The 70346-nt window shown below is 55.2% G+C and overlaps 4 protein-coding genes across 6 annotated transcripts in view; all 4 read left to right on the top strand.

The window, feature by feature from the left end:
* Positions 1-1949, top strand: part of LOC144947286 (serine/threonine-protein kinase pim-1-like) — a 9807-nt gene extending 7858 nt beyond the window's left edge. The window contains exon 7 of the mRNA XM_078876514.1: positions 1-1949. This exon is cut by the window's left edge and continues 1019 nt beyond it. The gene's annotated coding sequence lies outside the window, so the exon portion shown is untranslated.
* A 30673-nt stretch (positions 1950-32622) lies between these two features.
* RPP14 (ribonuclease P/MRP subunit p14) lies at positions 32623-39282 on the top strand. 3 transcript variants are annotated; one of them, XM_078876511.1, is made up of 6 exons: positions 32623-32704; positions 34543-34693; positions 35568-35652; positions 37111-37187; positions 38344-38422; positions 39144-39282. In XM_078876511.1, exons 2-6 carry the CDS (start codon positions 34602-34604, stop codon positions 39198-39200), a joined length of 390 nt encoding a protein of 129 aa, XP_078732637.1. In that variant the 5' UTR covers positions 32623-32704; positions 34543-34601; the 3' UTR covers positions 39201-39282. The 3 variants fall into 3 exon arrangements, with proteins under 3 accessions (XP_078732637.1, XP_078732638.1, XP_078732639.1); XM_078876512.1 differs by having other exon boundaries at positions 32694-32716; XM_078876513.1 differs by lacking the exon at positions 32623-32704 and adding an exon at positions 33258-33269.
* HTD2 (hydroxyacyl-thioester dehydratase type 2) lies at positions 39270-40664 on the top strand. Its single transcript, XM_078876510.1, has one exon. The coding sequence runs from the start codon at positions 39270-39272 to the stop codon at positions 40161-40163; it is 894 nt and encodes a 297-aa protein (XP_078732636.1). The 3' UTR covers positions 40164-40664.
* Positions 40665-48147: 7483 nt separating this feature from the next.
* Positions 48148-67895, top strand: LOC144947280 (calcium/calmodulin-dependent protein kinase type 1-like). The gene is made up of 11 exons (XM_078876508.1): positions 48148-48893; positions 57499-57630; positions 58531-58605; positions 59550-59688; positions 60066-60192; positions 60714-60789; positions 61407-61519; positions 62307-62385; positions 63859-63946; positions 65323-65491; positions 67777-67895. The coding sequence occupies exons 1-11, from the start codon at positions 48805-48807 to the stop codon at positions 67779-67781; spliced, it is 1092 nt and encodes a 363-aa protein (XP_078732634.1). The 5' UTR covers positions 48148-48804; the 3' UTR covers positions 67782-67895.
* Positions 67896-70346: the final 2451 nt, after the last annotated feature.

The raw sequence follows: 70346 nt of genomic DNA, 5'->3' as shown, positions 1-70346 counted from the left end.
GTGCTCGCCGTATAAAACCACCGTGCCTATCGGCTGCTCTGGTGGCACCGTTTTCGGAGTGTGGGGGGGGGGGGGCGGGGGATGCTGAGAGAAGATGGGGGGGGGGGGGTCCTCCTCCCCCCTTACATCACCGCTTCGACAGAATTTTTCAACGGACCGAATAGTGCCCCCTCTCGCCGCTCCCTCGATGGGTTAATTTAATGAACTTTTTAGTAGTGTGAGTAATGAGCGTCGGTTGCCACACTCACGGTTACCGGATGTGTAAGTTATTGCGTTAGTTTCCCCGTCGTTGCTGAGGTTTGTTTTTATCTCGTTGCGTGCGTGAGTGACGTCACCTCGGAATGCCAAAAACCCTGCCTGCGTGGACTTTACGCATCTCGTCTCTCGTTCACCTCCTGACCCTCGCCACACCCCACCGCCCCCCCCCCCTCAAGTCGAGAGGAATCTGCCGGTGGCGGATTGTGGGGTTCGCTCACTGCCTTATACCCCCCTGAACCCCAACAGAATCACCCCCACCCCTTTCTCTTTTACCCCCTCTGCTTCGTCCTTACCCCCAGTTTCTCGTCTCATTCAACCCCTGCCCTCTCCCCCCCTCGGGGTATCTCTCTCTCCTTCCTTCCCTCTCTCTCTACCCATCTCTCTTCCCCATATCTCTCTTGCACCCCCCGCCCCAATCTCGTTATTTCCCTCCCTGTGTCCCATGTTGATGATGCACAACCAATGCAATGGAGGCTGCCGTTCTTGCCTCGTTCTGTTTGCGTAGAATTTGAATTCTCTCGCTGTTGATCTCCGCGAAATGCAACTGTTGCTACCGTAGCTATTGCCGCGTTGCTGGTGTTGATCATTTAACTGCCCCCCCCCCTCTACCGTGGAGGGGGGTGGAGTAATGGAGGGGGTCGCCACCGCCAAATGTTTCGAGTTATTTATTGTTGATGTGACGGTGATGGCCGCGCTATTTATTTTGCGTCGTGGTCGTCTGTCTTGAGTGAAAGGGAGCCCATCCTGAGTTCCCTGCCCCCCACCGCACTGCGGCCCCCCGTGGTGTTTTAAGTTTACAGCTTCCCCCCCCCCCTGTCTACCCCTTCCCAGCACCAGCTGCTTGCCCCCTTGTTCACCTGCTAATCATCCATGTACCCCCATCATCCATGAACCCCCATCATCCATCTACCCCCCCAACCCCTTTGCTTGATGAACCCCCTGCACTCCCACAATCTCAACCCTTAACCCTCCCCCTGTACCCCCACCCCAATTCTGATCCAATCCTAGCTCCCCCCTCCTCTACCACAACCTCTTGGCCCTGACCTCACGACCTCGAATATCATCGGCTAATTGGCTCGAGTCATGTCATAGGTCGAGTGGCCTGTCTCATAGCGTCAACGGACTCCCGGGAACCTGGAGCTTCCCCCTCTGGTGGTTTGGCTTGGGGTGAGGGGGGGTCCCAACCCAAGGGGGGGGCCCATTTTGTTCCTACCCTCAGGGACAACGAATTACGCAACCCTCCCAACTCTCCCTCCCCCTTAGTCCGAGTGTGATTAGAGCGTTGGGTAGGCCACGTAACAATAATAATAATAACGGTGAAGGGGATGATGATACTGGTAAATTGCCTTTCCTTGTGTGTGTGTACATAGTGAGTTGGCAAGAGGGTGGTGGGGGGGGGGTTACTTGTTATGGGGAAAGGAGAATGGATCTGATGCAATTTTAACTTCTATTTATTTCAATCTTCGTCCTCCGCAGTAGCGCGTTTTTTGTAAATAAATTGCGAGGGAGGAGTGGGGGACCCCCATCAATCTCACCGCCACCACCACTGCGATATTTAACCCCCCCCCCACCCCTCCTTTGAGGTCTTAATAATTTGAAGTATTTTGTGTTCTGTGCACACGGCCAGTGCTGCTGCTGTGTACGCGGTTATTTTTTATACGGATTTCAAATAAAGTTGAGCATTTTTTGTATCTGCTTGGTGGTCGACATTGGATTTTTTTTTACTCTTTGATGGAACATCTGGTTTGCACGTGGCGATGCCGTGTATGCACATACTCGCATGTACAGCAGCCGCTACTCTCCACCAAGTGGGCAGTGACTTCACAGCACTTGTGCCAGGCTACGTGCACCTTGGGAGCGTCACGCGAAGTGTGGAATGCTCGCGCTGCTTGCGAGGAGCGTCACGGGACACACCCCAGGTGTTGCGTGTTAACTTCTTTATGGCTGACAGATGCACCACCCGTGCACCACACATGGCATACAACCAACGCAAAGGTCCCCCGTATAGCCTTTCAAAAGGCTTTTGGTGCAAGTGCTGATAGCGAGCAGCCCGTTGAGGCCGTCACGGCACATAAAGGAGTTTGTGTGGCCAGAACCACGTCTGGCCGCTTGATGCTGACGTTTATAAACCAAACTAGTGAAGGCGGAGGTGTCCATGGGGAGGTGTGGGACAGTTTCAAAATGCTGTATTCGTGACTTGGGTCGCCCAGTTCGCAGGCCACGCGCGTGTGTTTATGCACAAATAGATGAACAAAGACTATCACAGCCACACCGACCTCTCCTCATCACCCGGGGTAAATGGGGGGTCGCCAGAGGTCATCGGGGGGTCTCCAGAGGTCATCGGAGGTGGGGGGGGGGAAGAGAGGGTAGCTGGGACGTGATAGTGTCTGGAGAGAGGGGGGGAGGGCATACCCCCTCGATCAGGACCCCTGAATGGTGTCGAGTGTTATAAAGGGTGTGTGTGGGGGTTGCAAAGACCCTGGCCATTCCGCAGTATTGAGAGGGCTGTGATCGTGTAGAGACGGTCTCGTAGCTGTGTGGCAGCCTGGTCATATCCCATCCCCATTGCACAGGGACAATAACGTCTACGGTGGGACTGAGACGTCTCCTTTTAGTTTTTTGTCTGTCGCCTTGTTTTTTTTTCTGTCTGCTTGACAAGACGGTGGACTTTTAATCCTGTCGATGCAAATATTTCACCTGGAGATGGAGCATCTCGTGGGCACGTTCGCACGCAGATACAACACCCGCCCCGCGCCCACCAAGTGGCAGTGACTTCACCACAGCGCTTGTGCCAGGCTAGGTGCACCTTGAGACCGCTATGTAAAATGTGGAAGATTAATTTTTGTCTTTCTCTGTCGATGTATTTTCCCTGTCTCCCTCTCACACACAGCCCCCCCTGCCTGCCTCTCTCTCTCCCTCCTGCGTCTCCCTCTCTCCGCGCCCATAGTGACTCTTTCGCCCTCTAAATCTGTCTCTCTCTGCATCTCACTCTCTCTGCTATCACTCGCGTCACGTGACCCCCGGGGGGCTTTTGTGATTCTCTGTCCGCGTTTGATTCTATTTATAGATCTGGGGGGGGGGGCTGTAACCCCCCCCCCCCTGCGACTCTGTCCGTGACGTCACGGCACGTTTCTACGCACTGCGCTATCAATTCGGCAGACCGAGTTCGATTCCCGTTCCACGGGCCAACATCAACCCCTCCCGGGCCCTCCCCTAGGTCGACTCGGCCTCAACTGAGTAGCTGGTGCGGTGTTGTGCTCCGTCAGCACGGGGAGGCAACGGCTGGTGGACGTCTCTTGCTGCACCATCCCTTCGCGTGCCGGTTTTGGTCTTAATAGGTGCTCGCAAACAACACTTGCCCCACCAGTTTATTAAGGCTATACGGGGGATTTTTTGTCTTTGTGCGTGTGATGGTTATGGATGCGATCTGTGTGTACGTGATGTGTGTGTGCTGTGTGTGCGATGTGTGTGTACGTGATGTGTGTGTGCTGTGTGTGCGATGTGTGTGTACGTGATGTGTGTGTGCTGTGTGTGCGATGTGTGTGTACGTGATGTGTGTGTGCTGTGTGTGCGATGTGTGTGTACGTGATGTGTGTGCGATGTGTGTGTACGTGATGTGTGTGTGATATCTGTATGTATATGTGATCTGTGTGCGTGCGTGATGTGTGTGCGTGATGTGTGTGTGCGTGATGTGTGTGCGTGATGTGTGTGTGCGTGATGTGTGTGTGTGATGTGTGTGTGATGTCTGTATGTATATGTGATCTGTGTGCGTGATGTGTGTGCATGATGTGTGCGTGTGATGTGTTATAGTGTGTGCGTGATGTGTGTGTGCGATGTCTGTATGTGATGCGTGTATGTACGTGTGTGTGATGTGTGTATGTACGTGTGTGATGTGTGTGTGATGTGTGTGTGTGTGTACGTGTGTGATGTGTGTACGTGTGTGTGATGTGTGTGCGTGATGTGTGTATGTACGTGTGTGTGATGTGTGTATATACGTGTGTGTGTGTGTACGTGTGTGTATGTGTGTGATGTGTGTGTGTGATGTGTGCGTATGAGAGACGCGTGTGTGCGCGGCAGATGTCACGCGGAATGCGGGCTGGGTGGATGGGTGTGGTGGGGTTTGCGGTGAGGTGCTTGATGTGGTGTACCGTGCCAGGGTGGGGTGTCTGGTGGGGGGGGGGTATGATGTGTATCGGGCAGTGTGGACCCAGCGCTTGATGTGGTGCACTATTGGGCTGTGTCTGGGAAGGAGGAGGTGTGGTGACGAGGGTTGTGGTTACGTCTGTTAAAGATTACTGCGTCTTTGATGGTATTATTAGCGAAGATGATGACGATTCTAAGTCCATTTAAAGTTTTGGCTCCTTTCATTAACCCGCTTATGGCGACGATGCTGCTGCTGCCGCCGATGTTTATGTTATGATTGGCGATGTTATTACATATTCTTGGTTCTTTCGGTAAAGTCACGTAAATAGAACATATATGAATAGATATGTAAACATTCAATCAAAATAATAATAATACAATTATAAAATAAAAATAATACAAATTTAATAAAAATAATACATTTAAAATAATAAAAGCAAAACACCCACGACGTTTCGATCGCAACGCAATTGTTCGTCATCAGGCTGAGAAAAAAGAGAGGAAAACTGCCGAGGCAGGCGGATTTGAAGGTTTGAAATGGGTGTAGCCCAAGGGTCATAAATGAAGTGGGCGGGGCTAGTGATGTTAATGTGAGAAATTTGCATGTTAATGGCAGATATTATTACACTATGTATGACACTATGTAACACAATGTTTGTTCCTGGGTCGTAAGTGATCTTTTGTAATTGCTTACGCCTAAAAAGTATAGAAATGGCTATTAATCCCCACAAACGTTGCTTTTGTGACCAGGACAGTGGCATTTTGAAATGTATCTTTTTTCCAGAACATTCCAGATACATTTGTTACACGGTGTTATTATTATTAATGTCCCGTCTGTCAATGTTCAGACCGCTGTCTCCCCGACAGACCTGGTCTTCACCTGAGGACGGCTGCTTGCGTTGTGGCCGAAACGTCGTGAGAATTATTTTATTATGTTTTATTTTTATTATTGTATTATTTCCCTTCTACGTGACTTTACCGAAAGAACCAAGAAGATGAATCCCTGCAGTCACGAAAGCTTTAAATCGAAAAAAAATGTAGACGATGTTGATTATAGTTGAAGCCAATCTGCTGTTGACGAATGCTTTGAGGGCTTCTGTCGATTGTGTTTGGTGATGCGCTAGGGGAGGGGCTCCCCCCCTCCCCCCCTCCCCCACACCCCCCCCCTCGTGACGTCACTCGCGCGGGATTCTCGGGATGAAAACATCCTAGTCACGTGGGCGGGCAGCTGGGTGAAGGGGATGCGGTGGTGGTGGGGGGAGGGGAGTTTATTGGGATGCGATGTTGATGTGGCGATGTGGGTTCATGGATCGATGGTGGCTGTGCACGAGGGTGATCTCGGACTGATGGTGATGGCATGGTTAATGTCGGGTGATGATTTGTGGTGATTATGCTGATGTGATGGCAATGTGCGGTGATGTTGATGGTTGATGGTGTTTGGTGTCGTGATGTTGAGTAATTATGTGATCTGATATTGTATTGATTGGTGGTGTGACGGTGATGGGATGTTATGATGATGATGATTATGATGATGATGATGTTGGGTGACGGTAGTGATGTTGGGTGATGGTGGTAAGGTTGGGTTAGGGGGTGATGTGATGTTGGGTGATGGTAGTGATGTTGGGTGATGGTGGTGATGTTGGGTTAGGGGGTGATGTTGGGTTTGGGGGTGATGTTGGGTTTGGGGGTGATGTTGGGTTTGGGGGTGATGTGATGTTGGGTGATGGTGGTGATGTTTGGTTTGGGGGTGATGTTGGGTGATGGTGGTGATGTTGGGTTTGGGGTGATGTTGGGTTTGGGGGTGATGTGATGTTGGGTGATGGTGGTGATGTTGGGTTTGGGGGTGATGTTGGGTGATGGTGGTGATGTTGGGTTTGGGGGTGATGTGGTGTTGGGTGATGGTGGTGATGTTGGATGATGGTGGTGATGGTGGATGATGGTGGTGATGTTGGGTTTGGGGGTGATGTTGGGTGATGGCGTCATATTTGCTGATGTGATGTTCTGCATCGATGGCCTCCTTGTCACGATGGTAACGCAACTGTCCACACCTGACGCTAACCGCGTCTCCATCGCGACGCAATGTGGAGTCACGTGATCACACACAGAGGCAAAGACCCCGCCCTTATTATAGCCCACACAGCCTGTTAGGGCAAGTGCTGTTAGCGAGCACCTCTTCATGCCAGCATGGCACACGAGGGGGGGGGGGGTGAGGGTGGCCAGCACCACCCCCGGCCGCCTTTGTCTCCCCAGTGCTGATGTTTTATACACCGCACTAGGTACTAATTTAAGGCTGAGTCTACCCAGGGGAGGCCCACAAACCGGTTCGGATATCGTTCGCCAGTTATCTTGTGCGTGAGCGGGACTCGAACGCGTCTCACCGGCTTCGTATCGCAAGATGATTCTCACTCGAGGGCCACCGCTCCATACAAAGGCGCTCGCTAACAGCACTTGCCCCAATAGTCTGTTGAAGGCGATTCGGGGGATCTTTGTATATGCATGTGTGTCTAATTACGGCGAGCGGTGGCGCAGTGGTTAGCGCACTGCGCTACGAACACAGCAACCGGCGCTCTATTCCCGGCTAACATTAGTGGCGAAAACCTGAACCGGTCCTGATCCTGACCTTGGTCGAACTCGACTTTCGAATTAGCTCTGTGAAAACAAAGACGGCCGGGCGTGGTCCTGGCCAACACCATCCCTAACATGCGCACCGTCACGTCCGTACTAATAGGTGCTCGCTAACAGCACTTGCCGCAGCAGCCTATGTGGTACACGCTGCATTATGAATGTACTCTTGGGTCGATCAGCTGTTTCTACTCCGGATGTAAAGGCTGCCCCCCCTCCTCCTCCCTCCCCTCATCCCCTTCCTCCCCCTGTCCGTTTAACCCGAGGTGACCTTGGTTCGATCCAACTCTTACCCCCCATCCAACACCCCCTACACACCACACACTCCTCTCCACATTCAGCCGTGCAGCCAGCCGCGTGCACTCCCCTCTGTTTCCTTGAGTCTCATTTCTCCCGGGACCCGGGGCTTCCTATTGACTCGTTTATAGAGGAAGGAGGGAGGGGAAGAGGAGAGAGCGTGCGTGTGTGTGTGTACGGGTGTGTGCGTGTGTGTGTGCGTGTGTGTGGGGAGCGGTAGTGTAGCGGTTAGCGCGCTGCGCTATGAACCTGGCGACCCGGGTTCGATTCCCGCTCACGGCTAACACCAGTGACGATTATCTGAACCGGTCCTGGGCCTCCCCTAGGTCGACTCAGCCTTAAATGAGTACCTGGTGCGGTGTGTAAACATCGCCATTGGGGAGATAAAGGCGGTCGGGCGTGGTGCTGGCCACCCACCCCCTCGTGTACCGTTCCGGCCTTCATAGGTGCTCGCTAACAGCACTTGCCCCTACAGTCTGTTAAGGCTATACGGGGGATCTTTATCTTTGCGCGCGCTCGCGCGCGTGCGTGTGCGCGTGCGCGCGTGCGTGCGTGCTGCTGTGCGCGCTGCTGTGCGCGTCTCTGTGAGTGTTGCTGTTCCGGCCTTCAAAGGTGCTGCTCAATCTTGATTTGAAGCGTTGGTGCTACTCGCTCACGGCATTTGCCCCAACAGTCTGTTAAGGCGACACGGGAGGGTCTTTGTTATTGTCTTTGTTATTGTCTTTGTTATTGTCTTTGTGTGTGCTGGTAAAGGCGCGCTGCGCTACGAGCCGAGCCACCCGGGTTCGATTCCTTCTCACGTCCAACACCAGTGATCATTATTTGAACCGGTCCTGGACACGAGGTCGACTCAGTCTCAATTGAGTGCTTGGTGCGGTGTGTAAACATCGCCAAGAGGGAGACAAAGGCGACCGGGCGTGGTGTTGGCCACCCACCACCCCGTGCCGGCCTTCATAGGTGCTGCTCGCTAACAGCACTTGCCCCGACAGGCTGCGGTAGCACAACGGTTAGCGTACTGCGCAGAGGAGCGTGGAGTATGTACGTATGTTGAACTTCTTTCGCACCATACGTAGCCAACCGTGCTAATCGCATGCTCGGGGGAAGGACAAACTAAGCACAAAAAGTAGTTCCAAAGAAATGAGTTTTCAAAATAGATTTTATAAAATGCATATCTCCAGTGAGTTTCCTAATATCGGAAGGAAGAGCGTTCCAGACGGCCACAGAAGCGCATCTGCAAGCGCCACGCGATGCAGTCGCGCGTCTTTGTTCGATGGCCAGCAGCCAAAATCCGCTGCTGCGAGGATGACCGCAGTTTGCGTGATGGTTTATGCTCTTTGATGAGAGAGAGATGCACGCGGGGAACTTACATTGACACACAGAGATACACGTGTATCAGAGCACATACACTGGTCGAGGGACATTATCATCATTATTGGTATTCATCCAGCAGTGGATAGATTGGGATGATGGTTGTAACGAAAGATAGGAAGAGGATTCCGCACGTGGAGAACACACGCAGGCGAGAGGCATCGTCATCACATCACAAGAGCAGTGAGACTTGGGCAGGACGAATGATGATGCTGGTGATCGCCGATGGTGGTGATAGCCGGTGGTCGAGACTAATGACGGAATGTCAGACAAGGAACGGAATGCGTCCGAGAGAGAGAGAGGAGGACGATCATCCACCGGCGAGGAGACGGAGCGATGATTGGGACCATCCCCTTGTAGAGTAGCTGCCGGAGGAGATTTCTTTTGCATGGCAGGGTTGCCTCATTCATCCAGCAGTGTATTAACCGTGGCCGATGGTGGTGGTGGTGCTGATTGGTGGTTGGCGTGCGTGCGCGTCTCATTGTGTACACACGCGCAGAACAGGACGCGCTGTTCCGTGCTTAATGGGCAGCGCGCCAATTACCCGATTTAATTACTCCCCCCCCCACGTCACTACCCCACCACCCCTCCCCCCCCGCACTCACCAACCCCGCACCCCGTCAGCGTTCCAGACCTGGAACCTCACTTCTCCACGAGTTCTTGATCCTTCGCCGTTAGTCATCATCGTCAGCCATGGTCCATCCACTGCTGGATGACGAGCGCCTCCGTCACCACCTCCCACGACCCTGCGACGCAACAACGATCTACCAAAGCCAGCACCTGCTCTGCACCACGAGCCGATGCCACCATCGCTCCATCTCCTGCTCTTATCTAATGGTATATTTATAGTAGAGCCCCTTAGCTCAAGGCGCTCTGTAACAACGTTTTTTTTTCAAGCTGGAACAGCAATGGAGTGATTTCGATGGCAGGGGGGCGGTGCAAGGGCCGAGGAATGAGTGACCGTGACAGAGAGCACGTGGGGGTCACACGAAAGGGCTTATAGGGGAGGGGCGACAAGGAGTGAAGGGGCCAGGGGAGGGAAGAGAAAGGGAATTCAAATGTTTTTATTTTACCAGGTGAGGCTCCCTGAGCTCTATGGCTCTTTTTCAGAAGCGACCTGGCCACAAGTGATAGCCTCGACGAAGTGGCTTATAGTCAGGTGGAAATGCATATCAGCCAAATACTCTGAATGCGTGATGTTGATTCGAAATGTGGTGGGGGAAAAAACGGGAGGACCCGGAGAAAAATCCACGCGACCACGGGGAGAGAGACACCAAACTCCACATATACAGCAGGCATCGTCAGGGTCGGGGTCGAACCCACGACCTCCTGTACACCAGGCGAGGCAATTAACATCTCCTAGCCACCGTGATAATAATGAGTGAGATACAGCAAACTTCACATATACAGCAGGTATTGTCAGGGTCGGGGTCGAACCCACGACCTCCTGTATACCAGGCGAGGGAGTTGCCTGCACAGCCGTCCTCTCGGGCGCGTTCCATTCCTTGGCTGCCACTCTGTCATTCGTCTCGACCATTGTCCTTTCTCGTCCCTTCTCGCCCTTGGCGGGTCATTCCCCACTCACCCACGTGTTCGCTGGGAGGTTACTTAAGGGGGTGATTATTCTGGTGTAAAACGATAACCGGTAACCGTTCTCGGTTCAGAAGATCAGGCACCAGTGACCGCTTCCAGCGGAATGTCAACACTGAACGCGCTAATTGGTTACGCGCGAACGTACAAACGGCACGGCGGCAGTGCTAAGTCACCGCGTGGCGCATTTGCCCTCATTTCTCAGATTGAAAATGAAAGACAACTGTTGTAAAACCGGTAACCATTCTATCTAAACCAGGTATGTGATACGGTTGTTTTTTTTTAACGCGTGTTTAACAACGTTTTGTGAGGATTAAAGCCGGGGTGGGGGAGTCGTGGTTAGGAACTTCCGCGGATTTCTACAGCACAGCGACGTTGGCAGCGCGGATTTCTGCGTGGGGACGCGCGAGTCGCCTCGTGATGAATCAGACGACGCTCAGCTCAAGTACAGTTACACAGAGACAAAGGTCCCCCGTGTGGAACACGCGAGCTGTTGGGGCAAGTGCCGTTAGCGAGCAGCGCCTAATGAAGACCGGCACGGCACACGAGGTTGGGTGCGAGTGGCCAGCGTCATGCCCTGCCGCCTTTGTCTTCCCAGTGGTGATGTTTGCACACCGCATCAGGTATTCCTTTAAGGTTGAGTCCACCTAGAGGAGGCTCAGCACCGGTTCAGATATTCGCCACCGATGTTGGCTGCGGTGTGTGTGCGCGCGGTGAGTGTGCGCGCGGTGTGTGTGGTGAGTGTGCGTGTGGTGAGTGTACGCGCGGTGTGTGTGGTGTGTGTGTGTGGTGAGTGTACGCGCGGTGTGTGCACGTGCGCTAGACACCTCAGGATGCTAACACATCGGCCAGGTCAGGTCATTTAAGGTCATATCAGGTCATGGGTTGCCGTTAACATCACGTGCCCCCCCCATCTCCCCCCCCCCCCATATCCCACCTCCCCTCTCCCCCCCCACCTCCCCTCTGCCCCCAACGCCACTTAATTGTCGTCCCCCAAGCATCACAGAGCGCGCCCCCCTCCCCCACCGCCCCCACCGCCCCCTCCTTCACGTGACAAGCCTCGCGCCAGTGACGTCACGTGAAGGACAAGTGAACGACGTGGGGAGAGCGCGAGACGGGGGTTGGGTATTCCGAGTGTGCTGCACCGTGTGTGTGTGTGCTGCAGTGTGTGTGTGTGCGCTGCAGTGTGTGTGTGTGCTGCACCATGTGTGTGTGTGCTGCAGTGTGTGTGTGTGCGCTGCAGTGTGTGTGCTGCACCATGTGTGTGTGTGCTGCAGTGTGTGTGTGTGCTGCAGTGTGTGTGTGTGCTGCAGTGTGTGTGTGTTCTGCAGTGTGTGTGCTGCAGTGTGTGTGCTGCACCATGTGTGTGTGTGCTGCAGTGTGTGTGTGTGCTGCAGTGTGTGTGTGCTGCATTATGTGTGTGTGTGCTGCAGTGTGTGTGTGCTGAACCGTATGTGTGTGTGTGTGCTGCACGATGTGTGTGTGCTGCACCGTGTGTGTGCTGCACTGTGTGTGTGTGCTGCACCGTGTGTGTGTGCTGCACCGTGTGTGTGTGTGCTGCATTGTGTGTGTGTGCTGCACCATGTGTGTGTGTGCTGCACTGTGTGTGTGTGCTGCACCGTGTGTGTGTGCTGCACTGTGTGTGTGTGTGCTGCACCATGTGTGTGTGTGCTGCACTGTGTGTGTGCTGCACCATGTGTGTGTGTGCTGCACTGTGTGTGTGTGTGCTGCACGTGTGTGTGTGCTGCACTGTGTGTGTGTGCTGCACCATGTGTGTGTGTGCTGCAGTGTGTGTGTGTGCTGCACCATGTGTGTGTGTGTGTGCTGCAGTGTGTGTGTGTGCTGCACCATGTGTGTGTGTGCTGCAGTGTGTGTGTGGATTTTGTGGAGCGTTTAGCGCGTTGCGCCACGAACCCGGCGACCCGAGTTCAACTCCCGCTCACGGTCAACACCAAGTGACGATTATCCGAATCGGTCCTGGGCCTCCCCTAGCCCGACTCAGCCTCAAACAACTACCTGGTGCGGTGCGTAGTAAACATCGCCACTAGGGGGACAAAGACGGCCGGGCGTGGTGCTGGCCACCCACCCCATCGTGTGCCGTTCCAGCCTTCTTAGGTCCGACTCGATAGTAGCACTTGCCCCGAAAGTCTGTTAAGGCTATACGGGGGATCTTTGTATGTGTGCATGGGCTGAGGGGTTGTGGTTAGGAAAGCAGGAAAATGTAGTGGAGAGATGCGGGAGATGGGGGAGAGGGGGATTGGGAAGAGAGTGGGAGAGGCGGGAGGGAGAGGGAGGAGATAGAGGGGAGAAGAAAGTGAGATGGGGAGGGATATGCAGGGGGGAGATGTACGGGAGAGAGGAGACTGCAAAGAGCGAAGAGGTGGGTAGAAGACGGGGAAAAAAAAGAGAGGTGGAGGGAGATGATGAGAGAGTGGGAGGGGGGAGAGTGGGAGGGGGAGATGGAGGGGGGGGAGATGAGGTGGAGAGGGCGTCACGTGCTGGCGAATGAAACGGCTGCGCGTGACCTTTATTCTGGCTGGGGTCATAGTCGAGGGGCGCGGTGGCGCAGTGGTTAAGCCCACTGGGCCCCGAACGCTGTAACCCGAGTTCGATTCCCGTTCGATGAACAGGTCCTGGGCCTCCCCTAGGCCGACTCAGCCTCATGAGGCGACTACCTGGGGTGGTGTGTGGACACATCCCCACGAGGAAGACAAAGGCGGCCGGGCGTGGTTGTCCCGGCCACACTATACCCTCTAACAACACTTGCCCCAAAAGCCTGTACAGGTTACCCGGGGGATCTTTGTCTTGGTCGTGATGAGGGTGCTATGCTAGTGGGGTGTGTACCGTCGCGTGACGAGTGGTGGTGATGGTGGTGTCATGGTGTCGATGTGCTTGTGCGATGGGGGTGGTGTGTGTGTGACGAGTGGTGGTGATGGTGGTGGTGTCATGGTGTCGATGTGCTTGTGCGATGGGGGTGGTGTGTGTGTGACGAGTGGTGGTGATGGTGGTGGTGTCATGGTGTCGATGTGCTTGTGCGATGGGGGTGGTGTGTGTGTGACGAGTGGTGGTGATGGTGGTGGTGTCGTGGTGTCGATGTGCTTGTGCGATGGGGGTGGTGTGTGTGTGACGAGTGGTGGTGATGGTGGTGGTGTCGTGGTGTCGATGTGCTTGTGCGATGGGGGTGGTGTGTGTGTGACGAGTGGTGGTGATGGTGGTGGTGTCGTGGTGTCGATGTGCTTGTGCGATGGGGGTGGTGTGTGTGTGACGAGTGGTGGTGATGGTGGTGGTGATGGTGGTGTCGATGTGCTTGTGCGATGGGGGTGATATGTGTGATGAGGGGTGCGGTTGATGTATCGGCTCGCAACGTGAACCAGACTATAAAACTCATCTATTTTTTTTTATTTTGGTTTAACACGGTAGGCTTTCGCGACAAATATTATTCATAATAAAGGTTTGTGGGTTAGATCGCGTAAGTTTACATATTTATTTTATTTTATTAGGTAAGGCCCACTGAGCGATGTAGCTCTTTTTCAGAAGTAACCTGGCCACAGATGATTGCTCAACAAAGTGACTTATCATTTACAGCACCCCAATACTCTAAACGCGCGTTTCTAAACATGGAGGGGAAAACCGGAGGACCCGGAGATTAATCCACGCGACCACGGGGAGAAAGAGAGAGAGACACGCAAACTCCAAATATACAGCAGCAGGCGTCAGGGTCGGGATCGAACCCACGACCTCCTGTATACCAGGCGAGGGAGTTAACATCTCCTAGCCACCGTGATGATGATGAGAGAGAGACACGCAAACTCCAAATATACTGCAGCATGCGTCAGGGTCGGGATCGAACCCACGACCCCCTGTATACCAGGCGAGGCAGTTAACATCTCCTAGCCACCGTGATGATGATGAGAGAGAGACACGCAAACTCCAAATATACTGCAGCATGCGTCAGGGTCGGGATCGAACCCACGACCCCCCTGTATACCAGGCGAGGCAGTTAACATCTCCTAGCCACCGTGATGATGATGAGAGAGAGACACGCAAACTCCAAATATACTGCAGCATGCGTCAGGGTCGGGATCGAACCCACGACCCCCTGTATACCAGGCGAGGGAGTTAACATCTCCTAGCCACCGTGATGATGATGAGAGAGAGACACGCAAACTCCAAATATACTGCAGCATGCGTCAGGGTCGGGATCGAACCCACGACCCCCTGTATATCAGGCGAGGGAGTTAACATCTCCTAGCCACCGTGGCGCCCTCTCGCAACCAGGACGAGGGACCAGCAGACGGAGGGGGAGATGCAGAAGGGAGATTCAGAAGGGAGAGGGGGGGAGTTGCAATGGCGAAAGCTGGAATGCACGGGTGAGTGATTAACATATCATTCATTAATATTAACTGAACTAAATACAAACTAAACCTGCTAGTTATTTAGTGAACGAGCTCATGAGATACTGAATGACGCCATTGAATGAGTGAATCAGTGAACAGACCAATCACTAAGGAAATGAGTAAATAAATGAGCCATTGACGTAATATTTTAATGAGCGAGTGAATGCGTCCACTGAGTGAAGAGTGAGTGAATGATTGAGTGAATGATTGAGTGAGTGACTGAGTGCGTTTGTGTGTGTGCCTGGCGCGGTGTGTAAACATCGCCACTTAGGAAACAAAGGCGGCCGGGCGTGGTGTTGGCCACCCACACCCCCCTCGTGTGCCGTGCCGGCCTTCATAGGCGCTCGCTAACAGCACTTGCCCCAACAATCTGTTGCAGGCTACACGGGGGATCTTTGTCCGTGTGTGTGTTTGTGATTGGGAGGGACGTACGCGGCGTACTTTCTGGTCAAACACGACGAGACGGAACGATGCGGTTCAGGTGAAACACTCACGAGTTGGGGTGGGGGTGGAGATTGTGTGAATGTGCGCGTGTGTGTGGGTGTGGGTGAATAATGAATGGGGGGCGAGTGTGTGATGTGCCGTGCCGGCCTTCATAGGTGCTCGCTAACAGCACTTACCCCCAACAGTCTGTTAAAGGCTACACGGGGGGTAATCATCGTAGTTGTTATTGTATGTGGGGAGCGGTAGCGTAGCGGTTATCGCGCAGCGCCTCGAATATTTTAATCGGTCCTGGGTTTGCGTGATGCTTTGTGTGATGATTTGTGTGATGGTTTGTGTGATGCTTTGTGTGATGCTTTGTGTGATGATTTGTGTGATGATTTGTGTGATGGTTTGTGTGATGCTTTGTGTGATGATTTGTGTGATGGTTTGTGTGATGCTTTGTGTGATGATCTGTGTGATGATTTGTGTGATGGTTTGTGTGATGCTTTGTGTGATGATTTGTGTGATGGTTTGTGTGACGGTTTGTGTGATGTTTTGTGTGATGGCTCGTTTTCCTCATCCCATCATCACCGCACTCATCAACCATCGCATCCTCCCCATTATCATTGCCCCTCCCCCCTGGGTCCCGCTCCCCCCATCCCCCGCATCTCCTCCTACCCCCCCCCCCTGCGTCTCCATTCACGATCCAGGCGAGTTAATTATTTATTTATTCTCACGCTTAACACATTTTTCCAGGATGTGGCTAAAGATCAAACCTCCCCCCCGCCCCTCCCCCGCTTTAAGTAGCCCCCCCCTCCGCAATTCCTTTCCTTAAGTAGCCTCCCCCCCTCCCTCGGGAGGCGAGTGGCGGGGCTCTGTGGGGGAGGGGCGGGGAGTGGTGTGGGGGAGGGGCGGGGTGGTGTGGGGGAGGGGCGGGTGAAGCTGTTCAATTCGCCACTTCCTGCGGCGATGTGGGTGGGGGGTAGCGGTGGTGGTGAGGTGTGGGTGGTGAGGGATGGGTGGTGAGGGATGGGTGGTGAGGGATGGGTAGTAAGATGTGAGTGGTGAGGGGTGGGTGGTGAGGGATGGGTGGTAAGATGTGGGTGGTGAGGGGTGGGTGGTGAGGGATGGGTGGTAAGATGTGGGTGGTGAGGGATGGGTGGTAAGATGTGGGTGGTGAGGGATGGGTGGTTAGGGATGGGTGGTAAGATGTGAGTGGTGAGGGGTGGGTGGTGAGGGATGGGTGGTAAGATGTGGGTGGTGAGGGATGGGTGGTGAGGGATGGGTGCTAAGATGTGGGTGGTGAGGGATGGGTGGTGAGTTGTGGGTGGTGAGGAGTGGGTGATGATTCGTGCATGTTTATGAGAGAGCGGTGGCGCAGTGGTTAGCGTAATGGCTATGCGAACCGAGTTCCATTCCCACTCACAGTCAACGTCAGTGATGAATACATTCTGAACCGGTCCCTGAGCCTCCCCTCGGTCAACTCAGCCTTAAATGATTACCGAGGTGAGGTGTGTAAACATCAGCACGAGGGAGACAAAGGCGGCTGGGCGTGGTTTCGGCCACACCACGCGTGCTGTGCCGGCCTTAATAGGTGCTCGCTAACAGCACTTGCTCCAACAGCCTGTGGAGGCCACACGGGAGATGTGTCTCTGTATGGCCATCTGTAGTCTGTGCGGTGCGCGTGATACGCGGTGTTTCTGTCTTGTGTAGGACTGGATGTCACGGTGGCGAGATGTTAACTACCTCGCCTGGCATATAGGAGATCGTGGGTTTGATCCAGACCCTGATGTCTGTTTATTTGGAGTTTGCGTGTCTCTCTACCCGTGTTCCCCCGCCCCCCAGAAACACGCGTTTAGTGTATTTGGTTGCTGTAAATTTCTACATCATGAGCCACTTCGTTGAGTTATCACTTGTGGCCAGGTCGCTTCTGAAAAATATATAAATATATATATAGTTCAGTGGGCCTGAGCTGGTGAAATAAAAAATAACAATTTCGTTTTTAGTTTAATTGGGGGGAGGGGGTGGTTTGAACATACTACACCACGCTGGTCAATGTGGATTCGTCACCATGGTAACTCTCCAGCATCCTGAGAGGTGGGGGCGGCGGTTTTGGGGAGAAAGCCCTTCATGCAGCAGTGGATTGACCATGGCTGATGATGATGATAATGGGAGTTGTGTTTGTATTTTGCTGTATCCGGTCCACCCCACCGCCCCCCCATTAAGGGTCCTCTGGGGAGAGGGGGCGGGGCTGGGCAGCCCAGTGCGAGGTTCAAGCTGTACGTGGAGTCTGGTCATGAAATCATCATTACCATCATCATCATCACCACCCATATAGTCAACCACTGCGCTCCTTCAACGGAGAAGGAACAGCAGCACCACACGAACTCTCTGCTCAAGTCCTCTATCAGTGGCGAACAGCAGCAGCAGAACATCCACATTGACATCGAGCTCTTGAACCACGCAGCTGCTGCTACTGCTGCCATCGTACGCAAGAAGAGAACAGAATCATCATCAGCATCATCATTATCATCATCAGCATCATCATTATCATCATCAGCAGCAGCAGTGGAAGCAACATCATCAGCAACAGCACCTTCAGCAGCGGCAGCATGATTAGCGGCAATCAGAAAGCATCAGGAATCATCACAATCATCACGGTTATTTATAATCATCAGCATCAGCAGCACTCTGCAAACCACACAGGTTGTTGTCGCAGAGTGCCGCGAAGGATGCGTCGTGGACGGAAAAGTAAAATCTATTTGCAGTAACTTGCACCTGCGTGCTCCAGCCCCCTTCACCAACCCGCATTGACCATCGCGGTGAAGTATGGTCAAATTTACTCCAACCCAAGGATGGGGGAGGCCCGAATCCAGCAGTGGATTGATCACGACTGTCCACTTGCACCGTACGCCGCACCTACAGGCGTGTACCCCCCCTCCACCCCCCCCCCGCCCCCCCCGAGAAGAGTCTGGAATCACCTGCGCGCGCCTGTACGGCCGGCGCGGTGCCCTGGCCACTCCGCACACCGCGGGGCCCAGACGCCATTGCCTGTCAGGTCACGTGGTCAGCGTGCGTTCTGGACCGTGCGGAAAACTGGTAACCGTTATAATATCGGTTACCGGTAACGTGGGTGGCGGCGTGGGTTGGGTGGGTTGCGGGGGGGGAGGCGCGGACGCAACACTCGTGATCGTGATCACAACACTCGTGATTGTAATCATCCCAGCGGTGGAGCCGGACTCTGAGTCAACGAGCATCGGGGAAGCGAGGGGTCACCTCCCGTGTCCTCCCCTCCCTCCCTCCCGTCGTCCCCTCTCCCGAGGGGGTAGAGTGGAGAGGGGGGGGTGTGACGCAATCGTTTCCTGGAAAATCATCCTCATGGCGATGATGATGGTGATGTTGGGGCTGTGGAGAGGGGAGCGTGAAGGGGGTAGACGAGAGAGAGAGGAGTGGGGCCATTCGAGGTCCTAGAGGGTCGGGGAGAGTGGAGAGGAGGGGGTGTGTGTGTGGGTTTGTGTGAGTGAGGGGAGAGTGTGAGGGAGTGTGGAGCGAGAGAGTGTGGAAGGGTGCGATTTGAGATAATGTAAGCCGTGCACGGGCTAGACAAGAGATGGTGATGCGGTACGGGAGGATGTGGAGCTGAGTGGACTTGTCGAAGAGCGGTACCCAGCGGTGTCAAGGTCGGCCTCTGTGGAGAAGGAGGAGGAGGCTCGTGAAGGACGCTGCTACTGGGCAGTTGGAGGCAGTCGCCCTCCAACAACAAAACAGCGGATAGAGGAGCGACGCTCACAACAACGAGCGGAGAGCCCGGAGGCTAAAACACAGCAAGTTGGCACTGTAGGGGCACAGGCGGTGCATCTGCCAGTCATCTCATTCGGTCAACCCATGGCACCTGGGTCTTCACGTGGCGTCGGAGCGCACCTAGTCTGGCACAAGCGCCGTGGTGACGTCACCGCCACTTAGTGGTGAATGGCGACTGTTGTTGTGTGTTGTCGTGGGCAGCGGTGGCGTGGTGGTTAGCGCGCTGCACCACGAACCTGGCTTCTGGGTCTCCCCTAGGTCGACTCAGCCTCAAAGAAGTACCCAGAGTGTGGTGAAAACATCAACACTAGGGTGACAAAGGTGGCCGTGTGTGGTGCTGCCCACCCCACCCCTGGCGTACCGTGCCGACCTTCATAGGTGCTCGCTAACAGCGCTTCCCCCCCCTCCCACAAAATCGGTCAAGCATGTCCGGGGGGGATCTTTGTCTACATGTGATCGCGTGCGCGCGCGTGAGTGCCTCTTACGTACGCAAGGGTCACGCTCATCAAGCCGTTCGCGTCTTAAAATGGAAAAATAAAAATCTCTGTGACGCAGACGCGCGTGAACGCGTGCGCGTTGTGATGATTTGTGCGTTGCGATGATGATTTGATGACGACGGCGATGTGCGCTTTTATTTATAGATGATATATACACTTTGATGCTATTCGTGTCGGGCGGGTCCCGGGGAACTGACTCTTTGAACATTTTACACGTGGCCCCTCCCTTCCCCCACGTGGCACCGTGGGGCTCAAAGGTCAGAAGGATGGGGGGAGGTAGGGTCAACGCTCCCCTCCCTCCACCCCCCTCCCTCGCTCCCACCCTTCCCCCACCCCTCCCCCACCCCTCCCCCACCCCTCCCGTCCATCTTCACCCGTGTCTCCCCTCTTCCTCCCTCTCCCCATCTCCCATATCTACCTTCGTCTCCCTCCCTCTCCCTGTCTCCCACGTGGACCTGCGTCTCCCTCCCTCGCTGTCTCCCACGTCTACCTGTGTCTCCCTCCATGTCTCCCACGTCTACCTGTGTCTCCATCCCTGTCTCCCACGTCTACCTGTGTCTCCCTCCCTCTCTCTGTCTCCCACGTCTACCTGTGTCTCCCTCCCTCTCTCTGTCTCCCATGTCTACCTGTGTCTCCCTCCCTGTCTCCCACGTCTACCTGTGTCTCCCTCCCTGTCTCCCACGTCTACCTGTGTCTCCCTCCCTGTCTCCCACGTCTACATGTGTCTCCCTCCCCGTCTCCCACGTCTACCTGTGTCTCCCTACCTCTCCCCGTCTCCCACGTATACCTGTGTCTCCCTCCCTGTCTCCCACGTCTACCTGTGTCTCCCTCCCTGTCTCCCACGTCTACATGTCTCCCTCCCTCTCCCAGTCTCCCACGTCGACCTGTGTCTCACTTCTTCCTCCATCTCGCCTTCACCTGTCTCCGCCGCTGTTACCCCCCCCCACCGACCCGCCCCGCCCCCCGGGTTTATGGCTTCCTCCCTGAGTCTGTTTCTGTCTCGGAGTCGGCGCGGGTCGAGGTCGCATTCCTCGCTCGGGTGGAGGCGGCTTCACCTTTGCCGCTGCTTTTACCTGCGTGGCGCTGTTTACCTGGAGGGGAGGGGCACATCCTGTTTACCTGCAGGGATGAGGGGAGGGGGAGGTGATGGAGACGGAGGGCGGGAGGGGAAACCGGAGAGTCGCCGATGCAACGCGAGACGACGACAAGCGACGCGAAACAAAGACAAAGATCCCCCGTGCAGCCTTATCGGACCGCTGGGGCAAGGGCTGTTAGCGAGCACCTTTGAATGGCCTACATGGGGCACGAGGGGGGGGGGGTGTGGGTGTCGAACACCACGCCCGGCCACCTTTGTCTTCCCGGCGCTGATGTTTTTTTTTTGACGCCACAACCAGCGAAGGCAACCAGGACTCCGGTTCAAATAATCGTCACGGCTGAGTGCGCTAACTGCTGCGCCACCGCTCCCCACCACACACGCAGGTCCCCACTCACGACACCCCCACGCCCTGGTCACTCAGAACACCCTCCGACCCCCCCCCCCCCCCAATTATCCCCAGCCCCCCCCCTTCTCTTACTCCCCCCCGCCCCCCCTTGTGATGAGCAGCTCCCTTCTAGCACCCCCCCTCCCTCTTATAGCCCCCACCCCCCCCCTCCCTCTTACTCCCCCCCTCCCCCCTTGTGATGGGAAGCTCCCCTCTAGGCCCCCCCCCTCCCGCGTGCTTCACATTCCAGCGTGGTGGGGGGGGGGGTTAGCAGGGGGGCGGGGCGCTGTGGGGGGTAGGGGTACCGTGGTGGGGGTGGGGGGGAAACGGTGGGGGGGGGGGGTCTCGCGCTGATTCCCACGCCGCGGGGGGGGGGGGGTCACCCCGCCCCCTGGGATTCCTGAGAAAAAGGCGGGAAAACCGCGGCTCCTTTTGTTGTTGTTGCCCAACAAAGGAGGTCGCGTTACCCGAGATAACGACACGGGTAACGTTACCATGAGGTCGTTACACGGGTCCCACGTTATCCGAGATAACAAGACGGGTAACGTTACCATTAGGTCGTTACACGGGTCCCATGTTACCCGAGATAACGAGACGGGTCCCACGTTACCTGAGATAACGACACAAGTTACGCCACTCGTTACCTCTCCCGCAACGTACCGATTAAACTTCAGCGAGTTGTGAGCCATGAGCGAGTTAACAGAGCGTCGTGAATGAGTTATAAATGTTGAACGAGTTCATTAACTAACCACGGCGCCACCGCTGTCTGTGTAAACATCAGCACTGGGGATACAAAGGCGGTTGGGAGTGGCCTTTATAAAGTTATTTCTAATCGCACCACTTGCTCCGACAGTCACGTGTGGGCTACACGGGGGACCTTTGTGTTTGGCACAGTAGCGGGCTTGCACGTGTCGTCCACGTGTTAGTCATCTCAGTCAAACTCGCAACACGTGGGTCTCTGTCTGTGACCTGCACCTAGCCTGGCACGACTCACAACACGTGGGTGTCTGTCCGTGACCTGCACCTAGCCTGGCACGACTCACAACACGTGGGTCTCTGTCCGTGACCTGCACCTAGCCTGGCACGACTCGCAACACGTGGGTCTCTGTCCGTGACCTGCACCTAGCCTGGCACGACTCACAACCCCTGGGTCGTTGTCCGTGACCTGCACCTAGCCTGGCACGACTCACAACACGTGGGTCTCTGTCCGTGACCTGCACCTAGCCTGGCACGACTCACAACACGTGGGTCACTGTCCGTGGCCTGCACCTAGACTGGCACGACTCACAACCCCTGGGACTCTGTCCGTGACCTGCACCTAGCCTGGCACGACTCACAACACGTGGGTCTCTGTCCGTGACCTGCACCTAGCCTGGCACGACTCACAACACGTGGGTCTCTGTCCGTGACCTGCACCTAGACTGGCACGACTCACAACCCCTGGGTCACTGTCCGTGGCCTGCACCTAGCCTGGCACGACTCACAACACGTGGGTCTCTGTCCGTGACCTGCACCTAGCCTGGCACGACTCACAACACCTGGGTCTCTGGCCGTGACCTGCACCTAGCCTGGCACGACTCACAACCCCTGGGTCACTGTCCGTGTCCTGCACCTAGCCTGGCACGACTCACAACACGTGGGTCTCTGTCCGTGACCTGCACCTAGCCTGACACGACTCACAACACCTGGGTCTCTGTCCGTGACCTGCACCTAGCCTGGCACGACTCACAACCCCTGGGTCACTGTCCGTGGCCTGCACCTAGCCTGGCACGACTCACAACCCCTGGGTCACTGTCCGTGGCCTGCACCTAGCCTGGCACGACTCACAACCCCTGGGTCACTGTCCGTGGCCTGCACCTAGACTGGCACGACTCACAACCCCTGGGTCACTGTCCGTGGCCTGCACCTAGCCTGGCACGACTCACAACACGTGGGTCTCTGTCCGTGACCTGCACCTAGCCTGGCACGACTCGCAACCCCTGGGTCTCTGTCCGTGACCTGCACCTAGCCTGGCACGACTCACAACCCCTGGGTCACTGTCTGTGACCTGCACCTAGCCTGGCACGACTCGCAACACCTGGGACTCTGTCCGTGACCTGCACCTAGCCTGGCACGACTCGCAACACCTGGATCTGTCTGTGACCTGCACCTAGCCTGGCACGACTCGCAACACCTGGGTCTGTCTGTGACCTGCACCTAGCCTGGCACGACTCGCAACACCTGGGTCTCTGTTTGTGACCTGCACCTAGCCTGGCACGACTCACAGCCCCTGGGTCTCTGTCTGTGACCTGCACCTAGCCTGGCACGACTCGCAACACCTGGGTCTCTGTCTGTGACCTGCACCTAGCCTGGCACGACTCACAACCCCTGGGTCTCTGTCTGTGACCTGCACCTAGCCTGGCACGACTCACAGCCCCTGGGTCTCTGTCTGTGACCTGCACCTAGCCTGGCACGACTCACAGCCCCTGGGTCTCTGTCTGTGACCTGCACCTAGCCTGGCACGACTCACAACCTCTGGGTCTGCCCCCTGACCTGTCAGCAGCGAGCCCTGCACACTTCACACGATAGCCTCAAAGTGCACCTAGCCTGGCACAAGCGCTGTGGTGATTTCATCATCCAGTGGTGGTGAGCGAGAGAGGGGCAGCCGGAGTCACGGGTTCTGTCTCCTCACCGCTCTCCACACCCCCTTTCAATGCTCCTCCCCTCCTCACCTGTTCTCCCATCCCTCATCACCTCTCCTCACCCATTCTCCCATCCATCCTCACCACTCCCCTCCTCACCTGTTATCCCATCCCCCATCACCTATTTTCCCATCCCTCCTCACCTCTCCCCTCCTCACCTATTTTCCCACCCCTCCTCACCTCTCCCCTCCTCACCTGTTTTCCCATCCCTCCTCACCTCTCCCCTCCTCACCTGTTCTCCCATCCCTCCTCACCTCTCCCCTCCTCACCTGTTCCCCCTAACCTCTTCACCTCTCCCCTCCTCACCTGTTCTACCATCCCTCCTCACCTCTCCCCTCCTCACCTGTTCTCACATCCCTCCTCACCGCTCCCCTCCTCACCTGTTCTCCCATCCCTCCTCACCACTCCCCTCCTCACCTGTTCTCCCATCCCTCCTCACCACTCCCCTCCTCACCTGTTCTCCCATCCCTCCTCACCTCTCCCCTCCTCACCTGTTCCCCCTAACCCCTTCACCTCTCCCCTCCTCACCTGTTCTACCATCCCTCCTCACCTCTCCCCTCCTCACCTGTTCTCACATCCCTCCTCACCGCTCCCCTCCTCACCTGTTCTCCCATCCCTGCTCACCTCTCCCCTCCTCACCTGTTCTCCCATCCCTCCTCACCACTCCCCGTCCGTCTCTCTCTTCAGTCTCCCACTACCGCCCTCCCCCCTCCATCCCTCCCTCGTGCCCCCCCTCCCCCCCTGATCCCCCCCCACCCGCCACCCATGAATCTCCCCTCCCACCCACCCCCCACGACGCTTCAGAAGACACCGCCGGTCGGATCCCACGTTGCCCCCCCCCCTTCCTCCTGTGCTCCCCCCCAACCCCCACCAGATACCCCCCTCAACCTCTCGCCAAATCCCCCGCGCCCCCCCCCGCCCGCTTAAGCCCCCCCTCCCTCCCCTCCCCCGCCCCCCGATCGGGTGACGTCGCGTCTCGCCGCGTTGACATTCCTGGGAGCGGTGCGGAGACAAAAGGCGGCGGCCGGGGGTGGTGGTGGTGGGGAGCGAGAGGGGGGGGGGTTCCTAGAAGGAGGACATCACGGGGAGAGAGCGGGGAGGGAGAGGAATAGGAGAGTTAAGGGAGGAGTGGGGAGAGGGGGCGAGAGAGGGAAGCAGGGGAGAGAGGTGGGAGACGGGGTGGGGGAGAGTTTTCGGTCACATTTGAACGCGTGTGTGAAGCCAAAAGTACTACAATAGTTTGGTGGGAGGGAATGAGAGCGAGAGAGAATGGGAGAGAGGTTGGGAAGGGGGCGGGTGGCTGGAGGGGGAATTCCTGGAATGAGGAGGACCTCACCGCCGGGCAGAGAGAGAGAAAGAGAGCGAGAAATGCGCTGGGAGAGAGAGAGTGAGAGAGGACATGGAGCGGAGGGAGGAGTGGGGGAGAGAAAGGGACATCGTGGAGAGTGGAGACGCGGTGCGCTTTTAGAACGTCCACGCAAATTGCTTCGCAAATGTCTTTGTAACGCAACGGCAGAGGGTGAGGGAGAGAGAGGTGAGGATGAGAGAAGTGAGGGAGAGGTGAGGGAGTGGAGTGATGCGGAGGAAAGCGGAGAGTGCGGGGTGGGGGGGGGAAGAGGAGGGGAGAGGTGAAGGAGTAGGTGAGGGATAAGGTGAGGTGGAAGGGGAGGTGAGAGGTGAAGGGGGGGAGGTTGAGGGGATGAGGTGAAAGGAACGTCGAGGTGAAAGCGAGGAACACAGCACAGCGAGGAGAGAGAGGGAGGGAAGAGGTCAGAGATTAGAGGGAGTCACGTTCACCGCGGAGATGGAGCCGTGAAATCCGCTCGCGTGTCGCGCTCGACTCCCATCAACACCACGTGACCGTGAGAGGTGGCGACGGCCTACGGGGAGGGGAGGTCATTTTTCATCCAGCAGTAGATTGACCATGGCTGTTGCTGCTGCTGATGACGATGACAGAGTTGAACTGAGACGGCGTCTGGAGCTCACGCGAAGTGCCCCCTCCTCATAGCCCCTCCCCCCCTTTTCCATTGAAATTTCCACCCCCGCTTCAGTGGAAATTCCTTAAAATTTCTCCTGGCCCTCTCCCCTCCTCACCCATTGCTTTCCACGAAAGGCTTTTCACGCGATTCTGAGCCCCCCCCCCATCTCCGACCTCCGTCTCCATCCCCCTTAAGGGTCCCTTCATCCTTCATCCCCTAAGCCTCCAGACCCCCTAAATACAACCTCTCTCTCTCTCCCCCACCGTTCCACAATTAAAACAATAAAACACCTTCTCATTTCCGTACCTCCACGTGAAACATTAAAGTTTTTTTTACCCATTCCCATCAGCCTCACCACCTGTTTTTTTTCTCCTCCTGGTGGACGCTCATAGTTTCAGCAGAATTGTTTCCGCAGCGCGTGCGAAACTCTCTGGCCCGGTTCGGTTGTCGACATGATTCAATGTCTCGTCAGCAGGGTCGTGCTTTGCTCGAACCAATTTGCTGGTGAAACCGCCAGCCGTTGATTGGGGATGACCCACATTCGCTCTCAATACGTGCAGCAACTCGATGCCACTGTTGAGAGATCTTCTGCTGGCCACGATAAATCGGGCTTCATCAGAGAGACAGAGTTCGTGGCGTTTTGCGCTTCCTCATCCTCCCTCCTCAGTCGCAGGAGCGCAGAATACAGTGTGGTCCAGACAATCCAAACTAAAACTAAACATTTTTTATTTATTTTACCAGGTAATGCCCAGATACCTTGTGCCTCCCATCTAATTCCCGAAAACGTAATATTGTTTAAAAGTAAGGTTTATTTAAAACATAAATAAATATGCAAAAATCTAAATGTTAGGGGTCAATTAATTAGGGGATCACAAGACATCTGGACCACCCTGTACACGGATTTGACTCAACGGTTTCAATTGTACGAGCACAATAGCACAATTGTGGCGTGTCTTTAATGTATCTCTACGTGTCTCTCTGTATCTCAATGGGTCTCTGTGTCTCTATGGATTACCTATGTGCCCTTGAGCTTCTTCTTGCAAATGCGTTGTCCAGGAGCTAAATGCCCAATGTCGAGCTCTGCCAGCCACGGCGAGATGACTTCAGGTGGGAGAGAGAGAGAGAGCTCGTGTCGCTTTCGAAATTATTTTACCTCCCGCGTTCCATGAGCCCAGTCCATCGTGATGTTTCCCGTACGTCCCCTCTCCGCACCAGACCCACACGTAAACCCGTGGGCGCTCAGTGGAGAGACGCTGTCGACAAGACCACTCCATCGACTCCCTCCACTCACGTCCTCATCGGAGCGAACACACCTCGCGGGTTCGCCGTTTCAAGCGCGCCTCGCCCTGCTGATGAGACACCGAGTCTAGAAACTGAATATTGAAGAGTTTTGCTCGCGCTAAAACAATGCTGCCCATCACGGCGAGGCCCGTTGTGGCTGATGGGATGGTGTAAAACAACACGGTGCTTGGGAATCTGCATGCCAATAATCGCCCCCTGCTGCGAAAACTTCGTTGTGTTACGAGACTCAACGAAGCAGCTTGCCCCGAGTACACAAGCGTAAGAGTCAGGCTTCCGGCGGCCCCAGGACCAGTGTTGAACTTGGACGAATTGAGAGCCCCCCTTCCCCACCCCTTGAAACAATCAATGCTCAGAGAGAATGCCCGCTGTGGCTGACGGGATGTGTTAAAAAAAAGTGCTTGTATTTATTCCGTGGAATGTGTAGGGACACCGATATGAGAAGGATGCTGCGTATCGTCTGCTGCGCGATGTTGTTCACGGGAGAGGTCTCGGTTGTTCGCGGTTTCGGCAACAGCAGGAGGGTCGCGGGTTGCCTCTTCGCGATTCATCTCCGCAGTGTTCGCTGCACGTGGAGCTTCGCGGGCGGTGACTCACAGCTGAACATCTTCAGAGCAAAATTCTATTTCCAAGTGGGCGATGACCAAAAATGGTCCGCGCTGAGCCGACTTTGGTCCGCGTTAAACGTCCACGTGGCCAGTCCTTAAATAACAACGTAGCTCAGCAGACAATGCGTCTCCTTCCCTTATCTGTCCCTCAATGACAAAGGTCACCCGTACAGCCCTAAAGGACTAATGAGACGAGGGTTGTTCGCAAGCACCTATGAGCGCCGGGACGACACACACCGACAGGACGCCCTGTTCTCCTTTGTCTCCCCAGTGGCGATGTTTACACACCATATGAGGTACTCAATTGCGGCTGGGTCAACCGAGGGAAGGTCCCAGGAGCAGTTCAGATAATCATCAGCGGTGTTGGCCCTGAGCCTGAATCGAACTCGCCACGGCTTCGCCACGCACATTTCCAGCAGCTGCACGTACCTTCTGGGAGTGATCCTTATAAGCACAACACAAGTAACATCAGGACCGGCGACGCCATTCAGCGTCTAATCAGCAGAGTCAGGCTCGCTTGAAGCAATGCAGGTGTAACTGCCAGCTGTTTATGGGCAAGATCACCCTTTCTGTGATCTGTGCCTTTTACCCAGTTAGACGTAAAACTATCAACGCAACACAGAAGCACGCCTGACTGTTGATGAGATATTGAATGTCGAAATTGGTCCGGAGTAAATTTCGATTTAAAGCTTTCGTGACTGCAGGGATTCATCTTCTTGGTTCTTTCGGTAAAGTCACGTAGAAGGGAAATAATAAAATAATAAAAATAAAACATAATAAAATTATTCTCACTGTCCGGAGTAGTTTTTTTTCTCGCGTTAAACCAATGCTGCTGGAAGGAAAAAAAATCACTTGCAAGAAGGAAGACCATGTGCGCGGCTGATGAGATGTTTATAAAAAATACTTTACGTATTTTATGTGGAGGGACCTTTATGGGAAGGAGGCGAGGGACCGTGCTTGGTTAAGATGTTACATTCTCCACACCGATAACAATTATTATATCTAGTAATGACATCGCAATGACGATTATAGCAACTTTGTATCCCACTCTGTAATAAAAAAAAAACATGTCTTAAAAGTAATTTTCCAGAAGCAAATTTAATTGCAGTTTAAATAACTTGATCTAAGTCATTTGTTTTTGCACTCTTTTTAATTTATCCTGTAACAGTTTTTCTTACACTGATTTCTATTTGCTTGTTCTTCCTCTCATCTTAATTTTCTTCCATGCAGCTCAAGAAAGTAGTTCGTCGGACCGCTCAGAAATCGCGTTATAACGGGTGGGGGGGGGGCAGTTGGCGCGTTCAACGTCATAACGGTGTGCCTTCCGCGTTGTGCGAAAAGTATTTCCAAATGGTAAAACGCGTCGTGTAAACACCACGCGTTAGGCGAGGAGTTACCGTATTGCTTGTGTCATTCTGGAGACCCAGAGAGAACTCTCGCCTGGTTTCACAACTTCAACTCAACCGGCAGTGTGGAGATGGACTCACCGCGCCACCGCGTGGATGAACGCGGCGGCGTTACGACAGTGAACAAAACAACTTTTTATTTTACCATTAATTCTATATTTGAAGCTTTCGTGACTGCAAGGATTCATACTCTTAGGTTTTTTCGGTAAAGTCAAGTAGGTAAAAAGAAATAATAGTAAATAATAATAAAATAATAGAAAAAATAATAGAAATAAAATAAATCACGACGTTTCGGAGGCAACACAAGCTTCCGTCTTCAGGTGAATTCGTCACAGCAAAATTGCTGTATCAAGTAAAGAGAAGTCCCAAGAGGCCCGACCTTATATATACTGGTTAAGGGGGGAGGAGCCAGGATGGGCCGCGGGAGAGGAGTTGTTGTGAGATGGTCAGTGTTTTACCAGGTAAGGCTCGCAGAAGCGACCTGGTCACAAATGATGGCTCCACGAAGTGGCTTAACATCATGTGGAAACTGAAAGCAGCCACATACTCTAAACGCATGTTTCTAAATGTGGAGGGAGAAATCGGAGGACACGGAGAAAAAAATCCACGCGACCACGGGGAGAAGATGCAAACTCCGAATATACAGCAGCAGGCGTCAGGGTCGGGATGGAACCCACGACCTCCTGTAAATCAGGCGAGGTAGTTAACATCTCCTAGCCACCGTGATGATGATGAGAGAGAGACACGCAAACTCCAAATATACAGCAGCATGCGCCAGGGTCGGGATGGAACCCACGACCTCCTGTATACCAGGCGAGGTAGTTAACATCTCCTAGCCACCGTGTAACGGAGCTGTCTCCCTTGTCTGATGGGGGTTTTCTCCGGGCTTCTCAAGTTTCCTGCCACGCGAATTGACTTCTTGGCCAAGGATCCCGATTTACCAGGTGCCCTGAGATAAAGACTTGGGACTCGGTAAGGCGTTTGCTCCGAGTTCCATTTGAATCATGGTTGTACTTTGTTAGGCTGTTCCACCCGTGGAAACCCGAGTCCTGTCCAGTTTTCTCAATAGGGAAGGGGATGACGATGTTGCTGCTGCTGTGCGTTCCCAGTTGAGTGATTTGCAAGGACTTTCTCAGCTTTGGGATGCTTTGTCAACACCAACGTCGCATTATATGGCTTTAAAATGTATATTCCTCGTCATTTCAATGACCCATGTCACTCTTCGAAACGAAGCTCTTACCTGGTTAAACAAACAAATACACTTTTTTTTCTGTCATTCAGACGCTGTCTTTCTGACAGACCTGTTCTTCACCCGAGGACGGCTGCTTGCGTTGTGGCCGAAACATCGTGAGAATTATTTTATTATTTCCCTTCTACGTGACTTTACCGAAAGAACCAAGAAGAGTAAAACAAATGAACGTTACACTCTCCAGGGGACACACGGATTCATTAGCGCTGTTCTTGTTATGGATGTTAGCGATGGTTGCGCCGTGGTTTATAGCGACGAGAACCCGGTTTGTCGGAGCGCCGCTTGGCAAATTAGCGCGGCACCCACAGCCGGTTCGTTCAGGGATTTACAGCGGGAATTGTCACCGCTGGAGAGGGCTGGGGATTTATATTCGGTTGTTTTTGCACTTAGGGGTCGTCCATAAATGACGTCACGCGATTTTGTACGATTTTTGACCCCCCCCCCCCTTCGTCACACGGCGTCACACAAAGTCAGAGCCCCCCCCCTCCTCAAATTTGACGTCACAAAGCTCTGCCCCCCCCTCCCCCAAAATAAAACATGCTTCAAATCGCTTTAAACTATTGTCATTGTAGTGCGTATTTAATGTGGCGCTACACTCTGATGTTGTAGGAGAAAACATTTATTAAAAAGTCGATTTTATTAAGTAGAACGTGTTGTCTATATTTATTTAAAGTTGCGCATTTTGATGTGACGTCACATTTCTCAAACCCCCCCCACCCCCCCTCAGTTTAACACGTAGGCTTTCGCGACCAATATTATTCATAATCAACGTTTTTGGGTTTACACATGTCTGACCCCCCCCCCCCCAGGTGCGTGACGTCATTTATGGACGGCCCCTTATTTCGATTTGCTTCTACGATTTGCCGAGCTTAGCCAAGGGTATTTGGTCTACTCTTGCACGCTGGCCTAGACAACTTTGGAAGAGACGCAAGCTCCTCACACTTGACCCCACCTACCACGTGCGTGCGGGCCACGGACAAAGCACGTGCCAGGTGTCGCAAAGACCACTCCGGGGGGATGAAGTAGTAAGGGGCCGTCCATAAATGACGTCACGCACCTAGGGGGGGGGGGTCAGACATTTGTGACGATGTGTGACGAGGGGGGTAGGGGGGTTTGAGAAATGTGACGTCACATCAAAATGCGCAACTTTAAATAAATACTAGCAGAAGTACCCGGCGTTGCCCGGGTGAAAAATATATTTCTTAATAACCTTACATATACACACAGATGGGCTGCTACCCCTGCCCCCCCCCCCAGCCACGATCTCCTCGGCCGCTGTGCAGTAATATGCATAGGTGGGACAAAGTCATTGTTATGCAAGTCCAAGTCGAGTCGCAAGTCATCAAATTCATGACTCGAGTCTGACTCGAGTCCAAGTCACATGACTCGAGTCCACACCTCATAGGTGGGACAAAGTCATTGTTATGCAAGTCCAAGTCGAGTCGCAAGTCATCAAATTCATGACTCGAGTCTGACTCGAGTCCAAGTCACATGACTCGAGTCCACACCTCTGGTAATATGTACGGCCTATAGTGTGGTGGGGTGTCGAGGCCTAGTGCCGTGCAGAGCCTCCGGCCTCGCCTAGATTGCTCACCCGGCTGAGGCTGGGTACTGGGGCCGTTACCCCCCCCCCCCCCGCGCTACAATAATACTGTCTAATCGCTATAATTGTATTATCTACCGACCCTATAATAGTAATTGCACACATTGGGGTGGGGGGGGAGTGAAGAGGACGTGAAACTTTGATGAATTTACCTCAGAGTCGCGTGTTAATGCGTGCGCATATTTTTAACGGGAATTAAAAATGGCGTCCACCCCGCAGCGAATGCGTCGCTACCCGTTGCCAGGGGCAACCGCCGTGGAAAACCAAACGGACCAATCGTGTCTCGCAAATCCCTCACATTTCGTCCAATGAAACTGCGTATGGTCCGGCGACACACAGACAGACAGACACACACACAGACAGACAGACAGATTTGCGATTTTATATATATAGATAGACAACACTTTCTACTTAATTAAATATACTTTTTAATGAATGTTTTCTCCTACAACATCAGAGTGCAGCGCCACATTAAATACGCACTACAATGACAATAGTTTAAAGCGATTTGAAGCATGTTTAATTTTTTTTGGGGGGGGGGGGGGCAGAGTTTTGTGACGTCATATTTGAGGGGGGGGGGGGTCTGACTTTTTGTGACGCCGTGTGACAAAGGGTGGGGGGGTCAAAACTCGTCCAAAATCGCGTGACGTCATTTATGGACAGCCCCTAACTAATTGGCGCGTTGTTTAGTTTACGTGATAAATCCCTAACTGATTGGCTGTGTCCTGGTTGGTGGATGGTTACGACGCATTTATACTTGCGCGATCAAACCAAAAAACCTTTTATTATTATCATAATATTGGTGGTCGAAAGCTGCCTCGTGTTACACTTCCAGAGAGGCGTCTACCCCCTTACCAACATGGCCGCCACGCGACGCGGGGCAGTTGACGCAGCAGCAGCAGCGGCAGCTGCGTCAGCTGCGAGAAGAATCTCGAGGCGCGCGCGCGCTGGCCCCGCCCCCACCCCCCTCAAAGCTGCGAGTCTCCCGTGAGAAGAGGAGAGGTGAGGAGAGTGGTGAGTGGTGAGGAGAGTGGTGAGGAAAGTGGTGGTGCGGTGAGTGGTGGTGGGGTGAGTGGTGGGGTGAGTGGTGGGGATACTGTGAGTGGTGGTGGAGTTGAATGGTGGAGTTGAGTGGTGGTGGAGTGAGTGGTGGAGTGAGTGGTGGGGTGAGTGGTGGAGTGAGTGGTGGGGTGAGTGGTGGTGGAGTTGAGCGGTGGAGTTGAGTGGTGGAGTTGAGTGGTGGGGTGAGTGGTGGAGTGAGCGGTGGTGAGAGTGGTGGGGTGAGTGGTGGAGTGGTGGAATGGTGGGGAGAGTGGTGGTGTAGTTGAGTGGTGGAGTTGAGTGGTGGAGTTGAGTGGTGGAGTTGAGTGAGTGGTGGGGAGAGTGGTGGTGGAGTGAGTGGTGGTGGGGAGAGTGGTGGTGGGGTGAGGGTGAGTGGTGGGGAGAGTGGTGGTGGGGTGAGTGGTGGGGTGAGTGGTGGTGGGGTGAGTGGTGGTGGAGTTGAGTGGTGGAGTTGAGTGGTGGGGTGAGTGGTGGAATGGTGGGGTGAGTCGTGGTGGGGAGAGTGGTGGGTAGAGTGATGAGGTGTTGTCACAGTGCACAGTGTTTTGAGTGTAAATGCTCTCCTGCGGTGCGGTGCGTGAACACGCGATGGCACTCTGTAGCTGCCGCAGATTGGCGCCCGGAGAAGAGAGGTCTCAGTCAGGGACTGTGATGCGTGGAGCAGAGACAAGCGAGACGGAATAACAACTAGGGGGTGCACGGAGAAGCGTGCGGGAGGGTTGGGGCGAGATTCACGCTGCGAATTCGACCGAGAGGCATAGGAACACACGGATGAGAGAGGCCATGCACGGTTTTAGAGACATCATCCAACATCATCTTTTTGGTTCTTTCGGTAAAGTCACGTAGAATGGAAATAATAAAATAATAAAAATAAAACATAATAAAATAATTCTCACGACGTTTCGGCCACAACGCAAGCAGCCGTCCTCAGGTGAGAGAGTCATTCAGACTCTGTCTTCTCGACAGACCTGTTCTTCACCTGAGGACAGCTGCTTGCGTTGTGGCCGAAACGTCGTGAGAATTATTTAATAATGTTTTATTTTTATTATTTCCCTTCTACGTGACCTTACCGAAAGAACCAAGAAGATGAATCCCTGCAGTCACGAAAGCTTTAAATCGAAAAATCATCCAACATTTTTAAAGAGACGTGAGTGAGGCTTGGGCAGGAGCCGTCACGGCCAGAAGTGACCGGTGGTCGAGACTAATAACGGAGTGGCAGCCAAACGAGTAAATCAACACGCCCAAGGGGGTCACGTCCACCGCGGAGATGGAGCGTCGAAATCGGTTCGTGGGGAGATGGCGACCCCGGCTAGGGCAGCGATGCCTTCATCAGAGGTCGCAAACGGGTTTTGATTCCTTACCCGTACCCGGCCGCACCAGGGTCGCAAACGGGTGCCCGTACCCGGCCGTACCCGTACCCTACCCGTACCCGGCCGGGTATGGGTAGGGTACGGGTATCGGGTACCTGATTGCGACCTCTGGGATGAAGCCATGTTGCAGGCGCGGGTGGGTTGATTCTAGGAACTTGAATTGTGAGAAGAGACAAGACGTTGGGAAATGAGTGACAAACAGTTACTCACCAGTGACTCACGGTCTACCCGTACCTGTACCCGGCGGCACCAGGGTCGCAAACGGGTACCCGTACCCGGCCGGGTACGGGTACCCGGGTATCGGGTAGGGTACGGGTATCGAGTACCCGGTTGCGACCTCTGGCCTTCATCCAGCGGTGGATAGTTCACGGCTGATGATGATGACGATGATGATGCGATGTGTCGTAGGAACCCCCGTGAGGCGAAACCCCTGTGACCGTTGAGGGGTCGTCGAGGGGTCACGCGGGATGAGGCGAGTTGGACCCGGCGGGCGAGAGGCTGCCTTCGAGAAGATCGTCATCAACTCAAACTGCCAGTGGTTCTACCTGCGGGCGCGCCTGTGAGAAGAGTACACGCGCAGTACAAATACACACGCAGTACACACAGTACACACAATACACGCAGTACACACAATACGCGCGCAGTACAAATACACGCGCAGTACAAATACACGCGCAGTACACACACCGTACACACAATACACGCGCAGTACAAATACACACGCAGTACACACAGTACACACGCAGTACACACAATACACGTGCAGTACACACATTACACGCAGTACACACATTACACGCAGTACACACAACACACGCAGTAGACACAATACACGTGCAGTACACGCGCAGTACACACAGTACACGTGCAGTACACGCAGTACACACAGTACACACGCAGTACACACAGTACACGTGCAGTACACACGCAGTACACACAGTACACGTGCAGTACACACAATACACACGCAGTACACACAGTACACACGCAGTACACACAATACACACGCAGTACACACACCGTGCACACAATGCACTATACATGCGCGGTACACGTGCAATGTACACCATATACACGCATTACACACACCGTACACACAGTACACGCGCAGTACATGCACAGTACACACCCTTTGCATGCACAGTACATGCACAGGACACACGCAGTACACAGGTCATTATATTCACACTGTGAGGTTGTCTCTATTCGGGTGCTTGAAACTCGGTTTTCTGCATTTCCGGTAACGTAAAACGGTTAAAACCGGTTACAGGTTTCCTGAAAATACTGGAGCAGCAAACACAGCGTGCTCACCTAGTCCGCTGAGACGCTGCAGTCAGCAGCAGCACTGGACTTGCGATTCCATCTCCTGGCACGGCAGCTGAAACACTCTCACCCTCCTCACCCCCCTCACCCCCTCACCCCCTCACCCCTAGGGAGTGGGAGGAGGAGGGAGTGAGACTGAACGAAGCGGAGTTCCGTCTGGTTGTGACCAACGCTCTCCGTGAGCTGCACGGGGAGGTGAGTGACTCACCGCATCGCCTCCACTCCCCGTGAGCGGTGGGGCAGTTGTGGAGAGAGTGGTGGAGTTCCCATACATGGGCAGCGTGCTTACAACCAGCTTCGGCTTGGCAGTGGAGGTCTCATTCCGAATCAGTCGAGTGGAATTATCTTTTTTATCGGCTGCTTAACGTTATATGGAACATACCTCGCCTGTTTGCTCCATACGAAGCTCCGGGCTTTATGTGGTACGGGAGGATGTGGAGCTGGGCGGACCTGCCGTTGACTGGTACCAGCGGTGTCAAGATCGTCCTCTGTGGAGGAGGGGTCTCATGTGGGACGCGACTTGGCAGTCGCCCTCCGACAACAATGGAGGGCAGAGGAACGACGCTCACAACAACGAGCGGAGTGTTGGGGAGCTAAAACGCAGCGAGGTGGCACAGTAGGGAGCATAGGTGGTGCATCTGCCAGTCATCTCGGTCAACTCTAAGCACCTGGGTCTGTCCCTTGACCTCCTGCCAGCGAGCCTTTGACACTTTACCTGGCTTCAAGGTGCACCTAGTCTTGCACAAGCGCTATGGTGACGTCACCTACTATAAGTGGCGAGTGGCGGCTATTGTGTGTCCCCAGGTGTGTATGTATGTGTGCGTGTGTGTGTGTGTTGTGTGTGTGTGAAAAAAAGATGTGCGTTTGGAAAAACAAAGGTTGGTTGTGAAGTGGTGGGCACGCTGTGCTACGAACCCGGTAACCCGCGTTCGATTCCCGCTCACGGCCAACACCAGTTACGATTATTTGAACCAGTCCTGGGCCTCCCCTAGGTCGACTCAGCCTCAAATGATTACCTGGTGCGATGTGTGAAAACATCGCCACTGGTGAGACAAAGGCGTGGTGCTGGCCCCCCACCCCCTCGTGTGCCGTGCCGGTCTTCATAGGTGCTCACTAACAGCACTTGTCCCAACAGTTTGTTAAGCCTATACGGGGGATCTTTGTCTGTGTGTTGTGCATCTGTATTGTGTTTGTGTATGAACAGATATGTGCGTTTGGCAAAACAAGGATCGGGCTCAGAAATTTCAAAACAACCATGGTGTGTGTGCGGGAGTGGTGACGCAATGTGGTTAGAGCTGCACTGCACTACGAACCCGGCGACCCAAGTTTGCATCCGGCTTACAGCCAACATCGGTGACAAACGTCCGAATCACTCCAGGGCCTCCGCTAAGTCGACTCAACCTCAAATAAGTGCCTGGTACTTTGTGTAAACATCAGCGTTGTGCAGACAAAAGCAGCCGGGGCATGGCGTTGGCCAGCCACGCCCTCGTGTGTCGTGCCGCCCTTAATAGGTGCTTGCTGACAGCACGGGGGATGTCTGTATCTGTGTGTGGCCACACGGGGGATCCTTGTAGGTGCAAGTGTCCGTTCCCCTCTAACCCCATCGCTCTGTCTTTCTCTCCCCCGTGCCACCCTCTCTCTCTGCACGTGCAGGTGGGAGCTGCCCTGCCATTCGACGTCATCAGATTTGATGTTCGCTCACAGTCGTGCATACTGCGCGTCATCAGCAGGTACCCGGCCGCCGCCTGCAGCGCCGATGGTGTCATCGTCACCATCATTACGATTCCGTTCGTTTACCCAGGAGGGCCTCGCCGAGTCTCAAGGCTCCTGCCTAGTTCTCGCAGTCGGCAGCGATGTTGCTGCTGCTGTGTGATCCCAATTAAGCGATTTGCAGAAAAAAAATGCAGCATCGAGATGTGGTTTGAGCATTACCATTACTGCTGTGTGTGTGGCTTTAGCTGTGGGAGGAGGAAGTTGGAGAACTCAGAGGAAGTCCATGCAGAGCAATGGGGAAATATACAGACTCCACACACCCTCTGGCAGAGGTCGCAATCGGGTACCCGATACCCGCACCCTACTCGATACCCGGCTACCGGTACACGGCCGGGTATCGGGTAGGGTACGGGTACCCGTTTGCGACCCTGGTGCGGCAGTGTACGGGTAAGGAATCAAAACCCGTTTGCGACCTCTGCTCTCTGGAGAACGGGGAGAACTTAGAAACATCGCACAGACAGGCGTCCGAGTGGGAAATCGAACCCTGTCGCTGCTTGCTGTGAGGTTTAGTGTCACCACCGGACCGCCATCCTGCTACCCTCTGTGTATGTGTGAGAGTGTGTGTGGAACGGCGGCGCAATAATGAGCACATTTTGCTGTGAACCCAGAGACCCGAGTTCGATTTCCGCTAACGGCCAGTGAATAGTGACGAATATCTGAACCGGTCCTGGGCCTCCCCTGAGGTCGACTCAGCTTGTAATCCAGTGGTTCTTCTTAACCTGGGGTGCAAGATGCCCTGTCTGGGGGGTGCGAGGCGTGGACCAGATTTATTTAGAAGGTAAATAATCGAAAACACAAATTAAGCACGGGCATGTGAGTGCAACTTCCTTTGTTTGATCAAACCTACGTATTTATGAACATGATACATTTTTGTTTTACGATTGAAAACCAAAAAGGGTGTGCAAGGCTGCAGTAAAGGCTAAGAACCACTGCTGTAATGAGTACCTGGTGCGGTGTGTATTAAACACCAATATTAAACACCAGGCATGCAGCTGGCCACACCACCCCATCATAGGCGTGCCGTGCCGGCCTTCAAAGATGCTCATCAACGGCAATTGCTTCAACGGCCTGTTAATGCTACCTGGGGGACCTTTGTCTTTGCACGCGTGTCAGTGGGCTCGTGCGTCTGTGGGCGTCGCTATCTCTGGCCTCGAGGCACCAGGGCTTCGTCTGTGCCGTCCACATCCAGCAGGTGAGTGGCTCATCGGGTGATCCAACTTTACATTCATACAGCAGGCAAACCAGCCCGGGACTCGGGGTTCAATCTGAATATTGAACGGTGAAAGGTTGCCTGCATCGTTTTGGTCTTTGTTGTGGTGGTCTGTGTCGCGTTGTTCTAGACGCTTTGCAACACACGGTACAAGTTGCCCATTACTCGGCAACGCAAAGCAACTTTGTGGAATCCCGCTTGCAAATGACGGGCACATTTTTTTGTTCATTAATTCTGACGTTTTCCTTCCCACGTGTTTCCCGACTGCGATAATTACCGGCATTGCACGGTCACGAAATATACATCTCACACAGAAGAACATCCCGTGGAAGTGGATGTTGCAGAGCTACCTCTGACATCCCTTCTATTGCTATACTCATACTCATAGGTTATTTCGGTAAAGTCACGTAGGTAAAAAATACTAAGAGTAAAAAAATAAATTAAATCACGACGTTTCGGGCGCAACACAAGTGCTCGTCATTAGGTGGGACCACCACAGCCAGAAGCAACTGCTGGAATGGGTAAGAGAGCTGCAGTGAAACAAGACGCTATATAAATAACAGAGGGGGGAGAGGAGCCACGGAGGAGATACGGAGTGGGGGGGGGGGGTGAGTCTGCGGGTCTCTGTGAGAGTCTGTGGCTGAAACCTGGATTTGAACCCAGGGTCTTGGCGCCTCTGACAATCGTCGCCTGTCTCCACCAGGTGTCTCCATTCCTCCTGTCCCTGTCGGGCAACAGCCGGGACCTGAGACTGGACTGACCGACTGTAACTTCCTGCGACTGTCATCGGCTGCCTGCAATTGGTTGCCGAGGCTGTACCGGTGTTGCCATGAGCTCCCTGATCGCCATAGCGAAGCTCCGGGTCCTGCTGTCTCCTCCAACACCTCCCGCTCTCCTCCATCTGTTGCCAACAGCAACTGGTGGTGGGCGGCGGATGGGGGCGGAGTGCGAGTGGAGGATCCGTGGGCAACCTGGCCCCTCCTCTGCTTTCTCCACCTCCTCATGGTCCACCTCCTCATGGTCCACCACCTCATGGTCCACCACCTCATGGTCCACCACCTCTTCATCCACCTCCTCCTCTCCCTCCTCTTCCGCCTCCTCATCCCCTACGAACCCGGCGACCCGAGTTCCATCCCCGGCCACGGCTAACGCCTCATTCTACTCCACCTCCTCCTCGCCCCCCCCCACCTCGTCGCACCCCCCTGTGCCCGCCCCGGCTGGTCGCCGTAGCGACACCGCGTGGGCCGTGGGCGACCGCGCCGAGATGCGCCGCGTCTTCACGCCGCGCGACGTGGCCGACTTCGCGAGGCTCACGGGTGACACCAACCCCGTGCACGACGCCGTCGGCGTCGCGCCGGGCCGGGCGGTGGTGCACGGCGTGCTGCTGCTGGGGCTGGTGTCGGCGCTGCTGGGCACGCGGCTGCCCGGCGCCGGCTGCGTGCTGGCATCGTCGCGCCTGCGCTTCCCGGCGCCGCTGCTCACCGGCGACGAGGTGACGGCGAGCGCCACGGTGGGGCGCGCGCGTGAGCGCAGCCTCCTGCTGCGAGTGCTGTGCACGACCGACGCGTCGCAGCCGACTGCGGAACCGCTGACGACGCAGCGACCGGGACAATCGCGTCCGTCAGCGTCTCCCCCGGCGGGAGCGAGCGGCGATGGGGCGGCGACGGTGGTGGTGCTGGAGGGGGAGGTGTTGGTGATGTTGCCGTGTGATCCCACTCATTGATCCCCCCGTGCTAGCAGGGCACGGTCGCTTGCACGAGCGATTGCCCTCGAAGTGTTTTGCCAACTCCGTTACGAATCAAGATTGTGAACTACCTGTGATGGTAATGCGTCTGTAATACTTGACAGAAAATAGTTAAATATTGTGTTGTGTATTACAATATTTATCCTGCGCTGTGTACGATAGGGTTTTGGGTCGAACTAGGGACCCATAGAGAGAGATGGGGGGGGGGGGGGGCCCTTGCCTGTAAACATCTGGGCAGTTCATCAGCATTAGTTCAAGCGAGCCTGACTTTGCTGATGAGACACTGCATGTCGAAACCGGAAACTATGCACTGCCAGTAGAAAGGCTGTGTGGCTGATGGGATGTGTTAAAAAATACTTTGATATTTCATGTGAAGGGCTCCAACGTGCGGAGGAGGGGGCAGTGGGGCTGCCCACTGAGTTTTGTTGTAATTCCTCTGGTCAGTGTTGTCCTGTTTGAATAGAAGAGTGATTGACGCATCGTCCCGTGGTTGTGGTGTTTCATTTCTGTGTTCTGGTGGTGTGCGGTTCATGGTTCCACCAACCGGTGTCTTCGAGGAGGAGGAGAAGGAGGAGGAAAGTCAAAGCCAGGAGGAGGTGCCGCTGATGTTTGCGGAGGTTCTTATTATTCTGGATGTCCGTGTGGTTCCACTCCGTTCACCCAGCAGCGCTCTTCCGGATCTGGGCGGTGAGATTCTGGGATGGCGACAGCAGCAGCAGCAGCGGCAGCGCGATCCCAGAAGTGGGATTGGGACTTGGGTTGGCGGCGAGGGACGTTGTCGTGGTCTTGGTTGATCATGGGTAGGTTGTCCTTCCGATGATCAACAGGCCGATGCGCACATCTCCTTCACGAATGGAAAATCGCAGACGCATGCCACAGTAGTGCGATTGTGGCCACGCAACCCAAACTACTGACCGCGTAGTAAACCCACTATAGCCGTGCTCCTTTCAACAGAAGAGGAGGAACAGCAAAACTACACAAACTCTCACCCCTGAAGCCCTCTGGTCGTGAGAAGACCTCGATATTGGCATCGAGCTCATGAACCGCATTGCTGCTGCTGCCGTCTTTGTGCGCGCAAGAACATAATGTCTGTAAATGTTTACCAAGTATGTCGGCAACCTCATTGATCCAGCAGCCAATGAGACGACTCTATCCCGAGGAGCCACTTCAGCCAGCAGCCTTGAGCACGCGTTGTCATAGCAGGGCAATTCGACTCGTCGGCCTTGTCTGCATCCCTCCACTGCTGCTCATCTTCGGTGGCCGCGTAAGCCACCGTCATCGCGCCCACCACGACCACCGTCACCATTCCTCGCCCGCAGTCGACGGGGAGGGGAGCCTGGGACTCGCAGCTTCCCGCACCCCGCCACCGCCACGCTCCAACGCCTCTTCCTCCATTCTTTCGTTCAGAAAGAGAGCACCGTTCCCTGTTGTTTGACGAGCTTCTTGCCCCGAGCGGCGGACCAAGTGAGTAGAGGACTGTCCACGCTGGTGGTGACCGGAGCCAGAACTAGTACCGGCCCGGCTCCCGGCAGAGGAATGGCAGCCTCTCCTGTCCTCGCCAGGCAGCGTTTGGACATTCCACGTGGCCGACCAGTCGCGATACCGTATTCTCTAGGTTATAAGAGACCACTTTGTTACGCGAATGTAAAGTACAAGATGTGGGTTTGGGGTCAAGTCTGGAGTTTATTTTTGTGAGAATTCAGGCGAGGCGAGGGGGAGACGCATTCGCAAGAGCGTGACCTGGGGAGCGGCGGGCTGGGGGCGCCCCCGAAAAGACGAGCAAAACTAAATCATTTACAGCCGAGAAGCAAATAGAAATCGGAGCAAAAAAGCAAACTGCATTGCTGCAGAGGAACCCAATCCGGGCCATCGTGGCCTGGAGGTCGTGCGGTGATTGTCGCCTCCCAGGGGCGAGCGAGAGAGTTCGTAGAGCGGCGTCGCTCTCACGGCGTAGCCCGCTGCGTATACACGGGTGGGGGGAGTTGTTTACGTGTACACGGGGGGGGCGGAGTGGGGGGAGGAGTTGTTTACATGTACACAGGGGGGGGTGGAATAGGGGGGCGCGGGAGTTGTTTACACCACGTGGCAGGAAACCGAAGCGCGAGCGAGGTGGGGGGGTCAACAACTCTGCCCCATCACACAGATGTGGCAGATGGAGACTTGCTCTCGTAGCCAGGCTACGGCTCCTCTTCCGACGCCCGCCCACGGGGAAGGGCATTTCGTACTGCGTCTGCACTGTGCATTGAACTCCTTTCGCAGTTCTCAAGACACGAGTTTCCAATCGAAGGACATTCGTTTTCAAGAGGTGAGTTTCACATGCCCAAGGCGCGCGGCGAATCCGCCAACCCTCCCGGCCGCTGCCGCTGCCTCCACAGCGCTGGCTGCTGGGTCACTGCAGGCCACGTGCGGCCACCGGATAGACGGCCCTGGATTGGCAGTGGAGCGCAGGGCAGTGTGGGAGCATCGTGCTGCTCGCGAAGGCGCGGCGGCGGCAGTGGTGGCGGTGGTGGTGGTTGGAACGCGGCGGTAATCGTGGGGGCGCGCCCGTGGGGACACGCCAACAGGGTGCGCCCGCGTCCCCCCTCGGGGGGGGGGGGGGCGCGCGGGGGCGGGGGGGTGGCGCGCCCTTGTCACGCTGTTGCCTGCTGCCCCGGCCACGTTCGGGGGCTCGGGGTCAACAGAGGAGCCCCCCCCCCCCCGTGTTGCCACCGCGCGGAACGTGAAATGCACACCGCGAGGGTGAACAGCTGACGAACGTCAACCAGACGTTAGCCCCCCCCCGCACCACCAGCCCAGAGGCATCGCTCGATATCAAAGCTCTCTTGACCAGCAGGTGATCCCCCCCGCCCGCCCGCCCGCCGCCCCCACACATATCTCTCTCTCCACACGTAAAAAAATTAGGTGAACTAATGTTTTTTTTTAACCATCCCATCAGCAGCACGGCCTTCTTAGAGCGTACGATTACAGCAGCTTTGGTCTAACTCGAGCAAACACTCTCTGGACCGGTTTCGTCTCATCAGGAGCACAGTCAGGCTCTTGCCTTGAAGCGACGCCGGTGAACTTTGCAGGCGTTCAAAGGCAAGGTCACCCTCCCTCTCTTCTTCAAGAGTCAGCTGTGTGTGTGTGTGTCTTGGAATTCTTTCCCACCGTACATCGGAGGTGCGGCATCTCGTGGTCACCCTCCCCGCCTGCGGCAGCGACGATGTTCCGACTCACGGGAATCTCCCGATGGAGTCGACGCCCCTCAAGATGCCGTGACGCAGTGGCGAGCGAGACGCCGCCTACCTTTGCCTCGCAGCCGCTGATACATCTGTGCGTGAGAATCGTTCTTTAACTCACCAGGTGAGTGAGAAATGCTTACCACGTGAGTGAGAATGTGTTCTCTAACTCACCAGGGGAGTGAATGCGTGGTGAGTGAGAATTTCTAACTCACCAGGTGAGTGAGAATTGCTTACCACGTGAGTCAGGATGTATTCTCTAACTCACCAGGTGAGTGAGAATTTCGAACTCACCAGGTGACCCGAGTTCGATTCCCGCTCACGGTCAACACCAGTGACGATTATCTGAACCGGTCCTGTGCCTCCCCTAGGTCGACTCAGCCTCAAATAAGTACTTGGTGCGGTGCGTAAACATCACCGCTTGGGAGACAAAGGCGGCCGGGCGTGGTGCTGCCCATCCACCCCCACGTGTGCCGAGGTGGCCTTCATAGGTGCTCGCTAGCCGCACTTGCCCTCACAGTCAGTTCAGGCTACACGGGGGATCTTTGTCACAAAAATAGACACGCACAACTGGATATACCTGGGTGTGTCCAGTGTCTGGATGTGTGGGTGTCTGTGGTGTGTGTTGAAGCGATTCGAACTGGGAAGACAAAGGGGGCCGGGCGTGGCGCTGGCCACCCACCCCCTCGTGCGCCGTGCCAAAGATCCTCCAGACAGTCTGAAACAGGCTGTTGGGGAGGGAAGCTTTTAGCGAGCACCTATTAAGGCCGGCACGGAACACGAGGGGAGTGGGTGGTCAACACCACGCCCGTCCGCCTTTGTATCCCCAATGCTACGGTTGACACACCGCACTCGTTTACGGCTGAGTCAACCTAGAGGAGGCCCAGGACCGACTCTATTTGAACGATGAAAACGAAACCAAACTATATATTATTTTTATTTTACCAGGTAAGGCTCGCCGAGCTCCACAGCGCTTTTTTCAGAAGCGACCTGGCCACAGCTGACAGCTCAACGAAGTTGGCCCATCACGTGGAAATTTATTGCCGCCAAAAGACTTCCTCCTATTCGTTCGCCACTGTTATTCATCGCAGTCGAAGAGGAGAAACCTCGAGTTACCGGGTCCTATTGCAGTGCGCTAACCACCAAGCCCACCGCTCCCCCCCCCACAAAGATAAAGATCCCCCGTATAGCCTTAACAGACTGTAGGGGCAAGTGCTGTTAGCGAGCACCTATGAAGGCCAGAACGGTACACGAGGGGGTGGGTGGCCAGCACCACGCCCGACCGCCTTTGTCTCCCCAGTGGCGATGTTTACACACCGCACCAGGTACTCATTTAAGGCTGAGTCGACCTAGGGGAGGCCCAGGACCGGTTCAGATAATCGTCACTGGTGTTAGCCGTGAGCGGGAATCGAACCCGGGTCGCCAGGTTCATAGCGCAGCGCGCTAACCGCTACACTACCGCTCCCCATAGGCACACGCATACATACACACACGCGCGCACACACGCGCGCACACACACACACGCACACACACGCGCACGCACACTTACGCACACACACGCACGCACACACACGCACACACACGCACGCACACACGCACGCACACGCGCACACACGCACAAATACGCACACGCACACACGCACACACACACACACGCGCACACACACGCACACACGCGCACACACACACGCACGCACACACACACACGCGTGGCTGCCAAGGATCGCTTGACATTTGGCTAAATTGTCCGCGAATGTTTGGGTTTGAAGGTGATTTGTCAGTCCGGAATGCCGGTATGTGATGCTCGCACTTTACAAAGACAAATATCCCCCGTGTAGCCTTCGCAGGCCGTCTGGGGCGAGTGCCGTTCGCGAGTAGCACCTACGAAGGCCGGCACGGGGACACGAGGGGGTGGGGTGACCGGCTCCGGCCGTCTTTGTCTTCCCGGTGGCGATGTTCTTTTTCACACCGCACCGCGCTGAATTGACACACAAGACAAAGATCCCCGCGTAGCCGTGAAGACTGTTGGGGCAAGTGCTGTTCGCAAATTCTGCCGGGCTTGGTGCTGCCCAACCCACCCCCTCGTGTGCCGGCCCCGGCCTTCATCGGTGCCGTTCTCTAACAGCACTTGCTCTAAGAGCCTGCTAAGGCTACAAGGGGGATCGTTGTCTTCATGAGGGGTGGTGTGTGAGGTTATTCCTGCGTATAAACACCCCCCCCCCCCCATTCTAGATTTGAAGCTTTCGTGACTGCAAGGATTCATAGTCTTAGTTTTTTCGGTAAAGTCACGTAGGTAAAAAAGATATAATTAATAAAATAAAATAATAACCCCCCCCCCCAACTCACTCACCCCTCTCTTCCCCTTTTTTTCCCCACACCCCCAATTCACCCCGTCACCTTGCACTCACCCCCTTCTCACCCACCTCATCGCGTCACCCCTGACCCCGAGGTGTCTTGACAACAACAAAAATCCCCGAGTCATCTCGGGGGGGTAGGGGGAGGAGGAGAGGGGAGGTGGGAGCCGTGGTTGACGCTGGACAAAAACAAAGCAAAGGCTTTGGAAACCCAAGTACCTCAAGGGACACGTGGGGGGAAGGATAATGGTGCATCACCTGGGCACAGGTGCGAGACGCGAACTCGCTCATCGGGTGGGGGAGGGGCCAGGGGAGGTCCACACGATGATGAGCCGAGGTGAGGAGGACGGGTGATGATGATGATGACGAGGGAGTCTTAAGGAAGAATGGAGGATGATGCCGCTGATGATGATTATGATTCGGCTACTGATGCTGCTGATGCTGTTAATAGTAACGATACTGCTGATGATGCTGCTGCTGCTTCCCCTATTGATGATGATGTTGCTGATGATGCTGCCACCGAAGCTGCTGATGCTGCTGCTTCTGATCTTGCTGCTGCTGATAATGCTGCTGATGATGTTGATGCTGATGATGTTCATGCTGATGATGTTGCTGAATGATGCTGCTGCTGATAATGCAGCCTCTGATGTTGCGGTTTCTGATGTTGCTACTGCTACTGATGTTGCTCATGTTGCTGATGATGATGTTGCTGCTGCTGCTGATGTTGCTGCTGATGATGTTGTTGCTGATGATGGTGTTGCTGCTGCTGCTGATGTTGCTGATGATGATGTTGTTGCTGATGATGATGTTGCTGCTGCTGCTGATGATGCTACTGCGGTTTCTGATGCTGCTACTGCGGTTTCTGATGCTGCTACTGCTACTGATGTTGCTCATGTTGCTGATGATGATGTTGCTGCTGATGATGATGTTGCTGATGATGATGTTGCTGTATCTGTGTGCGAGTCACTTTGGTTACCGCGTCCCAGCCGCTGCAGCTGCGTTTGCTCAGCGCCACGGTGTTGTGTTGGTTTAGTGTCGGGGTCTTGTGTTTGCTTTGTGTTGGTTTAATCGTGTGTGCTTTGTGTTTAATGCCGCCTTGCTCTGCCTGGTGTATTTTGTTGGTTTGATGTCTCTCTCGCTCTGTGTGTTTTGTGTTGAAATTATGTTTGCGTTCATGATCCGTGACCACGTGACTCCTAATCCCCCCCCCGCTTCCCCCGCCCCTCGGATTAGGATTCTACGACCCGGGGTCACGTGATCGCGGGGTCTCGGTGACCCCTGTGCCCCCCCTCCCACAGCCCCTCCCCTTACCCCCAAAACACCCCCCACCCCCTCCCCCACATCTCTGACCGTGACCACCACCCCCTCCTCCAACCCCCCCCCCACCCCCGTGTCTCGCGGGGTAATTAGCGATTCAATTAATTTACGTCTCATTGACCCCGCACAGAGAGGGGGCTCCCCCAGGGACGGGAGTGGAGGGGGAGCGTGGGGGGGTGAGGGGTGGGCGAGATGGAGGGAGGGAGTGGGAGATGGAGGGAGGGAGTGTGAGATGGAGGGAGGGAGTGTGAGATGGAGGGAGTGTGAGATGGAGGGAGTGGGAGATGGAGGGAGGGAGTGTGAGATGGAGGGAAGGAGTGTGAGATGGAGGGAGTGTGAGATGGGTGGAGGGAGTGGGAGATGGAGGGACAGAATGGGAGATGAAGGGAGGGAGTGTGAGATGGAGGGAGTGGGAGATGAAGGGAGGGAGTGTGAGATGGAGGGAGGGAGCGTGAGATGGAGAGAGCGTGGAGTGTGAGATGGAGGGAGGTAGTGGGAGATGGAGGGAGAGAGAGAGTGGGAGATGGAGGGAGTGGGATATGGAGGGAGGGAATGTGAGATGGAGAGAGTGTGAGATGGAGGGAGTGTGAGATGGAGTGTGAGATGGAGGGAGTGGGAGATGGAGGGAGTGGGAGATGGAGGGAGGGAGCGTGAGATGGAGAGAGCGTGGAGTGTGAGATGGAGGGAGGTAGTGGGAGATGGAGGGAGAGAGAGAGTGGGAGATGGAGGGAGTGGGATATGGAGGGAGGGAGTGTGAGATGGAGAGAGTGTGAGATGGAGGGAGTGTGAGATGGAGTGTGAGATAGAGGGAGTGGGAGATGGAGGGAGTGGGAGATGGAGGGAGGGAGCGGGAGAGGAAGAGAGGGGAAGGCGAGACAGGGAGGGAGAGAGTGGAAGATTTACGGAGGAGGGAGAGCTTGGAAAGAAGATTTAGGGAGATGGAGCGAGAGCGAAGGGAGAGGGAGGGAGGGAGGGGAAGAGAGAGAGAGCGAGAGACAGTCGCTCCGCCCTTGCGGTTCTCTGCGTCTAAAGGGGGAGGGGTCGGTGAGGGGTCGGTGGGGGGTTGGTGGGGGGGTGCGAGCAGGAGAGAGAGAGCGAGAGTCGAGAGCATCGCGAGCAGGAGAGGGCAGCGCAGCGCGTGAAGCTGCCAAGGAAAGCGTGGGGCGCTGAGAGAGCGTGGGGCGCTGAGAGAGCGTGGGGCGCTGACAGAGCGTGGGGCGCTGAGAGAGCGTGGGGCGCTGACAGAGCGTGGGTAGAGAGAGAGCGTGGGGCGCTGAGAGAGCGTGGGGCGCTGACAGAGCGTGGGTAGAGAGAGAGCGTGGGGCGCTGAGAGAGCGTGGGGCGCTGAGAGAGCGCTTTGGTACAGAGAGAGGAGTACCTCTGTGCGAGATTATCTCTCGCTCTCATCCCGGCATCGAACCCAGCCCCCTCCTCCTCCGTGACCCGAACTCCGCGTTCCGCAGTCGACTTGGGGCGCAGCAACGTCGCGAGGAGGGAGAGAGAGAGAGAGCGAGATAAGAGAGAGAGATACGGGAGAGACGAGGAGAGGAACAAGATTAGAGTGAGGAAGGAGAGAGATATTCGAGAGAGAGAGAGGAGTGGTGGGTGAGAGAGGCGAGCGAGAGGGAGGATCGAGGGCAGAGGTGGAGAGGATTGAGAGGGAAAAGAGAGAGCACACGCGGGGGGCTAGAGCTGCGGAGAGAGAAGGGAGCGAGAAGGCAGAGGGTGGCGATGCCGCTTCGCACAGAGGGCGGAGGCCCCGAGAAGAAGCAGACGCCGGACATCAAGGGACTCTTCCTCTTCAGAGACGTCCTGGGGACGTGAGTGCCGCGTGTCCGCGTGCGTGCGCGTGTGTGTCCGCGTGTGCGCGTGTCACTGGGGAGACAAAGGCGGCCGGGTGTGGGGCTGACTCACACTGCCCCCCCTCCCCACTCCCTCGTCGTGCGCCGTGACGACCTTTATAGGCGGCGCTGCTGCTTTTGCGCGCGAGCAGCACTTGCCTCGAAAGTGCGCCAAGGCTATGTGGGGGATCTTTGCCTTTGTGTGCGTGTGTACGTGTGCGTGCGCGTGCGTATGCGCGTGCGCGTGTGTGCGTATGCGCGTGTGTACGTGTGTGGGGAGCGGTAGTGTCGCGATCAGCGCGCTGCGCTACGAAGCCGGCGAGCCGAGTTCGATTCCCGGCTAACGGTCAGCACCGGTGACAATTATCTGAATCGGTCCCTCCCTTCATCTCCCACTCCCTCCATCTCACACTGGGGAGACAAAGGCGGTCGGGTGTGGTTCTGGCCACCCACCCCCCTCGTGGGCCGTGCCTGCCTTCATAGGTGCTCGCTAACAGCACTTGCCCCAACAGTCTGTTAAGGCTACACGGGGGATCTTTGTGTCTCGTGTGTGTGTGTGGGGAGCGGTGGCGCAGTGGTTAAGTGCACTGCGCAACGATTCCGGCGACCCACGTGGCAGGAAATATCTGAACCGTTCCTCGGTCGACGCGGCTTTAAATTGGTTCCTGGTGCGGTGTGGATATCGGCACTGGGGAGACAAAGGCGGCCGGACGTGGCCCCGGTCATACCACCCGTGTCGGCCTTTATACGTGGTACTACGCGCTAACAGCACTTGCCCCTATAGTCTGTATAAGCTACCCGGGGGCCCTGTGTCTCTGTTTAGTTCCTCATTTCATTCAAACCCCGGGGAATCGAACCACGAGTTCCGCTCGCGGTTCTCGGCACGTCTTGAAAACCTTCTCATGAAGATCTCAACATCATCACCATCATCTGTCTCCTCAATATCACCTTCATCTCCTCCTCAACACCATCATCTCTTCAGCACCATCATCTCTTCAGCACCATCATCTCTTCAGCACCATCATCTCCTCAACATCATCACCATCATAACACCATCACCATCATCTCCTCAACATCATCACCACCATCATCTCCTCCTCAACACCATCACAACCATCTCAACATCATCACCATCATCTCCTCAACACTATCACAACCATCTCAACATCATCACCATCATCTCCTCAGCATCATCACAACCATCTCAACACCATCACCATCATCTCCATCATCACCATCATCTCAACATCATCACCATCATCTCAACATCATCATAATCACCATCATAATCACCATCTATTCCTCAACATCATAATCACCATCTACTCCTCAACATCATCATAATCACCATCTACTCCTCAACATCATCATAATCACCATCTACTCAACATCATCACCATCTCCTCAACACAATTATCTCCTCAAAATCATGACCATCACCATCTCCTCAACATCAACACCATCATCTCCCCCTCCTCAACACCATCATCTTCATCGTCTCCTCTTTATCTGTAACGATCCTACGACCTCATCCTCTGCTCATTTCCTGAACACCGTCTCCTCTTAAATCATCCGTTGCTCAACATCTTCTCTTCACATCCAGTGAGCTCTCATCAACCTCCATCTCCTCGCCATCTCACAATCATCTCTTCCTCTACGGACGTCACACAGACTGTAGGGGCAAGTGCTGTGAGCGAGCAGCACCTATGAAGGCCGGCACGGCACACGGGCGGGTGGGTGGCCAGCACCACGCCCGGCCGCCTTTGTCTCCCCTGTGCCAATGGTTACACACCGCACCAGGTATTAATTTGTCGACCTAGCGGAGGCCCAGGATCGGTTCAGATAATCGTCACCGGTGTTGGTAGCCGTGAGGGGGAATCGAACTCGGGTCGCCGGGTTCGTAGCGTGGCACGATAGCCGCTACACTACCCGCTACACTACCCGCTACACTACCCGCTACACTACCCGCTACACTACCCGCTACACTACCCGCTACACTACCCGCTACACTACCCGCTACACTACCCGCTACACTACCCGCTACACTACCGCGCTCCCCACACGTGTACACACAGACGACGACACCAACAACAACAACCCGCGTTCACCATCAAGTCGCGGTGACGTCACCACGGCGCTTGTACCAGGCTAGGTGCACTTTGAGACCACATGGAGTGTCGAAGGGTCCTGCTGGCAGGAGGTGACGGAGCAGACCCCAGTGCCCCATGGGTTGACTGACTTGAGATGACTGGCAGATGCCGCACACCCGTCAGAGACAACACGCGCACAGACACAGTGCCGGGCTAAGCTAGTGCGGGGCTTGTAGCATATGTTACAAAGGGGCCCTATTTTTTATATTTAAACGCGTAAATATTAAAACACAAATGTTTTACTTGCATAGTAAAGTAATTGTATTTTTCATTTGCTATACTGTACAGCCAGATAATACGACAAATCGCTAACCTTAAACACCCAGTCGTTCATAAAAGTTGAAGGCGGTATAGTACTATAGTAATAGAGCAAGTGCAGAATCACTTAACCGAATTGATAGCTTGAAAGCATTTAGCGCGCGGGCCCTTGAAAGTGCGGGGCCCGTAGCTACTACACGTGTAGCTGCTACATGTGTAGCTTCTACACGTGTAGCTGCTACATATGTAGCTACTTATGTAGCTACTTGTGTAGCTACATATGTAGCAGTTACATATGTAGCTACTTTTGCTACGAGGATCATCCGGCACTGCGCAGACGTAGCGCACACACGCGCACTGGGGCGAGAAGTATAAAAGATTGGCGAGTTATTTATTTGATATTCCTCATTGGTAAAGAATCTCAAATATGGGCTCTGCACACCCACCCTTCCCCCGTTAGAGCCTACACTGCCTACTGGGGCAAGTGCTGTCCACGAGTCGCCGCTGACGGCCGACACGGCGCTCCAAGTAGGGGGGGGGGGCGATGTAGTGTGGACAAATCCACGACCGGCCGTCTTTGTCTCTCCAGTGCCGATGGTTGTTATGCACATCGCACTGGGTAAGTTGTCCGAGGCCGAGGCGATATCGGGGGCGAGTCCAGGACCCGTTGCGGATAATAGTCACTGGTGTTGTCCCTGCACGGAGATTGAACTCGGGGTCGCCGCGAAACGTCGAACTCTGCTCGCCGGGTTCGTGGTGCAGTGCGCTAACCGCTGCGCCACCACTCGCACAGATAAATATCCCCCATGTGTGTATGTACAGTGTGTCGGATTGTTTTTCGCACCGTACGTTGTAGCTCGCACGGGCTATTGGGGCAAATCCTGTTAGTGAGGAGCTCCTATTAGGGGCGGTTTGGCCAACACTACGACCTCGTGCTCACAAATACAAAGATCACCCGTATAGTCTTAACACACTGGTGGGGCAAGTGCTGTTAGCGAGCACCCATTGGGGACGGCACGGCACGCGAGGCGGTGGGTAGCCAGCACCACGCACGAACACACAGTGATACAGCGGACAGCCCTCGTGGAGACACGCACGCACACACACATCCCACACACACCACACACACACCCTACACACACACGTGCACACCCTACACACACCCTACACACACACGTGCACACCCTACACACACCCTACACACCCACCACACACACGTGCGCACACACACACGTGCACACACACACACTACACACACACACACGTGTACACACACACACAGACACACACGTGCACACACACTCCACACTCCTCACTCCCTCGTCCCAGCTGCGCCCCGCGAATGAATTCATCCCCAAACGCCGGCGTGGGGAGCGGTGGGGCAGCGGTTAGCGCAGTGCGCTACGGACCCGTCATATAGAGTTCGACCATTCCCAGCGACCCCGAGTTCGATTCCCGCGCACGGCCAACACCAGTGACGATTATCCGAACCGGTCCTGGTCCCCCCCTCCCCTGAGGCGACTCGGCCTCAAACAATTTACCTGGTACACTGGGGGAGACAAAGGCGGCCGGCACTTGTGTTTAATTTTTGGCACAAGACCACCCTCATTGGTGAGCCGTGCCGGCCTGCAGAGATGCTCGCTAACAGCACTTTCCCCCGCAGCTTGTGGAGGCTACCCGGGCGATCTCTATCTGTGCGGCCTGTGCACACGCAGTGAAGGGTTCTGTTGATAAAACAACTGCGCGAGACGACGATCCCCCCCCCCACCGTCTTCCCACGTCTGCCCTCCACATCAACAAGGACGACCATTCTGTACACGTCAACGGCGCATCACTTCGGCACGCGTTGATTCAACGCGTTGCACAACTCTGGACCGGTTTCGTCATTCAGCGTGTGATCAGCAGTGTCTGGGGCTCGCTTGAGCCTGTGCTCGTGAAACTGCCCAGGTGTTTATAGCAAGGCCGTAGCCATGGAGGCAACATTGGGGGGGGGGGCAAATCTTCCAGGGTGTCTGGGGGTCCCAACCCAGAAAAATATCTACATTTGAAAACTCATTTCCTGCCTAAAATATTTAAAAATTCACTAACGCATGGGATGGACTTTTTATTTATTTTTTACAATAATGTCTAATAGTGTATTGTATTACATTTCTGTTTTTACTTTTTTTTTTTACCATTTATTGTTTCATTGTATGTAATGGCAGAGATTAGGGATTGATAAATTAGAACCATGACCACAATCATATAAACAGAAATCTATGCATCGATTTATATGAAGACAAGTCCAGATATTGTGGCCAAGGTTTATCAAATTGTTGTTTTCATTTGCATAGCATAGCAATTATTTTTTATAGCAATATATTGGGGGGGACATTTTGAGCATATATTAAATATTATTTATATATTATAAATACGGCCTTGGTTTATATGCAAGGGCCGCGTCCTCTTTCTCTGTGAGACGTCTGATCCCCAGTTCGACGCGCACAGCGCAGAACTCGGCAATCGCCTCGCTGCGTCACAACGGTGACGTCACAACGCATTCACGTTGTGACGTCGCCGTGACGTCACAAGGCATTCACGTTGTGACGTCGCCGGGACGTCGTCGTCAGATTGTCGTTCGTTTGCGAGTGTTGCGTGCCTAAAGCACACGTGGTGCTGTAGGTGCACACGTGGTGCTGTAGGTACACACACAGCGGGATTTGTGTGTGTACCTGGATATCGCGCAGGATTGGGTTACACGGTGCGGGGGGGGGGTTAGAGGGTCGCGGTAGTGCAGCGGTCAGCGCGCTGCGGCTACGAATCCGGCGACCCGAGTTCGATTCCCGCTCACGGTCAATACCAGCGGCGATTACATGAACCCGTCAAATGGGTAGTACCTGGTGCGATTTGTAACGGGAGTCAAAGGCGGCCGGTCGTGGTGCTGGTCACCCACCACATCGTGTGCTGTTTAGGCCTTCATCGGTGCTCGCTCACGGCCCTTGCCCAAATCATCTGTCCGGGTGTGAGCGGTGGTTCAGTTACTGGTTGTGGTGCTGTTAGTGGTTGTGGTGTTGGCGGTGGTGGTATTTACGACAATGACGTTAGTTGTTTGATGGTGTTGTGCTCCGTGCCGCCCTTCAAAGGTGATACTCGCGAGCAGCACTTGCCCCAACAGTCTGCCAAGGCTACACGGGGGATCTTTGTATCCTCCACTCCTCCCTTTGGCCACCCACCCATGCCATGTGTTAGTTGCAAGGCCGTAATTATAATATATATTGGGTGGGATGTGTCACCCCCAATATATATTCAAATATGCTCAAAATGTCCCCCCCCCCCCCATATATTGCTATAAAATATAATTGCTATGCTATGAAGATAAAACTAACAATTTGCTAAACCTTGGCCACAATATCTGGACTTGTCTTCATATAAATCAACGCATAGATTTCTGTTTATTTGATTGTGGTTATGGTTGTACTTTATGAATCGCTAATCTCTGCCATTACATACAATGAAACAAGAAATGGTAAAAAGTTAAAACAGAGCAGCAATACACTATTAGACATTGTGAAAGAAAAAAACATGTCCATCCCATGTGTTAGTCAAATTAGAAATATTTTAGACAGGAAATGAGTTTTCAAATTTAGATATTTTTTTTTGTCTGGGTTGGAACACCCTGGAAGATTTGGTCCCCCCCCCCCCCCCAATGTTGACTCCATGGCTACGGCCTTGGTTAGTTGTGTTCTGGGTTTGAAATGCCAGAGGAGTTGTAAAGTTGATCCAAGGTCGACCTACGGGAGGTCCTCGACCAGTTCAGATAATCGTCACCGCTCTTTTTCTGCGAGCGGAAATCGAACTCGGGTCGCCGGGTTCGTAGAGTGCTAATCACTGCACCACCATCCCCCCCCCTCCCCACACACCACTCCCACGCTCACTCCCACACATACCTCCAGCAACACTCATACCCGAACAAAGATCTGCCTTATAGCCTTACAGACTGTCGGGGCAAGTGCTGTTAGCTAGCAGCTATGAAGATCGGCACGACACACGGAGGGGGTGGGTGGGCAGCACCACGCCCGACCGCCTTTGTCTCCCCAGTAGCAATGTTTACACCGCACCAGGTACTGCTTTGAGGCTGAGTCGACCTAGGGGAGGCCCAGAACCGATTCGGATAATCGTCACTGGTGTTAGCCCTGATCGGGAATCGAAGCTGGGTCGCCGGGTTCATAGCGCAGCGCGCTAATCGCTCGCTACACTCAAGTTCCACATACTCATGCACACTCCCACGCACACTCACATACACTCTCACGCACACACTCACTCTCACGCACACACTCACACACACTCACGCACACACTCTCTCTCTCGCGCACGCACACACACACACGCTCACACACACTCACACATACTCATGCACACTCCCACGCACACTCACACACACTCTCACACACACTCTCTCACGCACACTCTCACGCACAGTCTCACACGCATGCTGCTCGAACTCACACACACACGCACATAGTCCCCATACTCCTTCGCACACACACACACACGCTCTCACGCACGCACGCACACACGCTCACACACACACTCACGCACACTCTCACGCACTCTCTCACGCGCATGCTGCTCGAACTCACGCACATCGTTCCCATACTCCTTCGCACACCCACACACTCTCACACACACGCTCACACACACACTCCCTCTCTTCTTCCTCCTCGTGTTCTCGTTGGGAAAAGCAGAACTTGGGACAGCAGCAGCAGCTCGCAGACTCAGCCTGGCGAGTGGCCAGGCCTGCGTGCTTAGTACCACATCCCTACTGGGAGAGACAAAGACGGCCGGGTGCAGTTCTGACCACACCCCTGCCCACCACCCTCCCCTCCACCACCGCTGGTGCACTCGCCGAGGCCTGCGCAGCACGTTGTGTGTTTACGCGAGGGATCTTTGTCTTAATATGTAACCCATGTGTGTGTGACAGTTCACGACTGTCCACATCAGCAGTTTTCTTTCTGTATGGGTGGGGGAGGGGAAGAAGGGGAAGGATGGAGGGGCCCCTCTCGCCCGAGGGGACCCCGTGAAGGGGACCCCGTGAAGGGGACCCCGTGAAGGGGACCCCGTGAAGGGGACCCCGTGAAGGGGACCCTTCTCGCCCGAGGGGATGCAATGCACTCTACCGCTTGGGCTACAGGCGCATGCATTCACTCGCCACGTGGTGGCGGTGAATTCAACACAGCGCCCGTGCCAGGCTCGGTGCACTTTTGAGGCCATGCGCGTACACATATATCCACGTACACTCAGAGCAATAAGTTTCAAGTTTTTCAAGTTTCATTTATTTGGTATAGCCCTGTGAGCCATGCAGCTCTTGAGTCGGGTGCAACCGCAACAAAATATGAACACGGAACATCTTAAAGCGACGACGCGCAACAGAAACATCCTGGATAAACCAGCAAAAGAACCGCCGTTCGCCACTAAGTGGCTTGGACGTCACTACGGCGCTTGTGCCAGGCTAGGTGCACCTTGAGCCCACGTGCAGTGTCGAAGGATCCGCTCGCAGGTCACGGAACAGGCCCAGGTGCCATGGGTTGACTGAGCTGCTGGGAGATGCACCAGCTGTGCTCCCCACTGTGCCAACTCGTTGTTGTGAGCATACATCAACACACACATACACACTCATTAACAATACATATACTTCGATTTAAAGCTTTCGTGACTGCAGGGATTCATCTTCTTGGTTCTTTCGGTAAAGTCACGTAGAAGGGAAGTAATAAAATAATAAAAATAAAACATAATAAAATGAAATAATTTCATTTTATTATGTTTTATTTTTATTATTTTATTACTTCCCTTCTACGTGACTTTACCGAAAGAACCAAGAAGATGAATACATATACTGTATACACATACACTCGGACACATACAGACAGACATAAGTATAAGACAAAGACCCCCCGTGTAGCTTGCACAGGCTGTTGGTGAGCACTTATGAAGGCTGGGACGTGCCTCCGTGTGTCTCTCTGCGTCTCCCCATGACCACCTTTGTCTCCAAGTCTCCCCGCGACTCCGCGTGTCTCCCCGTGACCCCCCCGCGTCTCCCCGTGACCCCCCCGCGTGTCTCCCCGTGACCCCCCCGCGTCTCCCCGTGACCCCCCCGCGTGTCTCTCCGTGACCCCCCCGCGTGTCTCCCCGTGTCTCAGGGGCGCGTTCTCCGAGGTGGTGCTGGCGGAGGAGCGCTCCACCGGGAGGCACGTGGCCATCAAGTGCATCGCCAAGACGGCGCTCCGCGGCAAGGACAACACCGTGGAGAACGAGGTGTCCGTGCTCTCCAGGTGAGGGTCACGTGGGTGTCCGTGCTCTCCAGGTGAGGGTCACGTGGGCTACGTGGGTGTGCGTGCTCTCCAGGTGAGGGTCACGTGGGGATGCGTGCTCTCCAGGTGAGGGTCACGTGGGGCACGTGGGTGTGCGTGCTCTCCAGGTGAGGGTCACGTGGGTGTGAGTGTGCTCTCCAGGTGAGGGTCACGTGGGGGTGTGTGCTCTCCAGGTGAGGGTCACGTGGGTGTCCGTGCTCTCCAGGTGAGGGTCACGTGGGTGTGCGTGCTCTCCAGGTGAGGGTCACGTGGGGCACGTGGGTGTGCGTGCTCTCCAGGTGAGGGTCACGTGGGTGTGCTTGCTCTCCAGGTGAGGGTCACGTGGCACACGTGGGTGTGCGTGCTCTCCAGGTGAGGGTCACGTGGGTGTGTGTGCTCTCCAGGTGAGGGTCACGTGGGTGTGCTTGCTCTCCAGGTGAGGGTCACGTGGCGCACGTGGGTCACGTGGGTGTGCGTGCTCTCCAGGTGAGAGTCACGTGGGGCACGTGCTCTCCAGGTGAGGGTCACGTGGGGCACGGAGCGCACGTGCTCTCCAGGTGAGAGGAGAGGCTAGATAATTATTTAATGGTCCCTACCCCTTTGAGGTTCAGGCTGTGTGTATCGCTGGTGCCTGAAGATGATTAGGGAGATGGTGATGATGCTATTAATGGTGACCATGGTGGTGATGAGAGTGATAATAGTGATGATGATGGTGGTAATGTTAATCATGGTGATGGCCAGGATTTAATATCTCGCCGGATATTTTCCCGGTCATGGTTAAGCAAATGGAGCAAAGTGGTCCGTGGCTAAGTGTTCACCGCAGCCGCAGAGAGAGGAGGGGAATACTGGATGCGGTGTGCCGGGCGTGCGCGTGTGCCCCAGGATCAAACATGAGAACATCATCGCGCTGGAGGACATCTACGAGACCGACTCGCACCTCTACCTCATCATGCAGCTGTGAGCCCCGACCTTGTCACGCACACACACAGATCCCCCCCCCCCCCCAGTTGCCTCTATTCTGAGTGTTGGGGCAAAACGCTGCCGGCTGGCAGCTCAACAGCACTTGCTGCTGCTGTTGTGGCCAGCACCACGCCTTGCCACCTTTGTCTCCCCATTGCTGATGTGGAACAACCACCGCACCGGCTACTCATTTAAGGCTGAGATCACTGAGAAGGAGGCACAGGACGGGTCCACAGAATCGCCCCCCGTTACTGGTCGTGAGTGGGAAATTAACCCTTGTGTTTCACGGACACGAACAGATGGTGCTGATGCTCCTGGGTGTTGTTGTTGTTGATGATGCTCCTGAGGGCTGCAGGATGTTGATGCTCCTGGGTGTTGTTGTTGCTGATGCTCCTGGGTGTTGTTGTTGTTGATGATGCTCCTGGGTGTTGTTGTTGTTGATGATGCTCCTGGGTGCTGCAGGATGTTGATGCTCCTGGGTGTTGTTGTTGTTGTTGATGCTCCTGAGGGCTGCAGGATGTTGATGCTCCTGGGTGTTGTTGTTGTTGTTGATGCTCCTGAGGGCTGCAGGATGTTGATGCTCCTGGGTGTTGTTGTTGATGCTCCTGGGTGTTGTTGTTGTTGTTGATGCTCCTGAGGGCTGCAGGATGTTGATGCTCCTGGGTGTTGTTGTTGTTGTTGATGCTCCTGGGTGCTGCAGGATGCTGATGCTCCTGGGTGTTGTTGTTCATGCTACTGCAGGGTGGTGTTGTTGATATCGGGTGTTTTTATTGATGCTGCAGGATGTTGATGGTGTTGTTGATGCTGCTGGGTGCTGCAGGATGTTGATGGTGTTGTTGTTGATGCTGCTGGGTGCTGCAGGATGTTGATTGGTGTTGTTGTTGTCGATGCTGCTGGGTGCTGCAGGATGTTGATGTTGTTGATGCTGCTGGGTGCTGCAGGGTGTCGGGCGGGGAGCTGTTTGACCGCATCGTGGAGCGCGGCTTCTACACGGAGCGCGACGCGAGCGCCCTCATCCGCCAGGTGCTGCGCGCAGTCTCACACCTGCACGGGCAGGGCGTGGTGCACCGTGACCTCAAGGTGAGCCTCCACCCGCCACTCACCACCCACTCATCAACACTCACCACTCACTCACCACCCACTCACTCATCAACACCCACGACTCACTCACCACTCACTCAAGCACGCACGACCCACTCGCCATCAACACTCGCACACCACTCACTCACTCCCTCACTCACCACCCACTCACTATCTACCCACTCACTCACCACCCACTCATTCACCACTCACTCACTCACTACTCACGACTCCTCACGACTCCTCACGGTGATATCAAGTGAAGTCGCACGATGATGTTGCCGCGTAACATCACGCTGGCGTTGAGTGATGTAATGTGACGATGCAGAGTAATTGTAACGATAACGATGACGACGTAACGGTGACCGTGCCTCCAGCCGGAGAACCTGCTGTACTACAACGCCGAGGACGACTCCAAGATCATGATCAGCGACTTCGGCCTCTCCAAGGTGGAGGCCCCAGGCAGCGTGATGTCAACGGCGTGCGGCACGCCGGGATACGTGGGTACGGCACACGCACGCACCGTCACGCCGGAGCGGACACGGGGGCGGCCCAAACCCCTCCCCGCTGAGTGCGCGTTTACTTGTGTACGTGTTCACTGGTATGTACCTGTGTGTGCACGTGTGGTCACCTGTGTGCACGTGTGGTCAGCTGTGTATATGGGTGTCTTGGTTCACCCGTGTGTGGTCACCTGTGTGTGGGGAGTAGTGGTGTAGCGGTTAGCGAGGCCGCGCTACGAACCCAGCGAGCCGAGTTCGATTCCCCCTCGTGGCCAACACCAATGTCGGCTGAACCTCAAATGAGTACCTGGTGCGGTGTGTAAACATCGCCACTGGGGAAACAAAGGCGGCCGGGTCTGGTGCTGGCCACCCACCCCCTCGTGCGCCGTTAAAGCCTTCATAGGTGCTCACTAACAACACTTTCCCCAAAAGTCTGTTCAGGCTTTACGGGGGATCTTTGTCTGTGTTCACCTGTGTGTGTTCACCTGTGTGTGTTTACCCGTGTGTGTTCACCTGCGTGTGTAGCTCCCGAGGTTTTGGCTCAGAAGCCGTACACGCGCGCTGTGGACTGCTGGTCTATCGGAGTGATCTCCTATATCCTGTGAGTCTGGCACTCTCACTCACTCTCTCACGCACTCATTTTCATTAACTCGCTCACTTACTCTCACTCACTCAATCTCAATAGTTCACTCTCAATGACTCACACTCTCACACCCAGCCGCCTTTGTCTTTCCAGTGCTGAAATACGGTAGTGCAGTGGTGCGTTAGCGTGGTGGTGCGGTTGTACACGATAGTGCGGTGGCACACGTGGTGGTGCGTTAGTACACGGCAGTGCGGTGGTACACGTGGCTGTGTGCGGTGCTGCAGGTTGTGCGGTGGTACACGCGGTGGTACACGTGGTGGTGCGTTAGTACACATGGAAGCGTTGTGGCGTGGTTGTACCCGGCAGTGCGGTGGTACACGTGGCTGTGTGCGGTGCTGCAGGTTGTGCGGTGGTACACGCGGTGGTACACGTGGTGGTGCGTTAGTACACATGGAAGCGTGGTGGCGTGGTTGTACCCGGCAGTGCGGTGGTACACGTGGCTGTGTGCGGTGCTGCAGGTTGTGCGGTGGTACACGCGGTGGTACACGTGGTGGTGCGTTAGTACACATGGAAGCGTGGTGGCGTGGTTGTACCCGGCAGTGCGGTGGTACACGTGGCTGTGTGCGGTGCTGCAGGTTGTGCGGGTACCCTCCGTTCTACGACGAGGTCGACTCGCGCCTCTTCGACCAAATCCTAAAGGCCGAATACGAGTTCGACTCCCCCTACTGGGACGACATCTCCGACTCTGGTGAGGTCACGGGGTCACCACCGAGGTCACCCCGACCCCTATCGCACGGGCTCACCGTGGCCACCACCAGCAGGGGTCACCGTAACATTGACCTATAACCCCCAAATGGGTCACCGTGAACATGACCTCTACCCCATTGAAGTCACGAAGAATCTGACCTCTGCCCCATGGGTTCACCCTGACCAATACCCCACAAAGGGGTCACCGTAACACTGATCTTTACCCCAAAGGGGTCACCGTGGTGAACACACCCAGTGCGGTTAGATAAAGGATGAAGATGAGCATAATGGTGGTGACTACAGTGTCTAATGGGGAACCGCGGTGGCTAGGAGATGTTAACTCCCTCTCCTGGTATGCAGGAGGTCGTGGGTTTGATCCCGGCCCTGACACCTGCTGTATATTTGGAGTTTGCGTGTCTCTCTCTCTCTCCGTGGTGAGATGTTAACTACCTCGCCTGATATGCAGGATGTCGTGGGTTCGATCCCGGCCCTGACACCTGTATCTTAGGAATTTTCATGTTCTCCCCTTGGTCGCGTGGATTTTTCTTGGGGTCCTCCGGGTTTTCCCTCCACATTTAGAAACAAGCGTTGAGAGTATTTGACTACTGCTCTTCATGTCTACACGATGAGCCACTTCGTTGAGCTATCATGTGTGATAGCCGGGTCGTTTCTGAAAAATAGCTACACAGCTCAGTGAGCCTTACCTGGTGAAATAAAAACATTGTTGAAATCGTAGAAAAGTAATACGATGCTGATGATACTGCTGCTGACCATTTCGTCTGTTATAGCCAAGGACTTCATCCGCCACCTCATGGAGAAGGACGTGGCTGAGCGGTTCACGTGCGAGCAGGCGCTGCAGCACCCGTGGTGAGCAGGGGGGTGAACTGGGGGGGGGGAGGGCGGGGTGGAGAGTGGTGGACCCACGCCGTGCCGGCCTTCATGGAGCAGTGGGCGATGGAGGAGGCCGTGTGCTCCGTGGCAGATGACGGGGAGCTCTGCATGCTGTTATGAGCTACCCGTCGGAGGCTGTCGGACTGCGAGGGGGGCGGCGTACATAACGAGAGAAGTGAGCGAGAGAATGAGCGACAGAACGAGCGAGAGAGAGAGCGAGTGAGAAAGAGAGCGAGAGAGCGAGCGAGAGAGTGAGCGAAAGAGCGAGCGAGGGCTACATAAAGCCCAGTTTAAAAAAAAAAAAAAAAAAAAAATTTACGAAATGATGACCGAAACAAAGTGCCGAATACACCGAGCATCTTCTTGTTTCCACTGATCGTAAAAAAAAGAGGGAAAAAGAGAAGAGAGAGGGGGGAGAGAGAGGGGAGGGGGGAGGGGGGAGAGGGGAGAGGGGGGAGAGGGGGTAGGGAGGGATGGAGAGTGGTGGAAAAGAGAGAGGGGGGAGAGAGAGGGGAGGGGGGGAGGGGGGGAGAGGGGAGAGGGAGAGAGGGGGGAGAGGGGGTAGGGAGGGGGTAGGGAGGGATTGGAGAGTGGTGGAGAAGAGAGAGGAGAAGAGAGGGGGGAGAGGGGAGGGGGGAGAGGGGGTAGGGAGGGGGAGTGAGGGATGGAGAGTGGTGGAGAAGAGAGAGGGGAGGGGGAGAGGGAGAGAGGGGGAGTGAGCAAGGGGGAGAGAGGGGGAGGAGGGAGGGAGGGATGGAGAGAGGAGCAGTCTGGGTAAAGAGGTTCATGCTTGTCGGCAGGATGTTCCAACACAAGGGATTATCCAAGTGAACATTAATAAACGATTATACACAATTCAGGGGATCAGCAGGGTGGATGAGGGTTGCAACTGATCCCACTACCGGGCAAAGAGGAGTGGGTCTATGAACCACAATCAGGTTTTCAGTACATACAAAGACAAATATCTCCCGTATAACCTTAACAGACTGTTGGGGCAAGTGCAGTTCGCGAACACCTATCAAGGCCGGCACAGGACGCGATGGGATGGGTGGCCAGCTCCACGCCCGACCGCCTTTGTCTCCCTAGTGGCGATGTTTACACGCTGCACCGGGCTGAGTCGACCTAGGGGAGGCCCAGGATCGGTTCAGATTATCGTCACTGGTGTTAACCATGAGCGGGAGTCACAGCGGTGTCGCCGGGTTCGTAGCGCAGCATTCTAACCGTGACACTACCGCTCCCCACAGTATATACACATACATACACACACCCGGCACACCACATCCAGAATTCCAACTATCACGAAGATCCTGCTGCAGTTGTTACTCGTCACGTGGCGCCCACCCCAGTCTCTGCCAGCCACCCACAATGCATTGCGACGCTGTGTGCACACCACATCCAGTATCGCCGTGACGCCTCCCCTACCCCCCCCCCTCCCGCCCCCCCCCACAGGATCGCCGGGGACACGGCGCTCGACAAGAACATCCACGAGTCTGTGAGCGCGCAGATTCGCAAGAACTTCGCCAAGCGCAAGTGGAAGGTACGGGGTGGGGCGGGGGTGTAGGGGGTGGGAGTAAGGGGTGGGGGGGGGGAGGGAGTAGGGGGTGGGGTGTAGGGGGCAGGGGGGGGGGAAGTAGGGGGTGGGAGTAGGGGGTGGGGGGGGGGAGTAGGGGGTGGCGGGGGGGGAGTAGGGGGTGGGGGGGGTGTAGGGGGTGGGGGGGGGGAGTAGGGGGTGGCGGGGGGGAGTAGGGGGTGGGGGGGGGTGTAGGGGTGGGGGGGGGTGTAGGGGGTGGGGGGGGGGATGTAGGGGGTGGGGGGGGGGTGTAGGGGGTGGGGGGGGGGAGTAGGGGGGTGGGGGGGGGGGAGTAGGGGGTGGGGGGGGGAGTAGGGGGTGGGGGGGGGGGGAACCTCCCTAGTTGGGGGTCCTCGGACCACTCAGGACCGCGTGCCGATGTGCAAAGTCCCAGTGTGGGAGCACGATGCAAGCCCGCAGCAGTTGCTGGGGTCGTAGAGGGGGCACCGCCCCCCCCCCTGCCCCTCCCCCCCCGCCGCGCGTGCCGCTCTAGCGAGTCTCAAGGCGCTTCTGCAGGAGGGTCCTGCCACGTTCTGCGGAGTCGGGGGCCGTGGTTGCCATGCGTCGTCGGTTCGCGTAGCAACCACGGCCGAGTCGCTTGCAGTGTCATTTTTCAAACTTTGGCAAAGTTTGTAAACGCAGTGGTGCCCCCCTCCCCCCCCCGTTCCACCGTTTCCGTGAACTTCGCTCGTCGACGTTTTAGGCAATGGCCCTTCATGGCACGTAAATGAATAGCTGTACGTGCTATGAAGAAGAACAAGGCCCATTGACGGACGTGTCGAGGAGGAGGTCGCCCTACGGTACTGTGAGGTGGTACTTCCTCGTGGCGATGAGCGCCGACACTGGGATCCCCACGTGCACTCTCCAGAGAAGGGAGAGGAGGAGGGAAGAGGATGAGGGAGGAGTAGGAGGGAGGATGGAGCAGCTTTGCTCACTGTCTGCAGGCTTTCCACGCCGAGGTTCAGTGGATCAACACGACTTAACACACACTGCAAGTTCAGCTCAACTTTGTTGGATCAACTCTGTTTGGAATCCTCGGCTGGGGAGCTACGCAAAAAAAAAAATCGCCCCACCCCCCACCCCTCTTGTATTAGCAGGATCCTCGTGGAACAAAAAAGAGTCACGAGACTCAGTGACGCTTTCCTGGGTAAACGATCGGAGAGATGAAATATACAATCATACATTTAACTTTGATTCGATACAGATGGACGGAGAGAGCTTCCGTGTGACCAGCGGTGGGACAGCGTGAGAATGGATTTTAACTCTCTCTCCCGTGCCCCCTTTGCCCCCTGTGCTTCCCCCCCCCCGCCCCCCACCCATGTGCCCCCCCCCCCCCTATCCAGCGCGCATTCAATGCCACGGCCGTGGTGCGGCACATGCAGAGGCTGCATCTGGGCTCAAGTCAGGAGGGCCCCCCCCCTTCCCCCGTGCCCCCCCCAACGCCTCCCCCCTCCAGCAGCCCTGTGAAGGGAGGGGCCGCGGGGGCACCCCACAGCACGGCCCCCGATGCGTGTGAGCACGACACTCGGTGACACACTCGGTGACACACTCGGTGACACACTCGGTGACCACTCGGTGACGCAATCGGTGACACAATCGGTGACACACTCGGTGACGCAATCGGTGACAGCGCTCGGTGACACACTCGGTGACACACTCGGTGACACACTCGGTGACACACTCGGTGACGCAATCGGTGACGCGCTCGGTGACACGCTCGGTGACACACTCGGTGACACACTCGGTGACGCAATCGGGTGACGCGCTCGGTGACACACTCGGTTGACACACTCGGTGACACACTCGGTGACGCAATCGGTGACGCGCTCGGTGACACACTCGGTGACACACTCGGTGACACACTCGGTGACGCAATCGGTGACTGCGCTCGGTGACACACTCGGTGACACACTCGGTGACACACTCGGTGACACACTCGGTGACGCAATCGGTGACGCGCTCGGTGACACGCTCGGTGACACACTCGGTGACACACCTCGGTGACACACTCGGTGACGCAATCGGTGACGCACTCGGTGACGCGCTCGGTGACACACTCGGTGACGCACTCGGTGACGCAATCGGTGACGCAATCGGTGACGCACTCGGTGACACACTCGGTGACACACTCGGTGACACACTCGGTGACGCAATCGGTGACGCGCTCGGTGACACACTCGGTGACACACTCGGTGACACACTCGGTGACGCAATCGGTGACGCGCTCGGTGACACACTCGGTGACACACTCGGTGACACACTCGGTGACGCAATCGGTGACGCGCTCGGTGACACGCTCGGTGACACACTCGGTGACACACTCGGTGACACACTCGGTGACGCAATCGGTGACGCACTCGGTGACGCGCTCGGTGACACACTCGGTGACACGCTCGGTGACACACTCGGTGACACGCTCGGTGACACACTCGGTAACACAATCGGTGACACGCTCGGTGACACGCTCGGTGACACGCTCGGTGACACGCTCGGTGACACACTCGGTAACACAATCGGTGACACACTCGGTGACATGCTCGGTGACACGCTCGGTGACACGCTCGGTGACACACTCGGTGACACAATCGGTGACACACTCGGTGACACACTCGGTGACACGCTCGGTGACACACTCGGTAACACAATCGGTGACACGCTCGGTGACACGCTCGGTGACACGCTCGGTGACACGCTCGGTGACACACTCGGTAACACAATCGGTGACACACTCGGTGACATGCTCGGTGACACACTCGGTGACACGCTCGGTGACACACTCGGTGACACGCTCGGTGACACACTCGGTAACACAATCGGTGACACGCTCGGTGACACGCTCGGTGACACGCTCGGTGACACGCTCGGTGACACACTCGGTAACACAATCGGTGACACACTCGGTGACATGCTCGGTGACACGCTCGGTGACACGCTCGGTGACACACTCGGTGACACAATCGGTGACACACTCGGTGACACACTCGGTGACACACTCGCTCACACAAAGATCTCCCGTATGGCCTTGACAGATTGTAGGGGCGAGTGCCGTTAGCGAGCACCTACGAAGGCTGGCACCGCACATAGATGGATCGCCAGCACAACACCCAGCCGCCTTTGTCTCCCTCATGGCGATGTTTACACATCGCACCAGGCAGTATTTCGACCTAGGGGAGGCCCAGAACCGATTGAGGTAGCGTCACTGATGTTGGCCGTGAGCCAGAATCGAACTCAGATCGCTGGATTCTTAACACAGCGTGCTAACTGCACAAGACACTCGCACACACAGACACACGCACAACAGACACACTCACACGGACACACTCACACGGACACACTCACACAGACACACTCACACAGACACACTCACACAGACACACTCACACAGACACACTCACACAGACACACTCACACAGACACACTCACACAGACACACTCACACAGACACACTCACACAGACACACTCACACAGACACACTCACACAGACACACTCACACAGACACACTCACACAGACACACTCACACAGACACACTCACACAGACACACTCACACAGATACACTCACACATGTATACACTGTCATGATAACAGACGCACACTGTAACGATCACTGCCACTGAGCACTGACTCACTCGCTCACTCGCTCACACACCTGGAAGACTCACACACGCACTGGCACACATACGGACTCACACTCACACACGGACATGCTCACGCACTCACAATCACACACTCACAACATAATTAACGTGAACCTTGACCCCCCCCCTCCTCTCCCTCCCCCCTCGTGTCATTTCAGATTAAGGGAGTCTGGGCCCCGACTTCCCCCCCCGTTCCCCGGCTCCACCACGACGCCAGGGTCATTCGTGGACCTGCAAATGATCCCCTAAAAGAGGGGGTGGGGGGCTTCCAAGGGGGTCTCGGGGGGTAATGAGGGGGTTATCATGGGGGTCTTAGGGGTCTCACGGGGTTTCTCAGTGACCCCCCCTCATTGCATGTTTACACTGCACGCACCTATATGTCACCTGTATGTCATCTGTCTGTTAGCTCGCGTTAGCTGTATGTTAGCTGTATGTCAGCTGTATGTTACCCTGTGTTACTTTATGGATGTAGGAGGATGTACATGGAGTATAATGTAGAGTGACACGCGGAATGGGAGTGTGTGTGTGCATGTGTGCGTCGGTGTGGGTGTAGGTGGGGAGTGGTGGCATGATGGTTAGCGCAAAGCGCTACAAACACGCCAACCCAAATTCGATTCTTTCTCTCACGCACGGCCAACATCAGTGGCGATTATCCAAACTGGTGGTGCTGGGTCTCACCCTAGGTCGACTCAGCCTTAAATGAGTACCCGGTGAGGTGTAAATAAAAAAAAATCAGCACTGGGGAGACAAAGGTGGCCAGGCGTGATGCTCACCATTCCACCCCTCTCATAGGTGCTTGCTAACAACATTTGCACCAACAGCCTGTGTAGGATACATGGAGGATCTTTGTGTATTTCTGTATGTCTGCGTGTGAGTGTATGCCTGAGTGCTGCCACGTTCGCACAACCACCGAGTAGCAGGCTGGTCCGTTTCGTGAACCAGGAAATTTGGCAGAGCCTGGGTTCCCAGAGACGCCGGGGCCGTGTGGCTGCTCACACTGTCACTCGGGCAGCTGGAATCCCGTGTCCATATCTGAGGCGGAGAAAACCCTGTTCCTACATCGCTGCACCCGAGGTGATTGATCCAGAACTCACTGGAGGGAGGGGATAGATGGGCAGGGGCAGTGTATTCATAACCGGGCAGCTATTGAAGTGCAGGGGTATAAGACATGAGCCGCTGCTGGATGCACTGTTGGAACGGATCTGCATGACTCTCGGGTCTACTACACAGGGGTTGTGGGAGCGACGCAGGAATGGTGTGAGTGCCGCGTGTCGCTGCGCACGCATGCCGCGTCCCACGAGACCACCCGCCCATGCGGAGAGACCCAACCCTGACCCGCACACTCATCCCCTTATCCCCCCTCATCTATTCCTTTCACCCCATCCCATATCATCCACAAAATCCACAAAGTCGTCCACCCACTCTTCCCACGTACCCCCCTATACCATCACTCACCCTCTATTTTCCCACTTACCCCCCTATTCCTCTCACCCCCTATTCCACAAATCCCCCAACTTATCCCCCTCACCCCGATCCAAAAATCATCTCACTAATCTCCTAATTTTTTATATATAACCCTAACCCAAAACTCTTTCCCCAACCCCAACTCCGACCATAAATCGAAATCTAATCCTTTCCCCAACGCCTAAACTTAGCCAAAAACCTTACCCCAGCCCTTAACTCTGACCTTATCCCTATTCCCAAATTACACACTGCTCTTAACCCCGAAACCCAAAGTTGAATGGTGCAACTTTCTTGCGATGTTGTTGATTGCAACATTGTCTCTGCGTTGTGCTATCTAAAGTTGACCGTGATTCTTAATTTGGCCGAATGACATTTCTGAGAACTACCAAATATCCGTTCGTCAGTCACGCGACGAACATCACCCTCAGCACGGCAGGGCGAGTGAGGATGCGCCGCTGTCTGCCGTGTGTGGACTCACGGTCACCTGGAGAAGGTGTCTCAGAGGTAGCTCTGCGAAATCCGCTTCCGCAGGCCGTTCTGTGCGAGATGCATGTCTCGTGACCACGTGACGCCAATAACCACACAGTTGGCATCACCTGGGGAGGAAAACGTCAGTATTTAATGCCGAAACAAATTGTCCGTGATTTGAAAGCGGGATTCAACAAAGTTTATTTGTGTTGTTGAGTAACTGGCAACTGTAGCGTGTTGTAACTCGTGTAGAACAACGAAAAATAGACAACCATGTTGCACGTCACAACAACAATCACCATATTGCACACAACATCAATGTTGCGCGCAACAACAGCAATGTTGCGTGCAACCTTTCACCGTTCAACTTTCGGTTGATCCCTGATCCTCGAGTTTGGGTGCCGCTCCGGGAGGTCGTACATTGATGCAAAACATTGACGCGTTTAAGTTCACCATGGCCTTATGGAGCAACACTCTCGTTTCATTGGCGCTGTGAGCACAGCAGCGGTGTCCACTCGGAGAGGAGGCGCGGAGGCTACTGGTTGAGTGGCGCCATAGAGAGGGGGGAGACGAGGGGGGAGACGTGGGGGGGGGTGAAGAGGTGAGAGGAGAGTGGGAGAGATGGGGGGGGGGTGAAGAGGTGAGGGAGACGGGATGAAGCGGGGAGTGGGGGAGACGATGGAGGGAGGTAATGGGTGAGTGAAGAGGTGAGAGTGGGGGAGATGGGGGGGGGTGAAGAGGTGAGAGGAGATGGGGGGAGAGGGGTGAAGAGGTGAAGGAGACGGGATGAAGTGGG

The sequence above is a fragment of the Lampetra fluviatilis genome, chromosome 44, assembly GCF_964198595.1.
Source record: "Lampetra fluviatilis chromosome 44, kcLamFluv1.1, whole genome shotgun sequence".
Taxonomy (NCBI): Eukaryota; Metazoa; Chordata; class Hyperoartia; order Petromyzontiformes; family Petromyzontidae; genus Lampetra; species Lampetra fluviatilis.
This window is presented reverse-complemented; position numbering and strand designations above follow the sequence as displayed.

What these genes read in the sequence shown, in the direction of transcription:
- RPP14 (XM_078876511.1), top strand. Translation starts at nt 34,602, where the DNA reads ATGAGGCGAGTTGGACCCGGCGGGCGAGAGGCTGCCTTCGAGAAGATC. An exon ending in TTCTACCTGCGGGCGCGCCT is followed by an intron (nt 34,694 to 35,567) that starts GTGAGAAGAGTA and finishes CCTCACCCCTAG; the next exon opens with GGAGTGGGAGGAGGAGGGAG. An exon ending in GTGCCGTCCACATCCAGCAG is followed by an intron (nt 38,423 to 39,143) that starts GTGAGTGGCTCA and finishes TGTCTCCACCAG; the next exon opens with GTGTCTCCATTCCTCCTGTC.
- HTD2 (XM_078876510.1), top strand. Translation starts at nt 39,270, where the DNA reads ATGAGCTCCCTGATCGCCATAGCGAAGCTCCGGGTCCTGCTGTCTCCT.
- LOC144947280 (XM_078876508.1), top strand. Translation starts at nt 48,805, where the DNA reads ATGCCGCTTCGCACAGAGGGCGGAGGCCCCGAGAAGAAGCAGACGCCG. An exon ending in GAGGTGTCCGTGCTCTCCAG is followed by an intron (nt 57,631 to 58,530) that starts GTGAGGGTCACG and finishes CGTGTGCCCCAG; the next exon opens with GATCAAACATGAGAACATCA. An exon ending in CGGCACGCCGGGATACGTGG is followed by an intron (nt 60,193 to 60,713) that starts GTACGGCACACG and finishes CTGCGTGTGTAG; the next exon opens with CTCCCGAGGTTTTGGCTCAG.